Genomic DNA, 60,948 nt, shown 5'->3' on the forward strand with positions numbered 1-60,948 from the left:
AGCATTCTCTCTCCCTTTCTCTCTCTCTCTTCTCTCTCTCTCTCTCTCTCGCATTAAATTGTTTTTTTTAAGTAAAAAATAGGGGGGTCTGGCGGTAGCGCAGCAGGTTAAGCACACATGGTATGAAGCTCAAGGACCAGTGTAACAATCCTGGTTCAAGCCATGGCTCCCCACCTGCAGGGGAGTCACTTCACAGGCGGTGAAGCAGGTCTGCAGGTATCTCTTTCTCTTCCCCTATCTTCCCTTCCTCTCCATTTCTCTCAACGACATCAACAACAATAATAACTACAACAACAATAAAAAAAAAACAAGGGCAACAAAAAGGAAAGTATATAATTAAAAATAGAAAATTTTCAGTCTTTCATTGTGGTATATATTAACTCTTCTCTCTCTCTCTCTCTCTCTCTCTCTCTCTCTCTCTCATTATCTCTGGAATTCCACAGCTCTTGGCCATTTATTTTTCTTTTTAAATAAAAGAGAAGAAAGAAAGAGGGGGCGGGGAGTCAGGCGGTAGTGCAGCGGGTTAAGAGCACGTGACGCGAAGTGCAAGGACGGGGTAAGGATCCCAGTTCGAGCCCCCAGCTCCCCACCTGCAGGGAGTTGCTTCACAGGCAGTGAAGCAGGTCTGCAGGTGTCTTTCTCTCCCGCCTCTGTCTTCCCCTCCTCTCTCCATTTCTCTCTGTCCTATCCAACAACAACAACATCAATCATAAGCACAATAATAAAACAACAAGGGCAACAAAAGGGAATAAATAATAAAAAAATATTAAAAAGAAATAGGATTAGAAAGAGGGGGGCGTCCCAGCGGGTTAAGTGCACATGGTGCGAAGCACAAGGACTGGCACAAGGATCCTGGTTGGAGCCCCGGGCTCCCCACCTGCAGGGGAGTTGCTTCACAAGTAGTGAAGCAGGTCTGCAGGTGTCTTTCTCTCTCCTTCTATGTCTCCCCTCCTCTCTCCATTTCTCTGTCCTACCCAATAGCAAGGCCAACAAAAAATGGGAAGAAATGGCCTCCAGGAGCAGTGGATTTGCAGTGCAGGCACCGAGCCCCAGAGGTAACCCTGGAGGCAATAAATAAATAAATAAATAAATAAGGAGATGAAGAAGAAAGAAAGATACTGCAGTGCCCCTCCATTAGTCACCCCTGCTGGTGACCCCATGTGGTAAAAGGGTTTGAACCTGGGTCCTTGTGAGTTACCTCCTGGCCCCATAATACATTGTTAAATACATGAGATTTTAATTACAGGAGTGTAGTTTCCATATATTAGCAGTTTGTTTAGGGCAGGGGAGATAGCATAATGGTTATAAAGAGCTCTCATGCCTGATGCTCTGAGGTCCCAGATTCAACCACCCCCCCCAACACACACACACACCAAAAAGCAGTGATTTGGAGAAAAAGAAAATACTTTGGTTAGTGTTTTTATCTTATAATTTTATATTTTATCTTGTACTTTGTCAAATGCTTTTCCTCATAAACGGATAATTACCATAGGATGTTTGTTGTCTTCCATCCCTTCAATGTGTCTATTATACTGATTAAACTTGGGTGTTTAGTGGTTCAAGAATAATTGATGTTAGTTCTTTTCGTGTTTTTAGACTTCATAATGAAGCCATTGGATCCTAGGTTTTCCATTGTGGGATGGTTTTTGAAACTACTCTCCTTACTAATGAGAGAGAGAGAGAGGTTCTTCATGATTCTGGAAAAGTCTTATTAAAACAAATGTTTTTTTGTAATATTTGTTACAAGATTACAGTGTCTAGTTCCACACCACACCCACCACCAAAGTTCTGTATCTCCACCCTCCCACCTCCCAAAGAGAACCACCAGAGTACCTATAAATCTTACAATTTGCTTGCTTCTGTTGTGTTTGTTTAAAAATCAGATCTCCCCCACACCTATGGTCATCTAATCTTTGACAAAGGTGCCCAGACTATTAAATGGGGAAAGCAGAGTCTCTTCAACAAATGGTGTTAGAAACAATGGGTTGAAACATGCAGAAGAATTCTTCTTCTAGCGTTTGCCCTTCTTCCGTAGCCAGTCAACAGCGTCAGGTTGAGCCTGATGTCAAGTTTCGAGACCTCCTTTGAATCTGGAGAGGTGGCAGTCGTTGACTATGTGGGTCATAGTCTGTCTGGAGCCGCAGGGGCAGTTCGGGTCGTCTCTGGCTCCCCAGCGATGGAACATAGCGGCGCATCGGCCATGGCCTGTTCGATAGCGATTGAGGAGGGCCCAATCATAACGTGCTAGGTCAAAGCCGGGTTGACGCTTGCAGGGGTCTGTGATGAGGTGTTTGTTCTTTACCTCAGCTGACTGCCAACTCTGTTTCCAAGAGACTGGAACAGAGAAGTTCAGTGTAGGCATAGGGGACCAGATTGGGTGACGAGACGTCAAGCGTTGGACAGGGTGGGCGAAGATATCCGCGTATATTGGCAGGTCTGGTTGAACGAAGATGTGGGAAAGGAACTTAGATGATGCCGCATCCCGACGAATATCTGGCGGGGCGATGTTGCTAAGAACTGGCAGCCATGGAACCAGGGTGGAATGGATGGTTCCAGAAATTATCCTCATGGAGGAATATAATTTGGAATCGACCAAGTGGACATGGGGGCTACGGAACCATACTGGGGCACAGTATTCTGCAGTGGAATAGCATAATGCCAGAGATGATGATCGTAGTGTGGAAGCGCTCGCGCCCCATGAGGAGCTGGCCAGTCTTGCAATGATGTTATTCCTCGCGCCCACCTTTGCTGCAGTTTTTATGATATGTTTGTGAAATGACAGAGTGCGATCGAGAGTAACGCCAAGATAGACTGGCTGGGCTTCATGCCGGATTCTCGTACCGCCAAGCTGCACATTAAGCTCACGTGAGGCCAAGGCATGGTGTAGATGGAAAACAGATGATACTGTTTTTGCAGTGCTAGGGATTAGTCGCCATTTTTTACAGTAATCAGATATCAGAGACATGTCTTTCGTGAGTGTTTCCTCGAGGATGTCAAACTTGGATGCCTGAGTTGCACAGCAGATGTCATCGGCGTAGATGAACTTCCTTGAAGAAGTTTCTGGGAGGTCATTGATGTAAATATTAAATAGCGTAGAAGAATGAAATTGACCCACTGTATTTCACCAAATACAAAAGTAAATTCCAAGTGGATCAAGGACTCGGATGTTAGACCACAAACTATCAGATACTTAGAAGAAAATATTGGCAGAACTCTTTTCCACATAAATTTTAAAGACATCTTCAATGAAACAAATCCAATTACAAAGAAGACTAAGGCAAGTATAAACCTTTGGGACTACATCAAATTAAAAAGCTTCTTCACAGCAAAAGAAACCACTACCCAAACCAAGAGACCCCTCACAGAATGGGAGAAGATCTTTACATGCCATACATCAGATAAGAGTTTAATAACCAACATATATAAAGAGCTTGCCAGACTCAACAACAAGACAACAAATAACCCCATCCAAAAATGGGGGGGAGGACATGGACAGAATATTCACCACAGAAGAGATCCAAAAGGCCGAGAAACACATGAAAAAATGCTCCAAGTCTCTGATTGTCAGAGAAAGGCAAATAAAGACAACAATGAGATATCACTTCACTCCTGTGAGAATGTCATACATCAGAAAAGGTAACAGCAGCAAATGCTGGAGAGGATGTGGGGTCAAAGGAACCCTAGTACACTGCTGGAGGGAATGTCAATTGGTCCAACCTCTGTGGAGAACAGTCTGGAGAACTCTCAGAAGGCTAGAAATGGACCTACCCTATGATCCTGCAATTCCCCTCCTGGGGATATATCCTAAGGAACACAACACACCCATCCAAAAAGATCTGTGTACATATATGTTCATAGCAGCACAATTTGTAATAGCCAAAACCTGGAAGCAACCCTGGTGTCCAACAACAGATGAGTGGCTGAGCAAATTGTGGTATATATACACAATGGAATACTACTCAGCTGTAAAAAATGGTGACTTCACTGTTTTCAGCCAATCTTGGATGGACCTTGAAAAAAATCATGTTGAGTGAAATAAGTCAGAAACAGAAGGATGAATATGGGATGATCTCACTCTCAGGCAGAAGTTGAAAAACAAGACCAGAAATGAAAACGCAAGTAGAACCTGAAATGTAATTGGCATATCGCACCAAAGTAAAAGACTCTGGGGTGGGTGGGTGGGAGAATACAGGTCCATGAAGGATGATAAATGACATAGTGTGGGTTGTATTGTTAAATGGGAAACTGGGGAATGTTATCCATGTACAAACTATTGTATTTACTGTTGAATGTAAAACATTAGTTCCCCAATAAAGAAATAAATTTTTTAAAAAATAGATCTCTACATTCCACATGAGTGAAACCATCTGGTAGTTGTCTTCCATCTCTTATTTCGCTGAGCGTAATCACCTCCAGTTAAAAATAAATATTTTTTAAACTCCCTCAGATTGCACTGAGCTCTTGCTAAACTTGTACCATCTGATATGAGCACCTGTGTTCAGTACACTTAGCTTTAAGTAGTACATGGAAGATCCCCAGATACTGATGAAGCTAAGATCCTTTGAAAAGCCCCAGCGAGTGGGAGGGAGGTACGATTCTGTTACACTGTCACATAGTCTGGTGATAACTATCTATTTCTTGATTTCTTTATTTTTACCAGAGCACTGCTTATCTTTATTTGTGGTCATGTTGGGAATAGACTCTAGGACCTTTGTTCCCTCAGGCATGAAAGTCTTTTTGCATAACCATTACATTATCTTCTATCTTCCTTGCCCCAAAATCTTCTTCTTTTTTTTAAATTATCTTTATTTATTGGCTAAAGACACCAGAAATAATTTAAGTCTCCCCCCCCTCCCCAAGAGCACTAATCAGTTCTGGTTTATAGTGGTACAGGAGATTGAACCTGGGACCTCGGAGTCTCAGGCATGAGTGTCTGTTTGGGTAACCATTATGCTACCTTCCCTGTTTTTGTTTGTGTTGCCAGAGCACTGCTCAGCTCTGGCTTATGGTGGTGCAAGGCCCTGAACCTGGGATTTCAGAGCCCCAGGCAGGAGAGTCTCTTTGCAGAACCAGTATGCTGTCTATAATCTTCCACCCTCTATAATCTTCCTTAGACATCACATTCATTGATTTTTTTTATTATTATTATGGCAGAGAAAGTTAGGGAAAGTCTTATATTTTTCCACTGTTGGTTTGTTGTTGCTGCTGCTGCTGTCATTGTCAATGTCATTGTTGTAGCCCCCCCCCCATAAGGTGAAGCTTCACAGGTGGTGAAGCAGGGCTGCAGGTGTCTCTCTCTCTCTTTCTCTCTCCACTTCCTCTCTCAATTTCTCTCCATCCTATCAAGTAAGCAAAAAGAAAGGAAAGAGCATTTGAACCCCACAAGGCCCAAGAGTTAAACACAGAGCCCACCTCACACCCCCAAGACCCTTTGGACACTGTCTTGCCCCTTCATCCACCCACTCACTCACTCACTCCCCCCTGCACCTGCTAGCTAGCTTCCTGGGCTTCATGGATACCTAGCCCCTCCTCCCTGGAGGGCCTGACCTGGCCCTGATCCGGACCATGCTGCTTTATGCTGTCTTCTCAAATGGCACTCACCTGCCCCCTCACCACCTTCTGGTATCTCTCCACACACTCCCTTACCTTTGACAGCCTTCCTGATCTAGATCAGAAAGCAACCTCTACGCCTGGCTCTGTCTCATTTCTCCCAAAGCTCTTGGAACCAGCTAACTTGCTTTGTATTTCTCTGGTAACTGAGAGTATCCATCGTCCTGTTAGGATGGGAGCTGCATGTGAAGAAGAGCAGCATATCTTACTCTCTGAGGTATTTCCAACAGCTGGAACTGTACCCACCACAGAAAACACAGTTAGTTGTGTGGCCCCTGCTTGCCTTTTTCATGTGCTAATCAGCTCAGCAAACACTGAACCTTACAAGATGAAGGAGACAGCTGCTGCCCTGTCCTGGCTCTCCATGCTTTGCGGTGCATTTCACTGGGGTCCAAACAGAAGAGAGTGAGGATAAGCTTCGAAGAGGAGGGATCTACTTGGTCATGAAGGATGAAGGTGATGGGGGCCAGGTGGTGGCGCACCGGGTTAAGTGCACATGGTACAAAGTGCAAGGACCTGCGCAAGGCGCCCTTCAAAGAGGTGAAGCATGTCTGCAAGTGTCTATCTTTCTCTCTTGAACTCCTCTCTCAAATTCTCTCTGTCCTATCCAATAAAATGGGTGGGGGGGGAATCATCACCAGGAGCAGTGGATTTGTAGTGCTGGCACCAGCAATAACACTGGAGGAAAAAAAAAAAGATGACTGCAACTATTAACCTTTATTGAATGTTCACAATGTATGTGCTGTTGGTAGCTTTCTGGCTTAAGTACAGATGCTACTTTTATTGTTAGGAAAGAGAAAACACGGGCACCTGGGAATGCCCTCCCCCCACGTGGCCAGTCAACAGCCCAAGCCCCATTCCAAAAGTGGGGTTTCTGGGGCCCGTGTCCAGCACAAGGACCTCTAGGGTGCCTGGTTCTCCTCCTCCTCCCTTATGTGCCTGTGGATCCAGTCAAGGTAGCGGCTGACTTTGGTGTAGATGCCATAGTTGTGGAGGCGGCCACAGCCCTCACCCCAGCTCACCAGGCCCACCAGAAACCAGGTGTCATGGAAGGCGGCGACCATGGGGCCCCCGCTATCCCCCTCACAGGCGTCCCGCGGGTCCCCGAGAATGCCAGCACACAACATGTTCTGTGACACCCTGTTGTGCATGACCCGGATGCACTCGCCATGCGACACCAGGGGCACCTTGATGAAGCTGAGGACGAAGGTGCGGTTCCTCCTGGTCTCGCTGCGGTAGCCCCAGCCCGTTACCACTGTGTCCTGGCCCACCTGGGTGAGCTGACGCTCTGACAGGCCCATGTCCGGAAGGCAGATAGGCACGATGGTGTGTGAGAGTGTGGCGGGCCGCACCAGGTGGAGCAGTGCAATGTCATTGTCTGAGGTGCTCTTGCTGTAGTTGGGGTGGGTGAAGACGGCCTTGATGCCCAGCTCCAGCTCTGAATTCTCCCAGCGCCGCAGGTCATACTCCCCTGCAGGGCACAAGGGCTTCAGAGCCGCCAGCCAGCCAGGGAGACTTCTGTGCCCTGCAGCTGAAGAGCCACTGAGAGCCATAACCACTTTACAAACCCTCTGTCTACGCCCTGGCCCCTGTCTGGGGTAATATCTGTCTACACGTCAGGCCCCCATCTTGGGTAATATCTGTCTATGCCCTGGGCCCACAGATGTCACTTTCCTCCCATGGTAGTGCTACCAAGCTGACTTGATTACTCTTTCTTTCTTTCTTTCTTTCTTTCTTTCTTTCTTTCTTTCTTTCTTTCTTTCTTTCTTTCTTTCTTTCTTTTAGATAGAGAAGAAAGTGAGAGACACAAGGGGCCAGGCAGTGGCACACCTAGTTAAGTGCACATAGTACAAAGTGCAAGGACCCACACAAGGATCCAAGTTCAAGCCCCCTGCTCCCCATCTGTAAGGGGGACACTTCATAAGCAATAAAACACGTCTGCAGGTGTCTCTCTTTCTATCTCCCCCTCCTCTCTCAATTTCTCTGTTCTATCCTATAAAATGGAAAAATTGGCCACCAGGAGCAGTAGATTCATAGTGCCAGCACCAAGCCCCAGCAATATCCCTGGAGGCAGGTATATATATGGGGGGGGGGGGGGTGGTGGTGGTGGAAAAGGCATCACAGCACTGATCTACCACTGCAGAGTTACCATGTGGTATCAGGGTCCAACCTCGGGGCTTAAACTTGGTACTGTAGGTACCACTCTTAAAGGAGCAGCCTAGGGCCTAGCTTTAGTATTCTCCCAAGGCTCGGACAATGCCAGGGAAGTAGACACTCATGGGCAGTGAGCAGTGAGTCTCCAGAAAACAACCGCCAGGCAGAGCAGAGCAGGAAGAAACAGCTTTAGCCAGGGGGGAAAGATCTGAGTCACAGAGAGAGATGAGGTCCTCCAGGCCAAGGCTGGAGGTTCCCAGAGGAGGGACAGGGAGGAGGAGTCTTGGTTTAACACTGTTGAGACCTCAGGTCTCCGGTTGTGCTGGAGGGAACTCAGGTGTAGAGAGTGAGTGTGTTCATTCTCACCACCTTTACTCTTTTGCAGAAAGCACAGATAGTCTTCTCCAGAAGCGGGTATAGATTTGAGTCTCCAGGCCAGGAGTCCCAGACCACTCCAGGGAAGTGGCTGTTTACACACTGGGATCCCCACTGCACAGTCCCACCCCACCCCACCCCAGCTGCAATTAGGGTGAAGCCAAGCCCTGCGGCCAGGTCCTGGGGATGGCCTATGTGTTCCTGTGCCCAAGGGTGGTACCTCTCCCGCTCCCCACAAATGGAAGGGAAGAGGCAAGCCTGTGTGTCACCCCCTCAGCTGCAGCATGTCTAAGCCCAACTTGGAAAAGAATCCCCCACTTGTGGCCCTGGAGATGGTGCAATGGATAAGGCACTGGACTCTAAGCTGGAGGTCCCAAGTTCAATCCCTAGCAGCACATGTACCAGAGTGACATTTCGTTCTTTCTCTCTCTCTCTCTCCTCCTGTCTTTCTCATTAGTCAATAAATAAAATATTTAAGAGAGAGAAATGAAAGGTGTCAATATGTCTAAAATGGCAACCTGAGTGGCAGAGGTTGAGGGGTGATGGTGTGACACACACAGGCCTCCCAAAAAAAAATGTGTATATTCTGTGGAGTAAGCAAGAAACCTCTTAGTCATATTCCCTCAGACAGCACCCCCCACCTGCCTCCAGCTCTCACCAAGCCTGACGATGAGTTTCTTGTTGTCCTCCAGGCAGTGGGCAGCTGTCAACACCCAGGACGGGTGGATGAGAACGCCCCCACAGGCCAGCTTCTTCTTAGAGTCCAGCAGGATTGCCTGGAGGGGAGGAAGGCAGGACAGTGACATCACAGTCTTTGGACAGCTGGAAGGTGGGGCTTGGTGACGCAGCTACACCTAAGGCCTGCAGACATGACATTAGTCTCTCTGGGATCCCAGAAGAGGTGGGCATAAGCTGATAGCCTATGACATTTTCTTTTTCCCCTTTCATTCTTCCTTCCCCACTACTCATCTGTGAATTTTTGGTGATGCTGGGGATTGAAGCTGCAGCCTCTGAGACTTAGATATAAAAGATTATTACGGGAGTCGGGCTGTAGTGCAGCGGGCTAAGCGCAGGTGGCGCAAAGCACAAGGACCGGCATAAGGATCCCAGTTCGAACCCCGGCTCCCCACCTGCAGGGGAGTCGCTTCACAGGCGGTGAAGCAGGTCTGCAGGTGTCTATCTTTCTCTCCTCCTCTCTGTCTTCCCCTCCCTCTCTCCATTTCTCTCTGTCCTATCCAACAACGACAACAACAATAATAACTACAACAATAAAGCAAGGGCAACAAAAGGGAATAAATAAATAAAATAAATATTAAAAAAAGATTATTACATGAAGTGCTGTGCTGTACCCTGGCCTCTAAGTTCTTGGGCATTTCATGGTGCCTAATCCAGGGTACCTCCCTGCTTTTAGCCCTTCAGTCACCCCAGGTTTGTGATCATCAAACCCTTTGGGAAGCCTTTGAAATGCCCAGGCTGTTTTTGGTGTACCTCTTCAAGTGCCCTTGAGCTGTTTTTGGTTTTTTGCCTCCAAGGTTATTGCTTGGATCTTGGTGCAGACACTAGGAATCCACTTCTCCTGGAGGCCATTATTTTCTATTTTATTGGATAGGACAGAGAGAAACTGAGAAAGGAGAAGAGGATAGAGGGGAGATAAAGAGAGACACCTGCAGACCTGCTTCACCGCTTGTGAAGTGACTCCTCTGAAAGTGGGGTGCTGGGGACTCGAACCCAGTATCCTTGCATGGATCCTTGCACTTAGTACTATGTGAGCTTGCATCCTCGACTTCTGCCTGGCCAGACACCTGGCTCCAGTCCCATTGGGGTCTCATGATTAGGAGACTGATGTCCCTGGAACCTGTCAGTTCCCAGAGGCTTGGCAGTTCTGCCAGTTCCCTGACTCCAGCCTGGCACACAACACAGTGCCCGGCAGGAAGGGGAAGCCTTGCTTACGCCCTCAGTTAGGCTGGAGAGGGACTTGGCAGCTGCCCCCCCCACCCTCTTGCCCTCCCCCCATCCTAGCCTTGAAACTTCTGGGGCAATGTTTTTCCAGCTCTTACAGGAGAACTCTCCCTTCTGTACATCCTCCTCTCCCCACACCGCCAAGTGCTGCCATGGCTGCTCCTTCCCTCCAGGCCAGCTCCCTCTCCTCAAAAAACTGCCCCCAACACATAGCATCCCAGGGGCAAAGACAGCACTGCTCCCAACTGCTGCTCCTGAAGGGGAACAACCAGGCTGCTCCTCCTTCCTTACCTGCCAGGGGCTATCACCCCATCTGGTCAATGACCCCATCACAAGCCTGGGATCTATTTGACCAGTTTGGTTCTGAGCAGATGCTGTGTCATTTTTCTCAGCCAGGTCTGTGGAATTTTTCTCAGCTGGATCTGTAGCATATTTCTCTATGACATTTTTCTCTGTGGCATTTTTCTCAGCCAGGTCTGTGCCATTTTTCTCTGTGGCATTTTTCTCAGCCAGGTCTGTGCCATTTTTCTCTGTGGCATTTTTCTCAGCCAGGTCTGTGCCATTTTTCTCTGTGGCATTTTTCTCAGCCAGGTCTGTGCCATTTTTCTCTGTGGCATTTTTCTCAGCCAGGTCTGTGCCATTTTTCTCTGTGGCATTTTTCTCAGCCAGGTCTGTGCCATTTTTCTCAGCCAGGTCTGTGCCATTTTTCTCAGCTGGATCTGTAGCATTTTTCTTTATGACATTTTTCTCTGTGGCATTTTTCTCAGTCAGGTCTGTGGCACTTTTCTCAGCCGGGTCTGTGTTCAGCGTGCCAGCTTGGTCTGTGTCACGCTTCAAATTCTTGCGCCGCTTCTCTGTGTGCTTCTTTGGCCTCCCACAAGGGAACTTCACTGAAAGTGGAGAAAGGCAGTGAGGACCTGCCAGGTATTGCTCCCAAAACAGATGTCCCACCTTTGTCTGCTTCCTGCCTATGGTCTAGTCTGCTGTACTGTGGGGCTCTAGGGCTAAAGGATGCTCAGACACTCAGTACATTAAACTACAAATCCTTGGGGCCAGGTGGTGGTGCACCTGGCTGAGCACACAGGTTACACTGCATAAGGACCCGGGTTTGAGCCCCTGGTTCCCACCTGCAGGGGGGAATCTTTGCAAGTGGTGAAGCAGGGCTGCAGGTGTCTTTCTGCCTCTATTTTCCTCTTTCTCCCCCTTCCCTCTCAATTTCTGACTGTCTCCATCCCATAAATAAATAAAGATAATAATAATAAACTACAAATCCCTCATGTTAGTCTTGGTCAGTCTGCAAACAGTGCTAGCTCACAGCAAGAGTCAAGTCAAGCAACACCACTCCTGGCTAGGTGCCCTGGGACAGACACAAAACCTCCCGTCCACCCAGGGCTGTGGAGGGAACCCCAGACATCAGTATAGTCTTGTACTGGGATGTTGTGAAGCCCTTAAGAGATGGAAAAAATTATGGGGAGGGGTCTGGTGGTGGTGCAACTGGTTGAGCACATGTTACAATGCACATGGACTTGGGTTCAAGCCCCCCATCCTCACTTGCAGGGGGGAAAGCTTCATGAGTGGTGAAGGAGGGCTGCAAATGTCTCTCTGCCTCTCTCCCTCTCTATCTCTCCTTTCCCTCTGGATTTCTCTCTGACTCTGTCCAATAAATAAATAAAATATTATTTAGTTTAAGTCTTTTTATTTTTATTATTGGATAGAGACAGAGAGAAAGAGAGGGAGTGGGAGATAGAGAGACACCTGCAGCCCTGCTTCACCACTCATGAAGTTTTCCCCCTGCAGGTGAGGACTAGGGTCTTGAACCCGGGTCCTTCTGCACCATAATGTGTGTGCTCAACCAGGTGCACCACCAACTGGCCCCCAAAGTATTTTCTAAAAGAAATAAAGGAGGCAGGGGGGCATTCTGGGAGAAGCTGAGTCCTCTGCAAGAGGATAGAGCACATGATGTGACGGGGAGATGTGAGGGGACAAGCATCTATCTGTTCCTGATGGCTGTGTGGCTGGGTGGAGGGATTTACACTTATTGACCGCCAATGGGAAACTGTCCTGAAGTGAGCCTTGTGGAGACAAGGAGTGGAGAACAGACAACAGCAGCAGAACCTGAGACCCGCCCCCCACCTGACGCCCTCACCCGCCTGGCCAGCAGGTGCATGGGGCGTGGGGCTCGAGGCTCACCTGTGGGCAGGCAGTCCCTGTCGTTGTCTGCCAGCTGGTAGCCAGGTGCACAGCTGCAGCGACGCCGGCCCTGCTCCTCCAGGCAGAAGTGTGTGCACCCCCCATTGTCCACCGAGCAGTTCCAGAAGCTCACCTCTGTGCCAGAGCCCATGGGGACAGAGGGACAGAGCCCCTCAGCCCAGCACCCCCACTCCCCACCTCCAGCCCAGCACCCCCACTCCCCACCTCCAGCCCAGCATCCCCACTGCCCACCTCCAGCCCAGCACCCCCACTCTGGGGGCTCTCACCGTGCAGGCAGAAGTGCCCCTCCCAGCCCTGGCTACACTCGCAGTGGAAGTGGCCGAGACCGTCGATGCACCTGCCATGGCCGCAGCAGGGGCTGTCACAGGGGTGCTCCGTGGGCGGTGTGGAGCACTGGTCCTCGTCTGCATGGTGTGGGGGTGGCCATGTCACTAAGACCCTCCTGGCCCCTGAGCACCCCACCTTCTGCCCCAGAGCCCAGCTGCTGTGGCTAAGAACCCAGAAGGCACTCACCATGGTACTTGGACCAGAAGGTGAGCTGTGGAGAGAAGGGGCGTTGTCATCCCATATGGGGCTCCTACACTCCACCCAGGTGAGGCTGGGCAGAGTCTTGGGAGTCTCTGGAGCAGCTGCCCCCCAAGTCAGCCCACACTATGGCTTCTGCTGCATTTCCTTGAGCAGAGCCTGCTGGCTGGGCTCCCTGAGGCTTCTGCGGTGGATGGCAGCCCGCCACCAGCCTGCATCACTGGCTGGGCTTCCTGGGGGTGCTCAGGCACCGGGCACTCTCCAAGGTGAGCCCCCAGGATCCCTCAGGTGGGCCCAGAGTGCAGGTTCAGAGGAGCTAGGCCAACAGGAAGACTGCTTGTCCACCAGCATACCTGCTGCTGCTGCTGGCGGCGGTGGTGGTGGTGGCATCATAAGACAGTGTGAACAAGCGAAAGATAGCCTTGGGGCACACACATGTATCCTGAGCAGGGAGGGTGGTCTTTATGTCACCAGAGAGAAAGAACAGGAGAAAATGGCCTGCAAGATAGCTCACCTGGGTAGGGCACCTGCTCAGTCATGATGATTAGGAAAGTGAAAGTCTGGTCCCCACCCACTGGAGGAAGCTTCAGGACTGTAGACTCTCTGCCCACCACCCCCATCTCTCTCTCTCTTGCTAACTGAAGAAAGTTGACTCAGTGTAGAGAATTTGGGGTAACTGAGGACCAGAGAGAGAGAGAGAGAGGGAGAGAGAGAAATATGATTTCCAGAGCCCTGCCCCACCATGGAAAGATAGAAACAGGCTGGGGGGGTGGGGATGGATCCACCTGCCAACGTCCACGTCCAGTAGAGAAGCAATTACAGAAGCCAGACTTCCCACCTTCTGCTACCCATAAAGAATTTTGGCCCATACTCCCAGAGGGGGATAAATGCTAGGAGAAGGTGACCAGAGGGCTCTGAACCCCAATTTCACCAGGACCTGGAGAGAGAAGAGGGAAAAGGGAGGGATATTTGATAGTATGTGCATTTAACCCAGTGTGCTACCACCCATCACCCTTTAGGGAGGGACATTTGGATAAGCATATGTGTGACTTGGAAAGGAAGAGAAGATGGAACCTTAAAAAAAACAATGGATTCACACACACACACACACACACACACATACACACACACACACACACACACACACACACTTGTAGAAATAATAGTTAACCCATATCTGCAACCTTGGGAGAACTGCTGTAGTTTCCAATGAAGGGATTAGGGATACAGAACTCTGGTGGTGGAATGGTGAGGAGTTGTACCCCTGTTGTCTTGTAATTTTATAAATAACTAATAAAAATTGTTTAATAATATAAAAAGGAAAAGAAAAGAAAAGAGAGAGAAAGAGAGGAATAGAGAGAGAGAAGAGTAAGGGACCAATGGAGACCGGAGCTGCTGCAGCAAGCGGTGTAGTCCCAGTGTCAGGCCCCCAAAGCTGTCTTCTGCAGAAGCCAGTACAGAAATCCCTTCCTTGTTATCTCAAGTTCCCTGACCAAGACCAAAGAGCAAAAGCCTCTGCATTCAGCTCGCCCAGCCCCAACAAGCTGGGAGAAGAAGCCCACCACCTCCCTGGCACTCTAGAGTCTCAAGGGCCAGCCAGCAGTGCCCCCGCCCAGTCCTGGCCCCAAGCCCCAGCTGGCTGCCTTACTGTTTCATCCACGCTTTGGAAAACCTCCCGGGCTTCCTCAAAATCACAGATCTCCTCCATGCACTCCCTCTCGAGGCTGCTGGCCCGGAGCTCCTCCAGGAAGGTGTTGGCACGCTTGCGGATCCGGAGTACCTGGTGGGCACTGTCACTGTTGACGAACACCGAGTCTGGGGGAGCAGGGGGGTCACTTTGGAAGAGGAGTCTCAAGCAGGGCAGACCCAGAGAGTGGTGCTCTCTCCAGCTCTCAGTCACTGGAGGATGGCAGGTTCATCTACTCAGACTTTCCTCTGAATCCCCTCCCACCTGGGTGACCTTGAACCCGTGTCCTTTCTCCTCTGAAGCTGAGTTTCTTCATTCCAGACAGGCTGGTACACAGCACCATCCCAGCAAAGAAACACACAGGCAGTCTGCCACTATCACTGTCAAAACTGTGAAGTTAAATGTGTTCTCCAAATACATATATGCAACTCCAATTTTTTTTTTAATTCATGTCCAGACTTTTGCCACTCTGGGATGACTTTTTCAGATAGAAGAGAGGGACAGATGCCAAGAAAAAGAGGTAGAGAGGAAGCCAGGGAGAGAGAGAGAGAGTAAGGAAGGTAAAGAGAAAGACTCCATAGGCAACCCCATCTTGACACTCTCAAGCTTCCCTCCCCTCCCACTGGGCTGGCACAGCAAATGTCTTCTAGACCCTGAGAAGTGGCTGTCTTGGGTTCAGGGGGACAGCGAAAATGGAGAAATCAAGCCCTAGAAGTGGGCAAGGGAGACTAGAGTGGGGATGCCAAGGTGTGGAAAGGGAAAGTCAGGGGTGCCAGCAGGGTCTAGACACAAATCTGGCCGGTGACTGTAGCCACATCCCAGGTTGGCCAGCAGCTGACAAATGGGCATAAATGCAACAAGAGAAGGATGGGAGCAGGAAGAAACCGGCAGCTCACTGCTCCTGCAGGCGTCCCAGTCTCCACTGTCAGCTTTGGGGCCAGGGAAGGTTACTGGAGCTGGGTGGTATTTGGTGACTGGGCCAGGTCCTCACAGGACAGGGTGTGAGTAAGTAGGGAGGCTAGGACCAAGGTGGGAGAGACAGCATAATGCTTATGTAAAGAGACTTTCAGGGGCTGGCTGGTGGTGAAACACACACAGTTCTGTGCAGAAGGGCATGTGCAAAGACCAGGGTTCGAGCCCCTGCTCCCCACTTGCAGTGGAGATGCTTCACAAGTGGTGGAGCAGGTCTATAGGTGTCTCTCTTTCTCCCTCTCTATCTTCCACCTCTCTCTCAAGTTCTCTCTGTCCTGTCCAAGAAAATGGAAAAAAATGGCCTGGAGCAGTGGATTCATAGTGCTGGCACCAAGCCCCAGTGGTAACCCTGGAGGAAAAAAAAAAAAAACTTCTTTCTTGAGGTTCCAAAGTCCCAGGTTCAATCCCCCACACCACTATTAGCCAGAGCTGAGCAGGGCTATAATAAAGTGTGTGTGTATGTGTGTGTGTGTTTGTGTGTGTGTGTGTGTGTGTGTGTGTGTGCGCGCGCGCGCACGCGCGCACATGTATGTGATATCAATGCATATATATGACCGTGGGATAACTTTGGTAGTTACTACTGGGTGTGGGTGGCAGCACAGAACTTTAGTGGTGGCAGTGGTGTGGAATTACACCCCTATGATCTCATAATCTTGTCAATCACTAAAAATTAAAATTAAATTAGAAAAAAAGAGAGCAAGGGGTCTGGACCAGGGGACTCTGACCCATCCCTCACGGGTGAGGAGGAGCTGTGGGAAGTGACACTGGTCTCTCTGCCCTCAGGACAGCCCTGCCTCACCCCTTCCAGCCCTCATGTCCCAGCGGCCCCACATGCCCTGGCTGTCCATTCACTTACTCACTGCCCACCTTTCAGAGGAAAGGTGGGAAGTGTAAAGGCTCAGGCAGGTGACAGAGAGAAATTCTGGATCCCCCCACCCACCCAAAGGTCAGGGTGCCAGGGACTTGGGGGGGCTGATGACCTTACCTGGAGGAGCTGGTGTGCTGGAAGCACCCCAGGTGGTCAGGAACAGTAAGAGGCTTGCAAGCTGCCACATTGTGGAGAAACTGCCACCCATCTGAGGAGAAGGTCCGAGCCTCTGGGAGCCCTACCAGCCCCCTTTCTGCCTAGGCTGTGTGGTAGGAGATGGAAGGGGTGGACGATACAATGCAATGGACAGACGGTGTGTGGTGCCTCACGCTCTGTCTCCACATGGGGTCACCTCACATGGCCTGCTCTGGGTCTGAAAGGTGTGAGTAGAAAGGACATGGGTCACATGGAGAGCAAAGGCTTGGGTGGTGCAGTGTGGCACTATTCTTTTGTAATCTTATAATCTCGTAAGCCATTATTATATCAAAAATAACATAAAATAGAGAGAAATACCAGCTTAAGTTTTGCGACTGAGTTGGTGCCTTGAGCTTCAAGGTCAGAAGGGCACTCCACACAGATAGCAGAACTTTCACACTCGTTTTGTGTGTCTCCTCAACCACTTACGACAGACTTGCTGCTGAGCCATTGTATCACAGGCAGATTAAGGCTGTTACTGACATGGCCATCCAGTAAGTAAACTGTGGCATGAATCTGATCTATGTCTGTCTGTCACTTCCTCTCATCAGCACAGCTGGCCCAAACAGTTCACCTTTGCCATACTCCCTTCCCCGCCCCCCCCCCCCCCCACTCCCGGCCTTTTCTTTTTGCCTCCAGGGTTGTCGCTGGGGCTTGGCACTATGAATCTGCTCCTCCTGGCATACATTTTTTCCTTCCCCCTTCTTTATTTCTTTTTTTTAAAAAGAATTTATTTATTTACTCATGAGAATGATAGGAGAAGAGAGAGAATGAACCAGACATCACTTTGGTACATGTGCTGCCAGGGATTGTACTTGGGACCTCGTGGTTGAGAACCCAATGCTTTATCCACTGTGCCACCTCTGGGCCACAGAAGTCTTTTTTTTTTTCCCCAGAGAGGTGAACCACTGGCTTCTGGTGAAAACAGGCTTTGAACCTGAAGCTCTGTCTGCCTCAGAGTCCATGTGCAGAGCCACTACGCCAGCTCATCACTCTGCCCCCTTTTCTTTCTAATTATTTTTATTTGTTTATTTATTATTGGATAGAGACAGGGAGAAATTGAAAGGGGGAGAGAAAGGGAGAGAGGCAAAGAGACACCTTCATCCCTGTTTCACCACACATGAAGCTTCCCCCCTGCGGGTGGGGACCAGGGGCTTGAACCTGGGTCCTTGCACACTGTAATGTGTGTGCTCAACCAGGTGCACCACCACCTGGACCCCTTCCCTACTCCCTTCTTTCTATTTTATTTTATCTCTTAGGACAGATTGAAAAGGGAGTGGGAGAGAGACACCTGCAGACCTGCTCCACCATTCCTGAAGTATCCCCCCAACACCCCCTGCAGGTGGGGACCGGGTGCTTGAATCAGAGTCCTTGCAGATAATAAAGTGTACACTCAACCAAGTGCAGTGCTGCCTGACCCTAGAGTTCTGCTTTTTAAGCTTTATTTATTTATTTTTGCCTCCAGGGTTATTGCTGGGGCTCAGTGCTGGCACTATGAATACACGGCTCCTGGCAACTACTTCTTCCATTTTATTGGATAGGACAAAGAGAAATTGAGAGGGGAGAGAGAGATAGGGAGAGAGACAAAGAGACACCTGCAGACTTGCTTCACCCCTTGTGAAGTGTCCTCCCTGCAGGTGGGCATCAGGGGCTCAAACCTGGATGCTTGTGTGGGTCCTTGCACTTTGTACTATGTGCTCTTAACCAGGTGCGCCACCCAGCCCTAGAGGTTGCTTATCTAAGGCCAGGCTAACTGTAAGAGCTAATGAGTGTTATTTTGTTTTGATCTGAACTCTGGCTGATGGTGGTGCTGGAGAATTGAACCTGGGTCCTTCAGTGCTTCAGGCATAAAACTCTTTTTGCATATGCATTATACTATTTCCCTAAGCCTAAGAGCTAATGTCTTTCACTTTGTCGAGTACTTTGTACCTGGTTCAGAGGGCAGACCTGCAGGCCTAGCTAAAACCTCAGTTACAGGAAAGGAATACGGGGACCAGCAGCTTAATGTCCCCAAGCACCACCAGCATCCTACTTTATCAGATGGATCAAACAGCTGCATTCCTGCCTGACAGTGTGACTTCAAGAAATACATGGCTCAGTAAAGGGCCCTCTAACAAGCTCAGCCCATTGCTAATATTCAGTACATGTTAACTACTATTAGTTCAAGGCCCCCACGTACCCAAGAGGAACATATTAAACTTGTTGCCTCATTTACAAGAGGGAAATTGAAGTTTTGAAAATATTTATTTTATTTTTGCCTCCAGGGTTATTGCTGGGGCTCAGTGCTGGCATTATGAATCTACTGCTCCTGGCAGCCATTGTTTTCCATTTTATTGGATAGAACAGAGAGAAATTAAGAGAGGAGGGGGAGACAGAGAGGGAGAAAAGATAGACACCTGTAGACCTAGTTCACTGCTTGTGAAGTGTGTCCCCCCACCGCCAACACACACACAGGTGGGGAGCCACATACCCAAGCCTGAATCCTTGCATGGGTCCTTGCGTTTAGTTCTGTGTGTACTTAACTGGTGCACCACAGCCCGGCCCACACTCTAAAGAATTTTAAAAACCACAACTAGCAGGCAGCAGAGCTGGGGTTTAGATCCAGACCCATGCGGCTCCAGGCCTGAAAGCAAGCCAGCCAGCAGAGATTGCACAAGGTCAGAGAAGCTTCCCTGCCTCCAGGGCCACACTCCCTACACAGACCTCCCAGGCCCCACCCTTCACCCCCCTCCGCCATGATGCCTACCCATGGCCCTGTAGCCCCTGGCCCCAATCCTCTCCCTCTCTGCCTTTGCCCACTCCCACTCAGGTGCCTTCTGGCATCTGTTAGAAGATGTCCCAGATATAAAGGTGGGTATATGTGTGAGTGGGAAGAGTGAAAGACCCCATGCCTCAGGTCACTTCTAGTGACAGCCTGCAGCTCAGAATGATTTGCACTGGCCTGGGAATCGGAGAAGGGAGCAGGTGAGCCAGCCTTCAGGAATGTGGCAGCCAGGCCAGAGGCATGCCAACCCAGCCTCATCCTGGATGGTGACAGAGCCCTGGTTTCCCTTCACCCTGAGCCCCAGCCAATCACTGGAACCCTGGCGAGAGCATCCAGCCTGCACTCTGCTCAGCACCCCTCCCAGACCCACCTCTCCAGGGACTTACTAGCATAGGCCATGGAGAAACCGCAATGTCGCCCTCCTGCCGCCATGACAGCCTGAAACCCAAGTTAATCCATAACCGCAAATATTTGCTTGGCCCTTGGCGCAGGGACCTCCCTCTCCTCAGATGAGCCAACGAGTTCCCAGCACAGGACAGCCCTGTTTGCCCACAGCCCACCTCCACACGCAGCAATGGCTTCTAGGAGGGTGTCAAGGAGTGATGGTGCTCTCCAAAGTGTCCACAGATCAGGTTTCAATGTGGTCCTGCTGGTGGCTGGCTGGAAGAGGACACTGTCCGGTTTTCTGCTTGTTACCTGAATCAGCACAATGAATAATGCTTCCATGTTTCAGCAGATCCAGGATGCCATGAAAGATAAGATGCACCTATTTTAGTTACCCAATAAATAAATTTAAAAAAAAGATGCACCTATTCTGTGTGCTAGTGATAAGGAAGAAAAAACAATGTCATTGGTGGATTGCACCAAAGTAAAAGACTCTAGGAAGGAGGGGTGGGTGTTCAGGTCCTGGAACATGATGGCAGTGGAGGATCTAGGTAAAGTGTCATGTGGAAAACTGAGAAATGTTACACACGGACCAACTACTATGTTTTACTGTGAACTGTAAACCATTAATCCCCCAATAAAGAAAAAAAAGTTAAGGACAGGGGTAGATAGCATAATGGTTATGCAAAGAAACTCTCATGCCTGAGGCTCCAAAGTCCCAGGTTTAGTCCCCCGCACCACCATAAGTCAGAGCTGAGCAGTGCTCTGGTAAAAACAAAACAAACAAAAAAATTAAGAAGAAAGAAAGAAAGAAAGAAAGAAAGAAAGAGAAAGAGAGAAAGAAAGAAAGGTCAAGGGAGATAGCTGAACGGTAAGGCAAAAAGACTTTCATGCCTGAGGCTCCAAGGTCCCAGGGTCAAACCTTCACATAAGCCAGAGCTGAGCAGTGCTCTAGAAAAAGAAAAAAAGAGAGAGAAAGAGAAGAGAAAGAAACAATGTCAACGGCATAACTTGCCATTCCAATTTCTGATTTTCATGACATGAGCCATGGAAAGCCCTCTCTTTCAGCTCCCTGCCACTGGAACCTCAGCTGTGACGGCCCCTGCAGGCCCCACCCAACCACTCCTGGACATTCCTATGACCTCAGTTTAGAGATGAGGACACACACAGTTTAGAGATGAGGACGAAACAAATTGGCAGTCGGAACCTTGCACAGGTGCAGTTTCATCCCCCAGGGTCATTTTATGTCTCATTCAGATAGAGAGACAGAGAAAGGAAGAGACTCTCCAGCACTGGGGTTCCCTCCAGTGTTGACGTAGCTCCCACGTGATGCAAGGGTCCATCCTAGGCTATGTGCATATGCCTACCTGGGGAACCACATCTCTGCCCTTCAGAAATCTGTGTTATCCCCTCCCCCAGCTCACCTGGTTGCTGAGTGGCAGCCCTGGGGCAGAATTGAGTGTTCCTGACCCTTCCCAGGAACCTCTGTAAACAAGGAGAAGGGAAGGCTGTAGCCAGTGGGCAGGAGACACCAGAAAGGAGGATGGCAGGGGGGACCTGCTTGAAGTCGCTGCTCAGCACCGTCTGACCTCTTCCTTCCTGCGCCCACGGTACCAGAGACACCCCACCCCCATCCTGTCTGCTCCCTACCCACTTTGGAGACCGTGACCACACTCCTCAGAGACATGACCCTGCCCTGTGGCCTCTCTTGACCAGAGGAAGAACCTTGCCCAGATATCAGAATCTCTACACCAAACCCCAGGAGTTGAGCCTTACAGGCTGTATTCCACAGTGACCACTAGACTTAATAGAGATGTGTTTGGTTTAGTTCGGTTTAAGATTTACTGATTTGATGAGAAAGAATGGAGGCCAAAGCCCATTCTAGCATATGCAGTGCCGGGGACTGAACCCAGAGTCTCCTGAGTGCAAGGGATGCACGCTACCTGCTGAGCACATTCAACACCAGCCTCAGGAGATGTTGAAGCTGGCTCTCCATAGCCTTGCCTGTGTCTAAAAGTGATGGGTGTGGGTGAGAAGAAAGATCAGGGCAGAGAGAGGCTAAAAGAAGAGACCCCTGATGCCTGCAAGTCTAAGGGAGCCACTGAGGGGACCTTTGTCCTAAAACCACTGACCTTGGGTTCATGAGGGGCCCCCTGCCAGCCTAGGAATCTCTTCTCTATCCTTAAGCTTATTTTTTGTAAACATCTTATTTAAGGGGCCAGGTGTTAGTGGTGCACCTGGTTGAGTGAACATTTTACACTGCACAGGACCCGGGTTCAAGGCCCCTGTCCCCACCTGCAGGGGGAAAGCTTTGTGAGTAGCGCAGCAGGGCTGCAGGTATCTTTCTGTCACTCTCCTCTATCTCCCTCTTCTCTCTCAATTTCTGACTGTCCTGTCCAATAAATAAATAAATAAAGATATTTTTTAAAACTTCTAAAAATATTTCATTTATTATTTCAATGAAATGGAGATACAGATGATAGACAGATAGACATACAGACAGATATTACCAGAGCACTGCACAGCTCTGGTTTTTGGTGGTGCTGGGGACTGAACACGGGACCTCAGAGCCTCAAGTTTGAAAGTGTTTTTTACATCTATCATTATGCTGTCTCCTCAGCCCTCTTTCCTTAAACTGATTTTTAAAGATACTTTATTCATTTATTTACTGGATAGATACAGACAGAAACTGAGGTGGAAAGGAGAGATAGGGAAGGAGACAGAGCCCTGTTTCACCACTCAGGAAGCTTTCCCCCTGCAGGTGGGGGCCAGGGGCTTGAGCCTGGGTCCTTGTTTACTGTGATATATGTGTTTAACCAGATATGCCACCGCCTGGCCTCCACAGGCAATCATTTTTTTTTCTTTTTGAGGGGACTTAATGGTTTACAGTCAATAGTAAAATATAGTAGTTGGTCCATGTGTAATATTTCTCAGTTTTCCACACAATGCTCTAACCCCCCACCTAGGTCCTCCTCCACCATCCTGTTTCAGGACCTGAACCCTGCCCCCTCACCCCAGATTCTTTTACTTTGGTGCAATATACCAACTTCAGTCCAAGTTCTGCTTTGTGCTTTCCCTTCTCTTCTTATTTCTCAGCCTCTGTCCATGAGTGCGATCATCCCATAGTCATCCTTCTCTTTTTGGCTGATTTCACTTTACATGATTCCTTCAAGCTCCATCCAAGATGAGGTGAAGAAGGTGAATTCACCATTTTTAACAACTGATTAGTATTCCATCAGGTAGTCAATTATATGGTGCCACACTGTTCTTGAGCCAAGTGACTACTCCAAATCACTGCAGATACCTACTGGATGTCACAGTGCAGGAGCCTGCACTTCCTTGTCAGCCAGCAAGGAGGGGAGTCCTGGGCCACCTCCCTGAACCAGGGACACCCTGCCACTGGTCCTTTCAAATGTCTTTGAAATGCCTGGATAAGGCATTCAGGAATCCAGGTGTCTCTGCTTACTTGCTACAGGATTCCAGCAGGGGGCGCTGCTCTCTGATCCTGGAAAAATTCCAGGTTGCTGCTGTTCAAGGTGCAGCCTGTAGTGTCTTGATGGGCCACTGACTGGTACGTCTGATTATGGGGTTTCCCTTCCCAGATGTGAGTCATCCCCACGTGGGCGACTGAATGCAGAGAGGCCAAGTGCAAATGGCAGAGCAGGACTTTGAGCTGTGATGTGGAGAGTTTGTGTAAGTGACTTTGCCGGATTTGAGAGCAGGACAATAAAGGAATAAGGACAAGGGGGTGTGGGGAGGGCAGAAGCTCAAAGTCTTTATCTGCCAGCAAGCAGGGGGTGTTAGAGATCTTACCTGTTGGACCAGGCTCACAAAGGTTGAAACCTTGACCGGTCAGTCTTCCTGGCTGGATTGTTTCACTTCTCTCTGTCCCACTCTCCACTTGTGTAAAATCTGTAATCTGTAGTGGCTGCAAGGATTAAATGAGGTATTTTCCACAAAGTGGACTGGGTGAGGCCAGGCCATGGTGCACCTGCTTGAGCGCACACATTACAGTGTGCAAGGACCAGGGTTCAAGCCCCTGGTCCCCACCTGCAGGGGGAAAGCTTCACAAGTGGTGAAGCAGGGCTGCAGGTGTCTCTCTGTCGCTCTTCCTCTCCTCTCAATTTCTCTCTGTCTCCATCCAGTAATAAGTAAATTTTCTTTTTAAGTAGACAGGTCTTGGGGTTTAACAGGTGTTCACTGGCAGCCTCCTTTCTGGGTTCCCTAAATATTCTGGCAAGAGGGTAAAGTAATACAAAGATTGGCTTGCAGGGCCAGGTGGTGGTGCACCTGGTTGAGCACACCTGTTGCAATGTGCAACAATCTAAGTTCAAGGCCCCCAGTCTCCACCTGTAGGGGGAAAGCTTTGAGAGTGGTGAAGCAGGGCTGCAAGTGTCTCTCTGTCTCCCTCTCTATCACCCCTTTCCTCTCCGTTTCTGGCTGTCTCTATCAAATAAAGATAATACTAAAAATTAAAAGATTGGCTTGACTCATAGCTCTGGGAGAATGATCGCCACCTGTCATAAATGCCTGTACAAGCCAGGCAAAGGTCACTGGGGCGGGGAGGAGAGGAAGGGCAGTGGACCAATGGCTCTTGGCGTTCGTAATCTCCCAGGTCTGGGGTGTGTCCTCACCTGATGTTTACTCAACTCTGGTAATGAGGTGCCGGAAACCAGCTGGAGCTTCCTTCACTGACAAGGCTGGTTAGACATGGTTGGTATTGGGTGCTAACTGACTGCCATGTCTGTCCCTTACTGGCTATCCTGGGCTATGGACCATTCTCTCTGGCATGAGAGCCAGGCTGCTCACCTAAGTGGGACAGGAAGGAGAGACTGCAGGAAGATAATTCCCTGTTAAGAATTAGAGGTGGACTCCCGAGAGCCCTGCCCCACTAGGGAAAGATAGAAATAGACTGGGAGTATGAATCCAGCTGCCAATGCCCATACCCAGTGGAGAAGCAATTACAGAAGCCAGACCTTCCACCTTCTGCACCCCAAAAAGAATTTAGGTTCATATTTTCAGATGGATAAAAAATAGGGAAGTTTCCAATGGAAGGAATGGTACACAGAACTCTGGTGGTGGCAACTGAGTGGAATTGTACCCCTGCTATCTTACAATGTTGTTAATCATTATTAGATCATTAATAATAATAATAGTAATAATAATAGAACTAGAGGTGGGGGGGGACTGGTGACAACTCACCTTTAGAACACTTGCCTTTTGGGCCGGGTGGTGGTGCACCTGGTTGAGTGCCCATGTTACAGTGTGCAAGGGCCCAGGTTTGAGCTTCCATTCCCCACCTGCAGGAGGAAAGCTTTGTGAGTGGTGAAGCAAGGCTGCAGGTGTCTCTCTGTCTCTCTCCCTATCACCCCCTTCCCTCTCAATTTCTGGCTGTCTCTATCCAGTAAGTAAATAAAGATAATTTAGAACACTTGCCTTTCCCAAGTCAGGAGCTGGCTCAGTCCTGGCATCATATAGGAGCACCGTGGACTGCTTCACGGGAGTTACGTGGGTACTGCAGTGCTGCAGTGCTGCTGTGGCATCTCGCCTCTGCCTCTCTCCTTACATTCTCTCTTTTCCTTTCTCCTTTCTCAAAATTCGAGAGTAAAAAGTTGGTCTGGGTAAAACTCGGGTTCAGCATGAAGGCTCTGGGTCCATTGCCTGTTGCAGCATTTAAAAAAGAAAATCCTGTCAATGCCCATGTTGAGCATAGAAGCAATTATGGAGGCCAGACCTTTAATTTCTGCACCCCATAATCTTCTTCTTCTAGCGTTTGCCCTTCTTCTGTAGCCAGTCAACAGCGTCAGGTTGAGCCTGATGTAAAGTTTCGAGACCTCCTTTGAATCTGGAGAGGTGGCAGTCGTTGACTATGTGGGTCATAGTCTGTCTGGAGCAGCAGGGGCAGTTCGGGTCGTCTCTGGCTCCCCAGCGATGGAACATAGCGGCACATCGGCCATGGCCTGTTCGATAGCGATTGAGGAGGGCCCAATCATAACGTGCTAGGTCAAAGCCGGGTTGACGCTTGCAGGGGTCTGTGATGAGGTGTTTGTTCTTTACCTCAACTGACTGCCAACTCTGTTTCCAAGAGACTGGAACAGAGAAGTTCAGTGTAGGCGTAGGAGACCAGATTGGATGACGAGATGTCAAGCGTTGGACAGGGTGGGCGAAGATATCCACATATATTGGCAGGTCCGGTCGAGCGTAGACATGGGAAATGAACTTAAATGATGCCGCATCCCGACGAATATCTGGCGGGGTGATGTTGCTAAGAACTGGCAGCCATGGAACCAGGGTGGAATGGATGGTTCCAGAAATTATCCTCATGGAGGAATATAATTTGGAATCGACCAAGTGGACATGGGGGCTACGGAACCATACTGGGGCACAGTATTCTGCAGTGGAATAGCATAATGCCAGAGATGATGATCGTAGTGTGGAAGCGCTCGCACCCCATGAAGAGCTGGCCATTCTTGCAATGATGTTATTCCTCGCGCCCACCTTTGCTGCAGTTTTTATGAGATGTTTGTGAAATAACAGAGTGCGATCGAGAGTAACGCCAAGTTAGACTGGCTGGGCTTCATGCCTGATTCTTGTATCGTCAAGCTGCACATTAAGCTCACGTGAGGCCAAGGCATGGTGTAGATGGAAAACAGATGATACCGTTTTTTGCAGTGCTAGGGATTAGTCACCATTTTTTACAGTAATCAGATATCAGAGACATGTCTTTCATGAGTGTTTCCTCGAGGATGTCGAACTTGGTTGCCTGAGTTGCACAGCAGATGTCATCGGCGTAGATGAACTTCCTTGAAGAAGTTTCTGGGAGGTCATTGAGGTAAATATTAAATAGTGTAGGAGGTAGAACAGAGCCCTGGGGGAGGCCACTTGAGACAAGTCTCCATCTGCTAGACTTGTCACCCAGATGCACCCAGAATTTTCTGTTTTGGAGAAGAAACGATATAGTGTTGGCCACCCATGGAGGCAGGCATCTTGAGATCTTGACTAGGAAGACCACAATGCCAGACCGTGTCATAGGCTGCTGTGAGATCAACAAAGACAGCACCCATCTTTAAATTCTTCTGGAATCCATTTTCAATGTAAGTTGAGAGGGCCAGGGCTTGTTCGCAGGTAGATCTTCCTGGGTAGAAACCAGCTTGGGCGGGTGATAGGAATTTCTCTGTAAGAGGAGAAATTCGTGACAGAAGCAGCCTCTCAAGGAGTTTGTAATACACGGAGAGGAGAGAAATTGGTCTATAACTGGCGGCCAGTGTTGGGTCTTTCTTTGGCTTCAAAACTGCTATTATCTTCGCACGACGCCAAATTTTGGGCATAGATTCGGATTCCAAGATGTGGGACAGGAATGTAGTGAGCCACTTCTTTGCCACGGGGCCCAAGTTAAGAATGAGTTCTGGGGTGATGTTATCATAGCCAGCAGCTGTTCCCAGTTTAACCCTCTTCAAAGTGTCTTCCAGTTCAGACAGTGTAAAGGGAGAGAGTTTTGGAGATGGACAAGATAAACGGAAGTGGGATGACCACTCATGGGAAATTTCTCTTTTCCAGACTGGGTCGATCTTAGCACGTCCAACTTGAGTTAGGTGACTGGCCACTGAGTTTGGAGATACGGGAGGATGGGAGACAGGAGAGGGTTGGCTATCGGCACCCAGACTATGAAGAAGTTTCCAGGCCTTCCTACTTGAGTGGGTGAAGTTCAGACTTTCCGTGAGTTGTTGGCAGCGGGCTTGCCACCCCATAATGACCCTGGGTCATACTCCCAGAGAGATAAAGAATAGGAATGCTATCAGGGGAAGGGAGGAGGTACAGAGTTCTGGTGGTGGGAATTGTACCCCTCTTATCCTATAGTCTTGTCAATATTTCCATTTTATAAATAAAAATTTTAAAAAAAGGAATTTTGCAGGCCAAGAGGTGGTACAGTGACTAAAGTGTTGAACTCTCAAGCAGGAGGTCTTGAGTTCTATCCTCAGCATTGCAAGCGCCTGAATGAAGCTCTGAGTCACTCTCTATCTATCTATCTCCTCTCTTATCAGAAAATAAATAAATAAATAGCCATTCACAATTGTCAGAAATGCATTTACTAGAGGCTGAAAGCAGCTCCTCTGGTCAGGTGCAGGCGTCCTCATGCAGGAAGCCTGCGTCCAGCCCTGGCACCATGTGGGAGTGCCGACCACAGAGGGCTCTACTGCTGTGGCTTCTCTCTCCCTGGAGTAGAAATGCAAAAGAAGCCTAGAAGTGGTGAAATCACACATGTGAGGCCTCAACAGTGACTCCCTAAAAAAGCATTTAAAAAATTAAAACTCAGGGGCTGAGTGGTGATGCACCTGGCTGAACGACATGTTACAGTGTGAAAGGACCCAGGTTCGAGCCCCTGGCCCCCACCTGCAGGGGGAAAGCTTTGTGAGTGGTGAAGCAGGGCTGCAGGTGTCTCTCTGTCTCCTCCTTCCCTCTCAATTTCTGGCTGTTTCTATCCAATAAATAAAGATAATAACAAATAAATAATTTTTAAAAATTAAAACTCATTTTATTGAAGTATAATTGGCATATAGCACTGCATTAACTTATGCAAAATGAGTTGATATATATCAAAATGATTTTCACAGTGAAGCAGGGCTGTAGGTGTCTCTGTCTCTCTCCCTCCCCATCTCCTCCCTTCTTTCTTTTTTTTAGAATCTATTTACTTATTTTATTGGATAGAAATAGAAAGAAATTGAGAAGAGAATGGAAGATAGAGAGGGAGAGAGACAGAGAGACACCTGCAGCTTTGCTCCACCACTTGTGAAGTTTCCCCCCTGCAGGTAGGGACCAGAGGCTTGAACCTGGGTCCTTCAGCACTGGAATGTGTGTGCTTAACCAGGGGCACCACTGCTTGGCCCCTCCTCCTACCCTTTCAATTTCTGGCTGTCTATATCCAATAATTAAATAAAGATAATTTTAAAATAATTAAAAGGAAAATTGGAGTTTTCATTGATCTTTCTGATTTCTATAAGTATTTTCAGTGAGACTTTAGAAAAAAAAATTTAAGAAGAATGCTGACAATTGATAGTATCTGCCCAAGAACACCTTTGCTCACCTGTCTGCATATTTTGTAGACAGTGCACATGTCCATGCCTGCCAATTCCATTCACTCTGCGAACACTTCATGTTTCATTGTTACCAAGGTTCTTGCTGGGTCTCCGTGCCTGCATGCCAAGTCCATCACTCCCAGTGGCTATTTCTTCTTTCCTTTCATTTGATATGACTGAGAGAAATTGAGGAGTTGGAGGTAGATAGGTAGATAGACAGATAGACCTACAGATCTGCTTTTCTACTCATGAAGCCTCATCCTGCAAATGGGGAGTCAGGACTTGAACATGAATCCTTATGCCTGGTGACATGTGTGCTCAATCTGCTGCACTGATGCCTGGCCCCCTACTCTATGAACTCTTTTTTTATTTATTACTAATGATTTAATATTTATTCACAAAATTATAAGATAAAAGGGGTTTAATTCCACCTTTCCACACACTAGAATTCCATGTCCCCATTCCCTCTGTTGGAAACTGCAGTGGCTCATCTAAGGTCACAGTAAGGGTTGACTATTATTTCTCTAACTATAACTATCTACATATGCTTATATATACATATATATATTTGTCCTTTTTAAAATATATTTATTTATAAAATGGAAACACTGACAAGACCATAGGATAAGAGGAGTACAATTACAATTCCCACCACCAGAGCTCTGTATCCTGTCCCCTCCCCTGATAGCTTTCCTATTCTTTAACCCTATGGGAGTATGGATCCAGGGTCATTATGGGGTGTAGAAGGTGGGAGGTCTGGCTTCTGTAATTGCATATTTGTTCTTTTTTTTTTTTTTTTTTACCTATGGTCCTGCCTTCTCTTCCTTTCTAAGTCACATCTATACCTCTTACTACTCCCAAACACCCTTGCTTTTTTCTTCTTCTCTCTCTGGGTCCTGATGAAATTGGAGTTTAGAGCCTTCTGGTCATCTCCCCCTAATATATCTCCCCTTCTGGGAGTATGGTCCAAAATTATTTTTGTCTTTTTTTTTTTTTAAATACCAGAGAACTGTTCAACTCTGGCTGATAATGATGCAGGGGACTGAACCTGGGACTTTGGAACCTCAGGCATAAGAGTCTCTTTACATGATTAATATGCTTTCCTGGACCAAAATTCTTTTAGGGGTGCAGAAAGTGGGAGTTCTGGCTACTGTAATTACTTCTCCACTGGACATGGATGTTGGCAGGTGGCTTCATATCCCCAGCCTGTTTCTATCTTTCCCTAATGGGGTAGGGTTCTGGAGAGAGGAGGTTTGGGACACATTGGTGAGGTCATCTGCACAGGGAGTCTATGCACTCTTACCAAAGAAAATGAAACAAGCATCCCTGCTTAGTGTCCTGCACATCCTGTATACAAGCAAACTAGTGGAGTGAAGTTTGTGTCCCATACTGTTGACATTTTGTCCTGAAAGACTGGGTCCCCTTACAGCTTCCTCAAAACATGCAAAGCACAGAATGAGATACTTTACATTCTAAAAATAGAAGCAGTGACTTCCTCTAGACACAGGTCTACAAGATGTCAGACTTAGGTGTTACAAAGTTAGCCTGTCACAAAACCGCTTTTCAAAGAGTGAGGCAAGACTCTCCCTCACTAATTTAAAAATACATGAAGAAGGAGAATGACTAGTTAAACTATTTGATGGTCTTTGAAGTGATCATAGAAACAAGAATCTAGGGCTGGCAAAGATAGTTCTCACAAAATGGCATGCTTGCTTTTCCTTTCATATGATCCAGATTCAAACCCAGCCCAGCCACACTTAGGAAGCTTTGATACTGTGGTGTCTCTGTCTTCCTATCTGAAAAAAAAAATCAGCTTGGAGTGATGGCAGAAAGGTAATAAGAATCCAGAGGATTGTCTATCTATAGCCAAGCTTTAAAATGTTACGTGTAGTGGGAAAAAAATCATATAGTGAAAAATGACTCAGCTTTGTTTTAAAATAACATAAAATGTGCCCCCAAAAAGATAGTCAATGTAAGCAGGACTTTGTGTGGCCAGGAAGTGAGGTAACTCAGTTCTAAGTGTAGGGTTTGCAAGTCTGAGGTCCGGAGTTCAGTTGTTAGCACTGCATATACCAAAGTGGTGGCGCTCTGGTTCGTTTCATACTATGTATGTATGTATGTATGTATGTATGTATCTGTCTATGTACCTATGTATCTATGTATATATGTGTCTGTCTACCTACCCATGTATCTGTCTATCTATGTATCTATGTATCTGTTTATCTTGTAAAATACATAAATAAGTCTTTTTTATGGCAAAGTACATCTTTGCCATTGTTTCTCACCCAGGTTTGAGACTGATCACTACCACACAGGAGGAACCTTCAATTCTGTGGTGTCTTTCTTTCTCTCTGTTCTCTCTCTCGCTCGCTCTCTCTCTCTCTGGAATATAAAGTTGTCCTGGAGCAGTGAAACCCTGGTGACAACAAAAATGAAGAAAAAGTTGCCTTTTGTTTGTTTATTTTGAAAAAAGAGTACTTCCTGAATTCTTTCCTAAAAACTGGACTTATTTGTAACCCAACTTTCATTTCACATGTTCAGGTGTCTGTGCTGTAAAACCATCTTCAGAGATAAAGATGTGGAGTGTTTAACTGATGACAGCCAGTGTGCTTCCAGATGTTTGCACAGGTTGGGCCTTTTAGACATAGGCATACGCCATAAGGAATTTAAACATGCAAAGAATCTGACAAATAGCTGGTCAGCCTGGAAACAAATTAGATGGATGTTTCCAGGCAACTAAAAGTCTGCTGCTGTTGACAAGACCCTGTCATGTCTCCAGTAATTCTGCTGGTAGGATGACTAGTTTGATGTCATCACATAGGACAGACAGCAAGAACTGGTGTAATGTGAGCTTAATGATGGTTGCGAGTCAAATAATTCTGCTTGTCTATATTTAATTTGATCACTGCAGAAGAGAAGGATTTTCTAAAGGATACAAGCAAAGGAACAGGAAGAATGAAAATGTCCTACTAAGCCCCAAATACAAAGTAGCTCGGCTGGGTAAGAGCACTGCTTTGCTGTGTGCTGGACCCAGAGGCAAGTTCAGCCCCAGTCATGTTTGAGGAAGATTTGAAGCTCTACTTTCTTCACTGTCTTCCTCTCTACCTCTGAAGAAACCAACATGGAGTGTTAAAGCTTCAGAAATAATAAAAATAAATAAGTAATAAAATAAAATTTTAAATCCTACTGTATCATTGTAAGACAGAAATGTTATTGTTAGTCTCTTTCCTTTTTTAATAGATATTTTTAATATATACATTTTAAATTGCTATTATTGGGTAGACAGAGATAATTTGAGAGGGGAAGAGGGATGGAGAGGGAGAGAGACCTTGAAACACCTGCAGCCCTGTTTCACCACTCATAAAGCTTTTCCCCTGCAGGTGGGGACCAAGGGCTTGAACCCAGGTCCTTGCACACTATAATGTGTGCATTTAACCAGATATTCCACTGCCTGGCCTCATTAGTCTCTTTCCTAGTCATTGGGGTACTGACATCATGAACACAAGTCATAATATCTCATCAAGCTGGCCAGCATCACCAATGCTGGTCTGGACAAGCTTGCGGGGACAGCGCATAAGAGGTTCATGTGGCTCTAACAGATCCCTTTCTCCACCATCACTGGTCATCTCCATCAGGAACAACATCACAAGCCCTCTTGTGGGCCTCTCCAGGACCTTGCCCTTGATGTAGAACAGCAATGGTAGAAACTGCCCCACTCTCTGAAGGGAGGCTGAGTCAGCCTACTCTGCCACTTGAGGAAGATAGGTCCTGAAATGAGTGCAGCCTAGAATTTTCCCAGCTGTGACCATGGAATTCAAGCTCAGACAGACAGGGATGCAGAGGTTACACAGGCTCCTGTGCTAAATATGAACAGATATGGGCCCCTAGGTCAGACTGATGGGGTTTACAGTTAACAGTTTGAAAGTAGCAGCAGCTACATTTTTCTCTTCTCAGTCAGCTAGGAATATCAAAGGAGACCACCTGGGACTGCAACAAGACAGGACTAGAACGACTTTGGGAACCCACCAAAAAACCAGAGCATCCAGAGACCACAATGCTGCCCAGACCTCCAGCTCTACCCAGTTGAGAAACTTCTCTAAAGAACAAGGAATATCAAAGATCACCTGAGACTGCAATAAGATGAGACTGGGACTACTTTGGGAACCCACCAAGTCACTGGTCAGTGAAAACACACGTGGCTCCTGGACAGAGAGGAGCCTAAGGAGAGATTCCTGGGCTGAAGCCCATATCTACTCCCAAGCGGCTGGTAACAATCTGGCAGTTAGGCAGTGGAGGACCCACCTCCCATCTGTTTTACCAATAAAAAGACTGCTGAAGGGAGGAGAGGACTCCTCTAAGACTCACCAAATGCAACTGTGAGTCTCCATTTGCTATGCCCCTCAGAGGCGGGAGCAGCATCTGGGAGGGCCTGTGCTGACTTGTGGGGCAGAGAACTGACCAGAAAATTCAGGAGAAGATCTACGTCCCAGTGGTCAAGCAGTGGGGCTGTATAGTGGGAGCCTTTCCACATTGTTCTTCTGATGAGAACATGGTGAATAATTGCCTCAGAACCTACAAACTATAAATGGGACTTGTTTAGAAACTCACAGGGACCAGCAATGCAGCCCAGCTTGGCAGAGCAGTTGAATTGAGCCTGGAACTTTGGATCTTTGGGGTGTAGTAGTTTCTTTGAGAGAGAGAGCTCCATATGAAATTCACAGCAGACAACAGCCGTTCCCTGCATCATGAAACCTTGTTCAGGAGAGCAACACACTCATCTTATTGGTATCAAAGCAAGAGGCCAAGGCTAAATGGTCCTGGGTTCAGAAGATCTGGTTTACCACTTAGCCTCCCAAGGATGACCCACTACTGTGAACCATGCAAGCGGGAGTTGAATGGTAGCACAGCAGATTAAGTGCACTTGGCACAGAGCTCAAGGACTGGCATAAGGATCCTGGTTCAAGCCCCTGAATCCCTACCTACAGGGGAGTCACCTTCACAGGCAGTGAAGCAAGTCTGCAGGTGTCTATCTTTCTCCCCCCTCTCTGTCTTCCCCTCCTCTCTCCATTTCTCTCTGTCCTATTCAACAGCGACAACATCAAGAACAAAAACAATAATAACAACAACAAGGGCAACAAAAGGGAATAAATAAATAAAATAAATATTAAAAAACAAAATGGGACTTCTGGAGGCAGGGCTACAGAGCAGCAGCAGCTGTGTTTCTCTCCTCTCCTCTCCCAGGTCAACTAGGAATACCAAAGGAGACCACTTGGGACCAAAACAAGACAGGACTAGAATGACTTCAGGAACCCATCAAATCACCAGTGACTACAAACACATGTGGCTAGTGGACAGAGAGGAGCCTAGGCAGAGATTAAGTGGCTGGTAACAGTCCACAGTTTACCAGTTGAGACACCACTTCCAGTCTGTTTCACCAACAAAGGATTGGCTAAAAGGAGGAGAAGACTCCCCTAAGAGTCACCGAATGCAACTGTGAGTCACCATTGCTACTGCCCTCAGAATCTGTAGCAGCAGCAGGGAGGCCCTGTGGGACAGAGAACTAATGAGGAAACTCAGGAGAAGATCTATAACTAGGTGGCCTAGTGGTGAGGCTGTGAAAGGCTTTTTGCATAATCACTGGATTATCTCTGCCCCACCCTGCTTTATCTCTTGGTCAGGAGTCAGTGATTAAGCTAAGAAGCCTACTTATAGTTTAAAAGCGCTCAGGCTCCCATAGCCTACAGGGAAGAGAAAGAACAAAACAGGCTTTTAAGCCATTGAGCTCCAAATCAGGGATTAAAAGACTATTGAAACGACTGTCAATTTTCACAACCATGAACCCTTTAATTAACTTACTTAGACACAAGTCAGTCAAGGCAAGAGTATCAGTAATTTGAAATGAGCTGAGAGAGGGACCTCATAACATACTATATAGAATGGTTAAACCAAAAAGAAGAAATATTGGAGAAATGAACCAAGACAAGAGTCCAGCTAAAAGCCCCCTAAAGGTTGAAGCACAAAATAATGAGGTCAACATCCAAACATTAGTTATGGAAATAATCACAGGAGTGAGTAAAGAGTTTGAAAGAATTGCCATCAGAAATGCATAAACAACAAATGAGACTCTGGAAGAAAATACTAATTATCTCAAGGCTATTAGAGAGCTGAAAGCTGAGCTAAGAACACAACTAGCTGAACAAGCTAAAACAGTATCAGAATAGGCTAACAAAACAGATGGACTCCAGAAAACAGTAGAGGGCAGAGAGAATAGAATCAATGAGGCTGAAGACAGAACTAGCAAGATCAAGGATGAATTAGAGACAACTAAAAAAGAAGTAAGAGATCTCAAAAAGAGATTAAGAGATACTGAAAACAACAACAGAGACCTATGGGATGACTTCAAAAGAAATAATATACAAACTATAGGCTTACCAGCGGAAGAAAAAGAGGGAGGGGAAAGAAAGTATTCTTAGGACATAATAGCTGAGAACTTCTCTTGTCTAGACAACATAAAACACATAAAAGTTCAAGAAGCCCAGAGGGTCCCAAACAGAATTAACCCAGACATAAAGACACCAAGACACATCATAATTAAAATGGAAAGGAATAAGGATAAAGAAAGGATCCTGAAGGCTGCAAGAGAAAAACAAAGAGTCACCTACAGAGGAAAACCCATAAGATTAACAGCAGACTTCTCCACAAAAACACTACAGGACAGAAGAGAATGGCAAGATATCTATCAAGTGCTCAATGAGAAAAGTTTTCAACCAAGAATACTGTATCCTGCTAGAATGTCATTCAGACTAGATGGAGGCATAAAAACCTTCTCAGGCAAGCAACAGTTGAAAGAATCAAATATCACCAAGCCTGCCCTGAAAGAAATTCTGAAAGGTCTATAAACAGTGAGACCACCATAAATAGGCCATATATCAGAACACTCTAAAACTCTACAAGAATGGTGTTAAAATATCTTCAATCTTTGATATCAATAAATGTCAGTGGCCTGAATTCACCTATTAAAAGGCACAGAGTAGGAAGATGCATCAGAAAACACAACCCAACAATATGCTGTCTACAGGAAACCAACGTAGCTCAATAAGACAAACACATCCTCAAAGTAAAAGGATGGAAAACTATCATACAAGCCAATGGCCCACAGAAAAGGGCAGGAACAGCTATTCTCATGTCTGACATGATAGACTTTAAAATAAATAAAATTTAAAAAGATAGGGATGGATACTACTTAATGCTCAGACGATCAGTCAGTCAAGAGGACCAAACAATTTTTAACATCTATGCACCCAATGAGAAGCCATCTAAATACATCAAACTTTTACTGAAAGAGCTACAGCAATATATTAACAGCAACACAGTCATAGTAGGGGACTTCAACACCCCACTCTCTCAACTTGACAGATCATACAGGAAGAAGTCAATAAAGATTAAAATAAAGCTAAATGAGAAGATAGATAAACTAGAACTATTGGACATTTTCAGTCATTCATCCCAGGAAACTGGAATATACATTTTACTCAAGTCCACATGTGTCATTCTCAAGGATAGACCATATGTTAGGCCACAAAGAGAGAATCAGAAAATTCAAGAGCATTGAAATCATCCCAAGCATCTTCTCAGATCACAGTGGAATTAAACTAACACTTAACAATCAACAAAAGATTAGTAATAGTCCTAAAAAGTGGACGCTCAACAGTACACTTCTTAATGGTCAAAGAGGAAATCAAGGAAGAAATCAAAATGTTTTGAGAGTTCAATGAAAATGAAGACACAAGCTATCAAAATATTTGGGACATAGCTAAGGCAGTACTGAGAGGGAAGTTCATAGCCATACAAGTACACATTAGGAAATAAGAAAAAGCACAAATAAACAACCTGATTGCATGTCTTAAAGAAGAACAAGAACAAAGAAACCCTAAACAACCAGAAGGACAGAAATAACTAAAGTTAGGGCAGAAATAAATAACACTGAAAATAAGAAAAACATACAAAAGAGCAATAAAAGTAAATGTTGGTTCTTTGAAAGAGTGAACAAACTCAGCAAACCTTTAGCCAGACTCATAAAACAAAAAAGGGAGAACACCCAAATAAATCAGATCATAAATGAAAGAGGGGATTATCACAACAGACACCACAAAATTCAACATATCATGCGAGGCTTCTGTGAACAACTACATGCCACCAAGCTAGAGAACCTGGAAGAAATGGACAATTTCCTAGATACCTATGAACTTCCAAAATTAAGTAAAGAGGAAGTAGATAACATGAACAGGCCCATCACAGCTAATGAAATTTAAAGTTATCAAAAATCTTCCCAAAAATAAAAGTCCTGCACCAGATGGTTTTACAAATGAATTCTACAAAACCTTCAAGGAAGAACCAATTCTTCTACTTTTAAAAGTCTTCCAGAAGATTGAAGACACTGGAATACTCCCTGCCAGCTTCTATGAAGCCAACATCACTCTGATACCAAAAGGAGACAGGGAAACAACCAAAAAAGAAAACTACAGACCAATATCTCTGATGAACATAGATGCGAAAATACTGAACCAACCAAAATTCTAGCCAACCGGATACAGCAGTATATTAAAAAGTCTGTTCATCATGACCAAGTGGGGTTTATCCAGGCATGCAAGGTTGGTTTAATATACGTAAATCAATCAATGTGATCCACCACATCAATAAAAACAAGACCAAAATCCACATGGTCATATCAATAGATGCAGAGAAAGCCTTTGACAAAATCTAGCAACCCTTTATGATCAAAACACTACAAAAAATGGGAACAAATGGAAAATTCCTGAAGATAGTGGAGTCTATATATAGCAAACCTACAGCCAACATCATACTCAATGGTGAAAAACTGGAAGCATTTCCACTCAGATCAGGGCTGCCCACTATCGCCATTACTATTCAACATAGTGTTGGAAGTTCTTGCCATAGCAATCAGGCAGGAGCAAGGAATTAAAGGGATACAGATTGAAAGAGAAGAAGTAAAACTCTCCTTATTTGCAGATGACATGATAGTATACATGGAAAAACCTAAGGAATCCAGCAAGAAGCTTTTGGAAACCATCAGGCATTACAGTAAGGTGTGAGACTATAAAATTAACATTCAAAAGTAAGTGGCATTCCTCTATGCAAACACTAAGTTAGGAGAGTAAATCCATAAGTCAATTCCTTTTACTATAGCAACAAAAAACAATAAAATATATAGGAGTAAACCTAACCAAAGAAGTGAAAGGCTTGTATACTGAAAATTATGAGTCACTACTCAAGGAAATTAAAAAAGATACAAAGAAGTGGAAAGATATTCCATGTTTATGGGTTGGAAGAATTAACATCATCAAAATAAATATACTACCCAGAGCCATCTACAAATTTAATGCTATCCCCATCAAGATCCTAACCACATTTTTTAGAATAGAACAAATGTTACAAATGTTTCTCTGGAACCAGTAAAGACCTAGAATTGCCAAAACAATTTTGAGAAGAAAGAACAGAACTGGAGGCATCACACTCCCAGATCTCAAATTGTATTATAGGGCCATTGTCATCAAAACTGCTTGGTACTGGAACATGAATAGACATATTGACCAGTGGAATAAAATTGAGAGCCCAGAAGTGAGCCCCCCACCTATGGACATCTAATCTTTGACAAAGGTGCCCAGACTATTAAATGGGGAGTCAGAGTCTCTTCAACAAATGGTGTTGGATACAATGGGTTGAAACATGCAGAAGAATGAAACTGAACCACTGTATTTCACCAAATACAAAAGTAAATTCCAACTGGACCAAGGACTTGGATGTTAGACCACAAACTATCAGATACTTAGAGGAAAATATTGGCAGAACTCTTTTCCACATAAATTTTAAAGACATCTTCAATGAAACAAATCCAATTACAAAGAAGACTAAGGCAAGTATAAACCTTTTGGACTACATCAAATTAAAAAGCTTCTGCACAGCTAAAGAAACCACTACCCAAACCAAGAGACCCCTCACAGAATGGGAGAAGATCTTTACATGCCATACATCAGACAAGAGTCTCATAACCAACATATATAAAGAGCTTGCCAAACTCAACAACAAGACAACAAATAACCCCATCCAAAAATGGGGGCAGGACATGGACAGAATATTCACCACAGAAGAGATCCAAAAGGCTGAGAAACACATGAAAAAAAATGCTCTAAGTCTTTGATTGTCAGAGAAAGGCAAATAAAGACAACAATGAGATATCACTTCACTCCTGTGAGAATGTCATACATCAGAAAAGGTAACAGCAGCAAATGCTGGAGAGGGTGTGGGGTCAAAGGAACCCTCCTGCACTGCTGGTGGGAATGTCAATTGGTCCAGCCTCTGTGGAGAACAGTCTGGAGAACTCTCAGAAGGCTAGAAATGGACCTACCCTATGATCTTGCAATTCCTCTCCTGGGGACATATCCTAAGGAACCCAACACACCCATCCAAAAAGATCTGTGTACACATATGTTCATGGCAGCACAATTTGTAAGAGCCAAAACCTGGAAGCAACCCAGGTGTCCAACAACAGATGAGTGGCTAAGCAAGTTGTGGTATATATACATAATACTACTCAGCTATAAAAAATGGCGACTTCACTGTTTCAGCTGATCTTGGATGGACCTTGAAAAATTCATATTAAGTGAAATAAGTCAGAAACAGTAGAATGAATATGGGATGATCTCACTCTCAGGCAGAAGTTGAAAAACAAGATCAGAAGAGAAAACACAAGTAGAACCTGAAATGGAATTGGCGTATTGCACCAAAGTAAAAGACTCTGGGGTGGGTGTGGTGAGGGGGAAGAATACAGATCCAAGAAGGATAACAGAGGACCTAGTTAGGGTTGTATTGTTATATGGAAACCTGAGAAATGTTATGCATGTACAAACTATTGTATTTACTGTCAAATGTAAAACATTAATTCCCCAATAAAGAAATTAAAAAAAAAGAAATTCAACTGTTATTTTTTTTATTCCATATTGGTACTTGTTTGATCAGTTTTGTATCTAAAGTTTCCTTTTAAAGGTAACAAAGTCTAGAGACACACACACAGATTTGATTTCTAGGTCTTCTGGAACCATACCCTTTTGGCAGTATCATTTTACGGAACAATAAAATGTCATTTTATGTCAGTGGGGGGAAAAGGTCTTTTCAAGAAGACTTAATTTGGGGGCCAGATGGTGGCCCACCTGGTTAAGTGCACAAGGATCCACTCAAGGATTAGGTCTCAGTCCCCACCTTCAGGGGGAATGCTTCTCAAGTGTGAAGCAGGTCTGCAGGTGTCTCTCTCTCTCCCTCTCTATCTCCCCTCACCTCTCAATTTCTCTCCATCCTATCCAATAAAATGGAGATGGATGTCAGGGGTAGTGGATTAGTAGTGCAAGTACCAAACCCCATTGATAACCCTGGAGGTAAAAACAAAAAACAAAACAAAACAAAAGGACTTAGAGCAATTTTAGGCTCAAAGCAAAGGTAAGCGAGAAGTATACTAGTTACCTATGTCCCCTGTGCCCACACATCCACAGTCTCCCCAGCTGTTAAAACCACCCCCCGGAACAGTAAGTCACATTTCCTTCAGCTGATGAGCCCACACGAACACACTGTAATTCCTCTAAGTCCACTGTCTATGTGAGCATTCCCTCTGTTGGACATGCCTTAAGTCGAGACAAGTGTCAGCTGACATGTATCCATAATGATGGTATCATAATAAAATATTCACACTGTCCCAAAATCCTCTGTGCTGCCCCTATTCAACTCTTCTGGCAAGTACAGATCTGTTTTATCTTTTGTAGTTCTTTTCCCAGAATCATTAATCCATTATTCCATGTATTTGAAATAATACAATATGGAGTTTTTAAAAATATATATAAACATATCTCAAGCGTGGTCCGGGAGGTGGCGCAGTGGTAAAGCTTTGGACTCTCAAGCATGAGGTCCCAAGTTTGATCCCTGGCAGCACATGTGCCAGAGTGATGTCTGGTTCTTTCTCTCTCCTCCTATCTTTCTCATAAATAAATAAAATCTTTAAAAAATATATATCTCAAGCATGCATATAAATGTATATGTATAAGCAAGATCAGAAGAGAAAATCTAAGCAGAACCTGGACTGGAGTTGGTGTATTGCACCAAAGTAAAAGACTCTGGGGTGCATGGGGGAGAGTACAGCTCCTGGAAAAGGATGGCAGAGGACCTAATGGGGGTTGTATTATTATGTAGAAAACTGAGAAATGTTATGCATGTACAAACTATTGTATTTACTGGTGACTGTAAAACATTCATCCCCCAATAATGGAAAAAATGTTTTTAAAATGCATATGCATAAGAATAAACCATATGCATGAATATTCATAAGTAAAAGTGTATGTGTATGAATATATATTCATAAGAAGGTATTATCTTATAGCACAGGGGATAAAGCTTTGGACTCTCAAGCATAAGGTCCCAAATTCAATCCCCTGCAGCACATGTACCAGAGTGATGTCTGGTTCTTACTCTCTCTCTCTTTTTCTCCTCCTACCCCTCTCATAAATAAATAAATAAAATATCAAAAATCAGTATTATCTTAGTAAAAAGTTAAGTATCCAACAAGTTAAACTAAATTTCAATATCAGAAGACAGAGACATACATTTATTTTAATATTTTCTATCACCTATTGTTTAGTTAGTTTTATTAGCGAAATTATTGTCATTTCACTCACCTTTTGTTGTTGTTTAAGTTGTCTTTATGTAACAGAAAAATAAATAATACAGAATGTAAATTGCTGAGTAGCACCTACTCATATTTGCATGTTAAAGCAATAACCTGTGAAGAATAGGTTTTGCTTTTGTTGGGTCTTGTTATACATATTATATTATGGACTAGGGCAAGGTGTGGTGGGGGCTCTGCTTTGCTGCTTTGGCCCTAGACAGGGTGGGTCCCTTTAAGTCCCCACCTCCTACTCCAAGACAAGGCACTCCAGGGGCTTACAGTGTAGGGTGTAGATTGGCTCACTTGCAGTGGAGAGCACACAGGAAGGTTGGAGTTCCCCCAGGTGAGCCTTAGGTCGGCCTAGCCCAATCACTGAGGCTTTCTGGGAAGGCCTGGGACAGGTGAGTCTAGGCTGGCCCTGGAAAATCCAAAAGGACAAGGGGAGCAGGACAGTGGATGGACCAAATATAGAGACAGGCTGGGGGTATGGATCCACCTGCCAACACCATGTCCAGCAGAGAGCCAATTACAGAAGGAGACCTCCCTGCTACCCATAAAGAATTCTGGTCCGTACTCCCAGAGGGATAAAGAATAGGGAAGCTTCCAATGGAGGGGATGGGACAAGGAACTCTGGTGGTGGGAACTGTGTGAAATTGTACCCCTGGTATTTTACAGTCTTGTTAATCATTATTAAACCACTATTACAATTTTTTAAAAAATAAACTATGTTTCTGTCTTCTTACGCTGCAATCATTTTACCTTGCTGGATACTTCAATTCTGTATTAAGATACAGATTCACTTATGCATACACACAGAAACCACATACTGAGTCACAGCACAGGACACTCTGGACCAGCATGGCCAGGATGAACCAGGGGACAGTGATGTGTGTGGAGTGGGGAGGGCCCTGCTAAGGGAGGGTGGAGCTGGCTATGGGGCTTCCAAGGTCTGGCTGGCCGCCAGCGTCTGCTGGCAGCACCGGCGGGTGAGTCAGCCTGTGAGTCAGCGCCCCCTGACCAAGCCCAGGCTGGGGGCCAGAATCTGGGACCTGGTGCTGCAGCAAGAAGGGCAGGACTGAAGACTGTGCAGAGGGACAAAGAGGGTCAGAGAGCCAAAGGCTGGGGGCTGCATGTCAACATCGCAGCAAGACTCTGCAACCAGGGCCTGCTCATCCAATCTGGCCTGCCTTATGTTTACTTACTCATTGGTTTCTTTAAATACCTTGTGTATTTTTTAAATTTTATTAGTGATTTAATAATGATTTACAAGACTGTAAGATGACAGGGGTACAATTCCATACAATTCCCACCACCAGAGTTCCATGTCCCATCCCCTCCATTGGAAGCTTCACTATTCTTTATCCCTCCAGGAGTATGGACCCCAGATCATTATGGGGTGTAGAAGGTGGGAATTCTGACTTCTGTAATTGCTTCTCCACTGGACATGGGTGTTGGCAGGTGGATCCACACCTCTAGCCTTTTTCTCTCTTTCCCTAGTGGGGCAGGGCTCTGGGGAAGAGAGGTTCTAAGACACATTGGTGAGGTCCTCTGTCCAGGGAAGTCATGATGATGTCATGGTAGTGTCTGCAATTTGGTGGCTGAAAAGCAGTAAGATATAAAGAAAATTGTTCAGTAAACAGGAACCCAAGGTAGGAACAGAGCAAATGAAATTAGGAATCTTCGTGTGGAAAGAAGCTAGGAAATCTATTTTAGTCTATTTTTAAAAAATACATATTTTTATTTATTTATTTTTGGATAAAGACAGAGAGAAATTGAGAGGGGAGGGAGAGACAGAAAGGGAAAGAGTCAGAGAGACAGCTTCAGCCCTGCTTCACTACTCATGAAGCTTACTCCCTTGCAGGTAGGGACTGGGGGCTTGAAACCAAGTCCTGGCACACTGTAATGTGTGCACTTAATCAGATGCACCACCACTTGGCCCCAAATGTATTTATTTTTAATGACACAGAAAAAAATATGCACACTGAGTGACCAGAGCCCTGATCCACTCTGGCTGATGGTGGTGATTGAACCTGGGACTTTAGAACTTCAGGCAGAAAAGTCTGTTGCAAAACCATTATGCTGTCTCTCCAGCCCTTTTTGTTTTTAAACATTTATTTATTTACTTATTTTGAAAGGACAGAGAAGTTGAGAGGAAGAAGGGAGATAGGGAGAGAAACATCTGCAGCCCATGAGTGTTTCACCACTCATGGAAGCTTCTCACCTACAGGCTTGGATCTATAATTTTTTTTTTTTTTAGTTTATTTAGAGAGGAGAGAAAGAAGCAGAGCATCACTCTGGCACACGTGATGCTAGGGACTGAATTCAGGACCTCAGGCTTCCAAGTCCATTGCTATAGACATTTCTTTAGTTTGTATTCTTTTCATCAGAGTCCTAGCTGCTCAATTCTGGCTGGTGGTGGTGCTGGGGATTGAGCATGAGACTCAGACATGAAAGGACATAGTGTAGGGGAGATAGCATAATGACTGAAAAATGGCTTTTGTACCTGAGGCTCTAAAGTCTCAGGTCACAACCATAAGCCAGAGGTGAACAATGCTCTGGTCTCCCTCTCCCTCTCCCTCTCCCTCTCCCTCTCCTTCTCCCTCTCCCCCGCAATAAAACAAATAAAATATTAAGAAAGAAAGAAAGAAAGAAAGAAAGAAAGAAAGAAAGAAAGAAAGAAAGAAAGAGAGAAAGAAAGTCTGGCTGTGCAGTGTCCCACTAGTATCTCTGCTGGCCACCTGATGTCTCCACCACCTGAGGAGGTGGATCCCTGTAGCCTCCTCCAGGTTCATGGGGGGACCCTGTAGGGAGGAAGCTGGGAACCTGTGAGTGGACCCAAATGCCTGCACGGATGCTTCCCTGAGACCAGGAGCTGACGCCAACCCTGAGTCCCACCGTTTTCATTTTTCAAATCCATCCATAGTGGTTCAGTTTTTTGCATTATAAAGAGAAAGAAAGAAAGAAAGAAAGAAAGAAAGAAAGAGTTGCAGAAAGCACTGCATACTCTCTCCTTTGACACTATCTTTAAATTAAAATGAAAAAATTAAATTAATTAATTAAACATTTTTGAATAGTTGAATGAGGAATGTTTTGTGACATCCAAAAGTGATCACACGTCAGATGGCAGCATCTGTGAGCAGTGCACTGGTGCAGGGATGCTCTTTATTTGTGTGTCGTCCTCAACTGCAAGGCTACATTAGCTCTACAACAACAGGGTCCAGAAGTTACTGGACAGGCCTTCAAACCTTTTACTGCCTGTCCTTTGACAGCTGTTCTGCTTCAGTTCCACAGGGTGCTCAGGCCTTAGCTCTTACGCAGGTAGCTGGGATAGTGCAGAACACTCTCTAGGGTGTGGGAGACCCCAAGTTTGAGGAGACACCCAGCTGCCCCCCAGGTAGGCTTCCCCAGGGTCTGTGAGCTCCCAGTAGAGCCCTCAGCACTGGGGCTGAGCTTGCTGGGATGCAGGCTGTGGGGCTCCCACTGTAGCCAAGGGACTTGTCTTTGTCCCTGCGCTTTGCCAGAGCAGGGGTCCCGCACAGGACCACATGCTCCCGGTCTCTGGGTACTCAGTAACCAGCTAATCCTTCACAAACTTGTCCAGGAAATCCATCAAGCCAGCACGTTACCAGGAATTTGATTGGCTCCATCACCAGCAGCCTGGGGTAAATCTCTCTTTGCAATCTAGATTTTGGCTTAAGGCACTGTTTTTCTGACTTTTTTGAAAGACTTCACTACCCAGTAAAAATATTTTGCTGTCGCAACAGTTTCATAGAACAATCTATCTGGACTCAGTGGTTATGCAGGTTTCCTGGTTTTATTCATTGAAGATCCTGAAAGATGAAATAGGTTTTTTTTTAAAAAAATATTTATTTATTTATTCCCTTTTGTTGCCCTTGCTGTTTTATTGTTGTAGTTATTATTGATGTCATTGTTGTTGAATAGGGCAGAGAGAAATGGAGAGAGGAGGGGAAGACAGAGAAGGGGAGAGAAAGATAGACACCTGCAGACCTGCTTCTCTGCTTTTGAAGCGACTCCCCTGCAGGTGGGAAGCTGGGGCATCGAACTGGGATCCTTACACCAGTCCTTGCGCTTTGTGCCACCTGCTCTTAACCCACTGTACTACCACCCGACTCCCTGAAATAGATTTTATGATCTACTAAAAGGTTGGCACCTGCTATGTGAAAAAGTATATTCAGAGAGCTCTGTCTTTTCTTTCTCAATACAAAATGCTGAAGTGGGATGGGCCCCGGCCATGCTAGCCCCAGGTCTGAGTCTCCATGTCATCCAGCCTTTCACTACTTTTGACCCATGACAGCCCCAACCTCTATGGGCAATAAGCTTACACCCATGTTTGCGTACACCTGAGTCCTGGCTACTGCGACCACCAACGATGTGAAGTCATTAGTTTTCACTTACTTCTATGCTGTGTGAACTTGGTTACACAGCTACTGTTTTTAAAAGAAGTTAGTTCTGTGTATTCTTTATTGATGTATTGCTTTAAGCCATTTTCAGGCATCTCTAGTTACAAAAAATGTATCAAGAAACAAACATAACCATTCTGTGCTCACCAGCAGGCTCATGCACTCTGTCTTTCTGCCCCTGTCTCCCCTATCCCCCTCCACCCCCACTGATGGCTCCAATCAGCCTCGAGCTCTTTTAGGCAAGTGGAGGAAGCCACTGGGTTCCTGACATTCCGGGCACTCTGACATGTCTAAACTTGAGTTGAAAATGATGTGCCATCCTGTACACTGTTTGTCCCCGCCTGGCAGAGGCTGTCAGTTGGACAACTGTCTGGCAGGGCCAAACATCCTCTCAAACTGTGCAAGGTCATCTCGAGAAGGGCAGCCTTCCTTAGCCAGGAGGTGTCTGTCCTGAATCCTGAGGTGTGCAGGTGTCTCAGCACCACATCCCCCAGCTCCCAGGTAGCTGAAGGTCTACGTGGTGGAGACGCACAAAGCAGAAACCAAAATAATAAAGACAGGATCTGGACTCTGTCCTGGAAAAGATTCTAAGGTAGTTTAAGAGTAATGTAAAGCAGTGAAAACGAGATTGTTAGGGGCTGGGCAATGGTGCACCCAGTTGATCGCAGATGTTAAAATGCACACAGACCCTGGGTCCAACCCCCTGACCCTCACCTGTAGTGGTAGTGGGGGGATGGGACTGGAAGAGTCACAAATGGTGAAGCAGGGTTGCAGAGGCTTCTCTTTTCCTTTTTATTTCTCTGTCTCTATTCAATAAATAAACAAAAAAAATTTAAAAAGACATTGTTGATTAGTTTGATATAAATGCTTCATCATTTACATGTTAGAGCACTATTTAAAAGTACCAGATCAGGAGTTGGACAGTAGGGCAGCGGGTTAAGCGCACCTGGCACGAAGCGCAAGGACCGGCATAAGGATCCCGGTTCAAGCCCCTGACTCCCCACCTGCGGGGGGGGGGGTCGCTTCACAGGTGGTGAATCAGGTCTGCAAGTGTCTATCTTTCTCTCCCCCTCTCTATCTTCGCCTCCTCTCTCCATTTCTCTCTGTCCTATCTAACAACCATGACATCAGTTACAACAACAATAACTACAACAACAACAACAAAAAAACAAAGGCATCAAAAGGGAAAATAAATAAATAAATGAAATGTTTAAAAAAAATAAAAGTTCCAGATCCAGGGGCCTGGTAGTAGCTCACTTAGGAGGGTATACACATTGTCATGAAAAAGGAGCCAGATGCAAGCCTCCAGTCCCCATCTGCAGGGGGAAACTTCACAACAGGTGGAGCAGTGCTGCAGAAGTCCTTCCCCATTCCTACTTCTCTGTCTCTTGATTCTCTGTAAAAAAAAAAGGGGGGGGTTTAAAATTTTATTTATTTATTTATTTGGATAAGAGGGATATAATTTCACACAGTTTCCACCACCGGAGTTCCATGTCCTATCCCCTCCATGGGAAGCTTCTTTATTCCTCTGTGAGTATATACCAAAGATTTTTTTTTGGGGGGGGGGAGCAGAAGGTGGGAAGTCTGGCTTCTGTACTTGCTTCTCCACTGGACCTGGGTGTTGGAAGGTCAATAAAAGGAAAAAAAATTAAATGAACATTGGGAACAGTGGAGTCTGTAGACACTGTAGTCCCTGAGTAGACACTGAGTCTGTAGACACTGAGTCCCTATGACAACCCTGGTGGAAATAATAAGAAGAAAAAGAAGGAAAAAAAATAACAATAATAAATGTCTCAGATCCTGAGGTTAGCAAGGCCCTGGAAGAGTCTTACAGGCAAAACAGTTGACCACCTGGCAAACACCCCCGACGTCTTGAAGGGCATAGCTTCTTCTGTAAATCCCACTTCCCACTGGGGAGTAACTGGGTATTATATCATCAGGGCTCCTAGATTTGATCTGGTTTGTTCTACATATGCTGAAAAGAGCCTGGCTTATAACTAGAACACCCCCTTTGGTGCACAGACAGCAAGAACGGCCACTATCCAGGAGAACAGGAGTTCATGTCTCCATCACAGGAAACTCCACCAGCATCACAACTCCCACAAAAGAGAGCACTGCTCTGAGGTGTGGACCCCGCTGTTTGCGCAGCATCCACTCTCTTCCTCCTGGCACACTGGTTCAGTTCAGGCTTCCATCCTCCATGTGGACTTCAGCGGAAATTCTGTTTTTCCTGCCCATTGCACTGAGGAGAGGGTGCTGGAGAATACTCTGTGTACGGAACTACCTGGCCCAGTGATTACTGTGAAAATGGACTGATAATCAGATTGGGTTAGTGAAATAGGAGGGTGAGGTGTGTGTGTGTGTGTGTGTGTGTGTGTGTGTGTGTGTGTAAGAGAGAGAGGGAATGCTGATGCAGGAAGGCATCTTGACTGCTCAGTTCTTGGCTGGAGCATGTGTGGGAAGCCAGGCCTCCTTGCACATAGAAGGGTGGGGTTCCAAGGGGAGCAGAGGGGCCGGGTGCTGGTCAAGCTCCTATTACAGGGGCGGGGGGAGCAGAGCCCATCAGCCTGTCTAGTCCCTGCCTCTGGGATGTACACCAGGGGTCTGCAATTGGGAGATAAAGATAACTACTTTTTTCTTTGTGTGGATTTTAAATGATGTATTTATTTGCTAGCACAAGAGAGAGAAAGAACCAGAACATCAGTGTGGTATGTTGAATATTGAGAAACAAATGCAGGGCCTTGTGGTCCACTCATTGCACACCTCTTGGCCTAAATCTTGTGTGATTTAAAGAAAAGAAAAACAATTAACGAGAGAGATCACTATTTTATCTTGTGCATTGCTGGGGATCAAACCTAGGGCCTCGCACACACAAGGTATTCCTTGTATTCACAGAGACACCTCCCCACCTACTGAGTTTGTTGTTAAAACCATATGTACCTATCACTTAAAACTGAGTACAGAAATTTTCTGCTTTTCTGTTTCTCTCTCTCTCTTCTTTTTTCTTTTTTACCAGAACATTGCTCAGTTCTGGCTTTTGGTGGTACAGGGGATTGAAACTAGGACTTTGAAGCTCCAAGCAAGAGAGTCTCTTTGTATAACCGCTATGCTATCTACTCCAACCCTGCTTTTCTATTTTTTTCTGCATCATTATGTGTATCCTTTTCTTAAACCAAAGAATGAAAGGGTGTGGCAGAGCCCTTGCAGTGAGTCTCACACCCACATGGGGCACTGGCTGTCTTAAATAACTAAATATTGCAGCTCAGAGGAAGAGGGACTTTCTCATGATTGTCAGCACAGTAAAAATGTGTATTTTACAACACAGCCTACCATTAAGACACATCAGCTTAAACAAAAATTCACAATACATTCTCTACTCTTATTAGGAGTGACACAATCTGTCTTCTCCTCTATAGAAGTCATTTCCTGTTAGTTTGGTCTCACAACATGCTCGTGGGTGGATCAGGACCTGCAATTTTGATCCAATTCTTACTTTGTTAACAGGGGCACTGCCTACCCAAGGAGAGAAATAAAATGTTGTGGCCTATGTGACCATGCTTCTGTGTGGCTACTGATTTCGTTTCATCAGCTATTGAGGAAGAAACATGTCTAAAAAATAGCAGTTGATTTTCTCTAAAGTGTTGAATTAGGTGAAATTAGGTTAAGGGTCTGCAATTGGAGATTTCCTGCCTTTTTATCCCAAAATCTCATGTTGGAAGCCACTACCTCCTCCTCCTCCATCACCTCCTCCTTCCTTCTTTTTAATTAATTAATTAATTATTAATTATTAGTGGGGGAGACCTGTAATCACTCTGGCTCATGGAATGATGGGGATGACCTCAGGATGCCGTGCTTGTAAGTCCAGAGCTCTAGCCACTGTACTACTTCCCATATTTTGCCCATATCCATCCATCATTCTTTTCTTTCACTTTTTCTGCCCTTCCTCCCTTCTTCTTATGGTGGTGCCAGAGATAGAAGCTGGAACATCTGGGACTAGAGACATGAAAGACTGGTGCTCTACCATTGTGCTATCTCCCTGGCTTAAGGTCATAGGTTTTTAAAGAGAACTGTTCTTTTTTCACCAAAGTAAAAAACCCTGAGTGGGGGAAGAGGCGGATTTTTAGCTTCACTATAGGGAGATGGGGGTGAGGACACAGACCTTTGGTGGAGGGGGGGGAGGAAGGAAGAAAGAAAGAATGAATGAAAGATGGAGTCGGGTGGTAGCATAGTGGGTTAAGCTCAGGTGGAGCAAAGCACAAGGACCAGTGTAAGGTTCTGGGTTCAAGTCCCCGGCTCCCCACCTGCAGGGGAGTCACTTCACAGGCCGTGAAGCAGGTCTGCAGGTGTCTATCTTTCTCTCCCTCTCTCTGTCTTCCCCTCCTCTCTCCATTTCTCTCTGTCCTATCCAACAGCAATGACATCAATAATAACTACAACAATAAAACAACAAGGACAACAAAAGGGAATAAATAATAAATAAAGATTAAAAAATAAATCTTTTAAAAAAGAAAGAAGGAAGAAAGGAAGAAAGGAAGGAAGGAAGGAAAGAAGGAAGAACTGTCTGGGACTAGGCAGTAGCACACATGTCACAGTGTGCAAGGACCTGGGTTCAAGCCCCTGGGCCTAGCCTATGGGGGGAAACTTGAGAGGTGAAGCAGTTGCAGTTCTCACTCTGGTTCTCTCCCTATCTTCCTCTCCCCTCTTGATTTCTCTCTGTCTCTTCCCAACAAATAAATATTATAAAAATGTATTTAAAATATATAGCTGTTCTATCTGGAGTAGTGGTGGTTTTTTGTTATCTATTAAAGTGAAGAGAAGTTGTGAAAAAAAAAAACTCTTCTGTCATTCCTGTGTCTGTCCATCTGCTTACTCAGCATCCACTTAATTTTGCATGATAGCAATCAGAAGCAGGCAAGAAAGATGAAGGTCTGGGGCCTCACACATGGGGCCTAGACCCTTGCACAGTGACAGAGACCTGCAGGTGTGAAAACAGGGGCTGAGGAAGCCCCACGAGGGCAAAGACAAGGACAAGGGCAGGCTGGGAGGGTGGGTGTGGCCTCAAGAAAGACTTTTTTCCTGACTCTCAGTTTCCTTCTCTGTAAAGTGGAGATGGTAAAACCTGCTCCTGGTCACCATGAGGTTGGTGAGGGTGTCAGGAAATAAGACCTGCAGAGTGACAACGAGGCCGGACCAACCGCCAGGACCTCTGCAGAGCCTGTGGTGGGGTGGGTGGAAGACTTGTCAGGTACCTGCATCCTGAGAAGCCAGCTCAGTCCTTGCTCCCACTGGCAAAAATGAATTTATGCACATAAACTCCACCAGCGGAATGAACAGAGGTTTCTTGGGCAAAAAACGGGAAGGGAAGGGAAGGGAAGGGAAGGGAAGGGAAGGGAAGGGAAGGGAAGGGAAGGGGGAGGGGGAGGGGAGGGGGAGGGGGAGGGGGGAGGGGGGAGGGGGAAGGAAAGGGGGAGGGGAAGGGGAAGGTAGGAGAGGGGAGGGGAGGGGAAGTGAAGGAGGGGAAGGGGAGGAGAGGGGAGGAGAGGGGAGGGGAGGGGAGGGGTGGGGGATAGGGATTAAGAGCAAAAGCAAGTAAGTTCACTCCAGAAGGGCTGGAAGACCTTCTGCAAAAAAGAGCAGAGACTCTCCAATATTTAGATTTTTTTTTTCTCTCTCTGGTTCCTCCCTTCCTCCTGTTTGTGAGTGGTTCATGCAAATTCACTCAGGTAGGGTTGCTAGTGGGTCTTTTGTTTGGCTCAGGTGATGCTGAGTAGTTGCCTTCAGCTGCCTCCCACGGACCACAGCCTCTCCAGGGCCTTTTACATCAGCTGGAAGCCCTCCACCTTAACCTGCCCCTCCACTGACTGACCACATGGTTAGTCCATCACTACCTACTCTAACAGAGTCATGACCTCCGTACAGGGGCCCATGATGGAGGTCTTGTCAGTGTGCCACACAGAGGGGCTTAACATTACCTTATAGGCCTTGGGAGATAGCACAATGGTTCTGGAAAAGACTTTTCATGCCTGAGATACCAAGGTCCAATCCACCACACCACCTGAGCAGAGCTCTGGTCTCTCTCTCTATCTCTCTTGCTCTCTCTCTCTCTCTCTCATAAAAATAAAATAAAATATTTTAAGTATTTTTAAGTTTTTTATTATCTTTATTTATTGGATAGAGACAGCCAGAAATTGAGAGGAAGGGAGAGATAGAGAGGGAGAGAGACAGAGAGACAGAGAGAGATCTGTGTAGCCCTGCTTCACCACTCGCAAAGCTTCCCCCCTGCAGTTGGGGAGCAGGGGGCTGGAAACTGGATCCTTACACGGGTCCTTGTGCTTCAAACTATGTGTGTTTAACCCAGTGCACCACCACCCAGCCCCCAGGAACATGATATTTCCCTCCCCCTCTTTTTTTTTTGCCTCCAGGGCTATCGCTGGGGCTCAGTGCCTGCACTACAAATCCACTGCTCCTGTGGCCAATTTTTCAATTTTAGGACAGAGAGAAATTGAGGGAGGAAGAGAGACAGAGGGACAACTGCAGACCTGCTTAACTGCTTGTGAAGTGACCCCCCCATGCAGGTGGAGAGCTGGGAACTCGAACCAGGATCTTTGCGTGGGTCCTTGCGTTTTGTACTACGTGCACTTAACTTGGTGCACCACCACCCAGCCACCCTCTCCCTTCCTTCTTTCCTTTCTCTTTCTCCCTTGCTCCCTTCCTCCCTCCCTCCCTTTCTTTTTTGTTAGTAATTTAAGAATTTTGCTTTACACTACAGTTACCATGTAGTCAGCTGTGGAGTGCTGGGTACCTCAGTATTTCATGCTTCTTCTAAAAGCCCAAGGGGGAATCACTCTTAATACAACCTTTGTTCTTTCTGTAAGTGAGGATACCAAACTCAGAGAAGTGAAGCAGCTTACCCAGGTCTACACAGCTGGCAGAGCCGGAAGCTGGATGATGGTCTGAGGCTGTGTACCTCATGTTCCTTTGAGGTCTGGCACTGTTCCACTTGTGATTCCACAGCAACTAGGGCTTAGCTGCCTGCACCCAGCCTGAAATGACGAAGACTATTAGCCTAGACCCAGGGCCAGAATTTGCAGCTGTGAGTCACCCAACCCACTCCAGCAAGGACCACCCCCTCCCCAGCCTGCAGGGCTGAGACCTGGTTTCCAAGCAGTGAGACACAACAGATATAAATACAATGGGATCTATTGCTGGTTTTCCCCGGCTTCTCTCCCTCCACCCTCAACCTTTCCTCCTGCCTCCCCGGGGCAGTAACTGGAGTCTCAGACTGAAAGCTTCCAGACGAGAGTAAATGTGGTCTGTGGAGCGGAAATTTAGAGACTGAGGTGGAGCTCTACTTGGGCAGTAAATGGGACAAGGATGTGGAGGAGGGCAGGGCAAAGGGAGATGTAGGCAGTGGCACGTGGATTTTTACCATTCCTTTTTTTTTTTATTTTTAGAATGTAAGGGTTTTTTTTTTTAATTATGATCTTTATTTATTGATAGAGACAGCCAGAAACCAAGAGGTTAAGGGGAGCTAGAGACAGGGAGACAATTGCAACCCTGCTTTACTACTCATAAAGCTTCACCCCTGCAGTTGGGGAGCGGGAATTCAAACCCGCATCCTTGTGCACTATAGCAGGTGCACCTCTACTGAGCCCCCAATTTTTACCATTCTGGTTGGATTTGTCCCATTCTTTGCTAACTCACTGGTGACTTGTTTTTTTGTTTTGTTTTGTTTTTTTATCTTTATTTATTGAATAGAGACAGTCAGAAATCAAGAGGGAAGGGGGCGATAGAGAGGGAGAAACACACAAAGAGATACCTGCAGCCCTGTTTCACCACTCGTGAAGCTTTTCCTCTACAGGTGGGAACCGCGGGCTCGAACCTGGGTCCTTGCGCAATGTAATACGTGCACTCAACCAGGTGTGCCACCACCCGGCCCCTGGTGACTTGTTTTTGTCTGCTTCCAGTTTGGAACTATTGTGTATGAGACAACTATGAACATACATTTACAAGTCTCAGTGTGGACATGTGTTTTCATTTCATGATTAAATAGGAAACAGTAGAATTGCTGGTTCATTAACTAGATATTATTATTAAGATTTAATTATTATTACAAATTACGTATTTATGTGCAATTTCATCATGCCCCAGGCAGCCTTTTTCTTTTCTTTTCTCTACTTTACTTTTCTTTTTTTCTTTTTTTTTTTTTTTTTTTTCTTTCTGATTTTTTTTTATTGGGGAATTAATGTTTTACATTCAACAGTAAGTACAATAGTTTGTACATGCATAACATTCCCCAGTTTCCCATATAACAATACAACCCCCACTAGGTCCTCTGAATCCTTCTTGGACCTATATTCTCCAAACCCACCCACCCCAGAGTCTTTTACTTTGGTGTGATACTCCAATTCAGGTTCTACTTGTGTTTTCTCTTCTGATCTTGTTTTTCAGCTTCGGCCTGAGAGTGAGATCATCCCATATTCATCCTTCTGTTTCTGACTTATTTCACTTAACATGATTTTTTCAAGGTCCATCTAAGATCGGCTGAAAACAGTGAAGTCACCATTTTTAGTAGCTGAGTAGTATTCCATTGTGTATACATACCACAACTTGCTCAACCACTCATCTGTTGTTGGACACCTGGGTTGCTTCCAGGTTTAGGCTATTACAGATTGTGCTGCTATGAACATATGTGTACACAGATCTTTTTGGATGGGTGTGTTGGGTTCCTTAGGATATGTCCCCAGGAGAGGAATTGCAGGATCATAGGGTAGGTCCATTTCTAGCCTTCTGAGAGTTCTCCAGACTGTTCTCCACAGAGGTTGGACCAATTGACATTCCCTCCAGCAGTGTAGGAGGGTTCCTTTGACCCCACATCCTCTCCAGCATTTGCTGCTGTTACCTTTTCTGATGTATGACATTCTCACAGGAGTGAAGTGGTATCTCATTGTTGTCTTTATTTGCCTTTCTCTGACAATCAAAGACTTGGAGCATTTTTTCATGTGTTTCTCAGCCTTTTGGATCTCTTCTGTGGTGAATATTCTGTCCATGTCCTGCCCCCATTTTTGGATGGGGTTATTTGTTGTCTTGTTGTTGAGTTTGGCAAGCTCTTTATATATGTTGGTTATGAAACTCTTGTCTGATATATGACATGTGAAGATCTTCTCCCATTCTGTGAGGGATCTCTTGGTTTGGGTAGTGGTTTCTTTAGCTGTGCAGAAGCTTTTTAATTTGATGTAGTCCAAAAGGTTTATACTTGCCTTAGTCTTCTTTGTAATTGGATTTGTTTCATTGAAGATGTCTTTAAAATTTATGTGGAAAAGAGTTCTGCCAATATTTTCTTCTAAGTATCTGATAGTTTGTGGTCTGACATCCAAGTCCTTGATCCACTTGGAATTTACTTTTGTATTTGGTGAAATACAGTGGTTCAGTTTCATTCTTCTGCATGTTTCAACCCATTGTATCCAACATTTGTTGAAGAGACTCTGCTTTCCCCATTTAACAGTCTGAGCCCCTTTGTCAAAGATTAGATGTCCATAGGTGGGGGGCTCACTTCTGGGCTCTCAATTCTATTCCACTGGTCAGTGTGTCTATTCATGTTCCAGTACCAAGCAGTTTTGATGACAATGGCCCTATAATACAATTTGAGATCTGGGAGTGTGATGCCTCCAGTTCTGTTCTTTTTTCTCAAGATTGTTTTGGCAATTCTAGGACTTTTCTGGTTCCAGATAAACATTTGTAGCATTTGTTCTATTCTCCTAAAAAATGTGCTTGGGATCTTGATGGGGATAGCATTAAATCTGTAGATGGCTCTGGGTAGTATATTCATTTTGATTGTGTTAATTCTACCAACCCATGAATATGGAATGTCTTTCCACTTCTTTGTGTCTTTTTTAATTTCCTTGAGTAGTGACTCATAATTTTCAGTATACAAGCCTTTCACTTCTTTGGTTAGGTTTACTCCTATATATTTTATTGTTTTTTGTTGCTATAGTAAAAGGAATTGACTTATGGATTTCAATTTCTTCTAGCTTAGTGTTTGCATAGAGGAATGCCACTGACTTTTGAATGTTAATTTTGTAGCCTGACACCTTACTGTATTTCCTGATGATTTCCAAAAGCTTCTTGCTGGATTCCTTAGGTTTTTCTGTATATACTATCATGTCATCTGCAAATAAGGAGAGTTTTACTTCTTCTCTTTCAATCTGTATCCCTTTAATTCCTTGCTCCTGCCTGATTGCTATGGCAAGAACTTCCAACACTATGTTGAATAGTAATGGCGATAGTGGGCAGCCCTGTCTAGTACCTGATCTGAGTAGAAATGCTTCCAGTTTTTCACCATTGAGTATGATGTTGGCTGTAAGTTTGCTATATATAGACTCCACTATCTTTAGGAATTTTCCATCTGTTCCCATTTTTTGTAGTGTTTTGATCATAAAGGGTTGCTAGATTTTGTCAAAGGCTTTCTCTGCATCTATTGATATGACCATGTGGATTTTGGGCTTGCTTTTATTGATGTGGTGGATCACATTGATTGATTTACGTATATTAAACCAACCTTGCATGCCTGGATAAACCTCACTTGGTCATGATGAACAATCTTTTTAATAGACTGCTGTATCTGGTTAGCTAGAATTTTGTTCATTATTTTAGCATCTATGTTCATCAGAGATATTGGTCTGTAGTTTTCTTTTTTGGTTGTGTCCCTGTCTGCTTTTGGTATCAGAGTGATGTTAGCTTCATAGAAGCTGGCAAGGAGTATTCCAGTGTCTTCAATCTTCTGGAAGACTTTTAAAAGTAGAGGTATTAGTTCTTCCTTGAAGGTTTTGTAGAATTCATTTGTAAAACCATCTGGTGCAGGACTTTTATTTTTGGGAAGATTTTTGATAACTGTTTCAATTTCATTGGCTGTGATGGGCCTGTTCATGTTATCCACTTCTTCTTTACTTAGTTTTGGAAGTTGGTAGGTATCTAGGAAATTGTCCATTTCTTCCAGGTTCTCTAGCTTGGTGGCATATAGTTGTTCATAGAAGCCTCGCATGATATGTTGAATTTTGTGGTGTCTGTTGTGATATCTCCTCTTTCATTTATGATCCAATTTATTTGGGTGTTCTCCCTTTTTTGTTTTGTGAGTCTGGCTAAAGGTTTGTCGATTTTGTTCACTCTTTTGAAGAACCGACATTTACTTTCATTCATCTTTTGTATGGTTTTCTTATTCTCAATGTTATTTATTTCTGCCCCTAACTTTAGTTATTTCTGTCCTTCTGGTTGCTTTAGAGTTCCTTTGTTGTTCTTCTCCTAGGTCTTTAAGATGTGCAATCAGGCTGTTTATTTGTGCTTTTTCTTGTTTCCTAATGTGTGCTTGTATGGCTACGAACTTCCCTCTCAGTACTGCCTTAGCTGTGTCCCAAATATTTTGATAGCTTGTGTCTTCATTTTCATTGAACTCTCAAAACATTTTGATTTCTTCCTTGATTTCCTCTTTGACCCAGTAGTTGTTAAGTAGTGTACTGTTGAGCTTCCACATTTTGGGACTATTAATAATCTTTTGTTGATTGTTAAGTGTTAGTTTAATTCCACTGTGGTCTGAGAAGATGCTTGGGATGATTTCGGTGCTCTTGAATTTGCTGATGCTGTCTTTGTGGCCTAACATATGGTTTATCCTTGAGAATTACCCATGTGGATTTGAGTAAAATGTGTATTCCAGTTTCTTGGGATGAATGACTCTGAAAATGTCCAATAGTTCTAGTTTATCTATCTCTTCATTTAGTTCCCTTATGTTTTTATTGATTTTCTGCCTGGATGATCTGTCAAGTTGAGAGAGTGGGGTGTTGAAGTCCCCTACTATGACTTTGTTGCTGTAAATATATTGCTGTAGCTCTTTCAGTAAAAGTTTGATTATTTAGATGGCTTCTCATTGGGTGCATAGATGTTAATAATTGTTAAGTCCTCTTGATTGACTGATCCTCTGAGCATTAAGTAGTGTCCATTCCTATCTTTTTTAATCTTATCTATTTTAAAGTCTATCATGTCAGATATGGAATAGCTGTTCCTGCCCTTTTTTTGGGGGGGGGCACTGGCCTGTATGATAGTTTTCCATCCTTTCACTTTAAGTCTGTGTTTGTCTTGTTGAGTTAGGTGGGTTTCCTGTAGACAGCATATTGTTGGGTTGTGTTTTCTGATGCATCTTCCTACTCTGTGCCTTTTAATAGGTGAATTCAGGCCATTGACATTTGTTGATATCAAAGATCGAAGATATTTTAACACCATTCTTGTAGAGTTTTAGAGTGTTCTGATATATGGCCTGTTTATGATGGTCTGACTGTTTATAGAAGATCTTTCAGAACTTCTTTCAGTGCAGGCTTGGTGATAGTTGATTCCTTCAACTGTTGCTAGTCTGAGAAGGTTTTGATGCCTCCATCTAGTCTGAATGACATTCTAGCAGGATATAGTATTCTTGGTTGAAAGCCTTTCTCATTGAGCACTCGATAGATATCTTGCCATTCTCTTCTGGCCTGTAGTGTTTGTATGGAGAAGTCTGCTACTAATCTTATGGGTTTTCCTCTGTAGGTGACTCTTTGTTTTTCTCTTGCAGCCTTCAGGATTCTTTCTTTATCCTTATTCCTTTCCGTTTTAATTATGATGTGTCTTGGTGTCTTTATGTCTGGGTTAATTCTGTTTGGGACCCTCTGGGCTTCTTGAATCTTTATGTCTTTGATGTTGTCTAGACTAGAGAAGTTTTCAGCTATTATGGCCTGAAGAATGCTTTCTTCCTTTCCCTCTCTTTCTTCCTCTGGTAAGCCAATAATGCGTATATTGTTTCTTTTGAAGTCATCCCATAGGTCTCTGTTGTTGTTTTCAGTATCTCTTAATCTCTTTCTGAGATCTCTTACTTCTTTTTTAGTTGTCTCTAATTCATCCTCGATCTTGTTAGTTCTGTCTTCAGCCTCATTGATTCTATTCTCTCTGCCCTCTACTGTTTTCTGGAGTTCATCTATTTTGTTTCCCTGTTCTGATACTGTTTTAGCTTGTTCAGCTAGTTGTGTTCTTATCTCAGCTATTTCAGCTTTCAGCTCTCTAATAACCTTGAGATAGTTACTGTTTTCTTCCAGAGTCTCATTTGTTGTTCCTGTATTTCTGATTACAATTCTTTCAAACTCTTTACTAACTCCTGTGATTATTTCCTTAGCTAATGTTTGGATGTTGAACTCGTTATTTTGTGCTTCACCCTTTGGGGGGCTTTTAGTTGGACTGTTGTCCTGGTTAGTTTCTCCAATATTTCTTCTTGTTGGTTTACCCATTTTATATATTATGTTATGAGTTCCCTCTCTTAGTACTTTTCAAATTACTGATATCTATTTCCTGGATTGACTTGTGTCTAAGTAAGGTAATTAAAGGGTTCACAGTGGTGGAAGTTAACAGTTGTTTCAATAGTATTTTAATCCCTGAGTTGGAGCTCAGTGATTTAAAAGCCTCTTTTTTTTTTTTTTTTTTTGTTTCTCTGTAGGCTATGGGAGCCTGAGGGCTTCTAACTTAATCACTGACTCCTAACCAAGAGATAAGGCAGGGTGTGGCAGAGATATTCCGGTGGTTATGCAAAGAGACTTTCACCGCCCCACAGCTATGCCACCAAGGTATAGGTCTTCTCCTGAATTTCCTGGTTAGGTCTCTGTCCCCCGGTGTCCCTCCCTGCCGCTGCTCCAGATTTTGAGGGCAATAGCAGTGGAGACTCAGAGTTGCACTTGGTGAGTCTCCAGGTAGTCCTCTCCTCCCTTCAGCTGTCCCCTTGTTGGTGGGACAGACTGAAGGTGGTGTCTCAACTGACAGAGTGTCAGACTGTTACCAGCCACTTAGTCTCTCCCTAGGCTCCTCTCTGTCACCAGCCACGTGTGTTTGCACTCACCAGTGATTTGGTGGGTTCCTGTAGTCGTTCTAGTCCTGTCTTGTTTCAGTTCCAGGTGGTCTCCTTTGGTATTCCTAGTTAATCTGGGAGAGGAGAGGAAAGGAGAGGAGAGGAGAGGAGAGGAGAGGAGAGGAGAGAAACAGATCTGCTGCTGCTCATAGCCCCACCTCCGGAAGTCCTCCTCTTCTTTACTTTTCTTTCTTTCTCCTTCTCCTCCTCCTTCTTCTATTAGAGACAGAGAAAAATGGAGAGGGGAGGGGGGTAGATAGCAGAGAGACAGAGTGCCTGTAGCACTGTTTCATTATTTATGAAGCTTCCCTCCTTAAACGCAGGGCTTGAACTCAGGTCCTCACTCATGGTAACTTGTGCTCAACTAGATGCTCAGTCACCTGGCCCCTTCTTTGCCCTTCAGATAGAAAGACAGAGTCAGCGGGTCAGAGGGAGAGGGAGACACCTGAGCACCAGATCCCCCCATGGTGCCCTGACCCCCATTGAGACTGGGACTCAAGCCTGGGCCTAGTGAGTACAGGGCCAAGCAGGCACCCCACCTCATGAGCTATTTCTCTGGCCCCTTTTCTTCCTCTTACAGATGAATGACTAAAGGCCAGGAGGTTATGCTGCTTGCCTGAGCTCACTTATCTTGGCAGAATTTCAAAGCCAAGTCTGACTTTCAGGGACTCATAGGAAGCAGGCTTTTATTGTTTTAGTGGAAAGTAATACTTGGGTAGGTAATTAGTATAATCATGTGTACACAGCGAAATCTTGCTGTCCTCAGGACTGTGGACTACACACCAGACTGATGCTGAGCTCAGCACAGCAGGTGTGCAGGCAAGCAGGAGGAGACTGACTGCCTGAACCATAGGGGCCAAGGCTGCAGGGTTTTTGCTTCACTCTGTGAAAGAAAGTATGGTCCACCAGGCTCCTCCGTAGAATGTTCTCAATGAATGTCCCTTTGCAGTCAATAACGTGAGAGGTAGGACTCTGACGGCAAATAACCTTCTCCTAACCAGCTCTCCCTGGGTGACATGAACTCTTCGTGGTAAATCTCCTCAACACACTGTTCTTGCAGATGTATGAACATGGAGGTCTCCCTTCTTTATGTCTATCCTGGTCAGCCTT

General features: G+C 45.5%; 1 protein-coding gene and 1 long non-coding RNA gene across 7 annotated transcripts; both read right to left on the reverse strand.

Moving 5' to 3' along the window:
• Window positions 1-6,308: 6,308 nt before the first annotated feature.
• On the reverse strand, window positions 6,309-19,792 carry PROC (protein C, inactivator of coagulation factors Va and VIIIa). 6 transcript variants are annotated; one of them, XM_060177937.1, is made up of 10 exons: window positions 19,707-19,792; window positions 16,479-16,734; window positions 14,483-14,649; window positions 12,823-12,847; window positions 12,576-12,713; window positions 12,289-12,423; window positions 10,870-10,988; window positions 10,390-10,791; window positions 8,798-8,915; window positions 6,309-7,081 (listed from the first exon to the last, which is right to left on the reverse strand). In XM_060177937.1, the coding sequence occupies exons 2-10, from the start codon at window positions 16,567-16,569 to the stop codon at window positions 6,513-6,515; spliced, it is 1,764 nt and encodes a 587-aa protein (XP_060033920.1). In that variant the 5' UTR covers window positions 16,570-16,734; window positions 19,707-19,792; the 3' UTR covers window positions 6,309-6,512. The 6 variants fall into 6 exon arrangements, with proteins under 6 accessions (XP_060033920.1, XP_060033919.1, XP_060033921.1 ...); XM_060177936.1 differs by having other exon boundaries at window positions 10,390-10,728; window positions 10,792-10,988; XM_060177938.1 differs by having other exon boundaries at window positions 10,390-10,572; window positions 10,768-10,988.
• Window positions 19,793-46,911: 27,119 nt separating this feature from the next.
• Window positions 46,912-59,930, reverse strand: LOC132534318 (uncharacterized). Its single transcript, XR_009546041.1, has 3 exons — window positions 59,830-59,930; window positions 52,838-52,969; window positions 46,912-47,322 (listed from the first exon to the last, which is right to left on the reverse strand). It is a non-coding gene; the product is annotated as an uncharacterized LOC132534318 (long non-coding RNA).
• Window positions 59,931-60,948: the final 1,018 nt, after the last annotated feature.

Source organism: Erinaceus europaeus, chromosome 18, assembly GCF_950295315.1.
Source record: "Erinaceus europaeus chromosome 18, mEriEur2.1, whole genome shotgun sequence".
Taxonomy (NCBI): domain Eukaryota; kingdom Metazoa; phylum Chordata; class Mammalia; order Eulipotyphla; family Erinaceidae; genus Erinaceus; species Erinaceus europaeus.

Bases quoted from the DNA above. Each gene is read 5' to 3' on its own strand.
- PROC (XM_016193254.2), bottom strand. From the start codon at position 16,569: ATGGGTGGCAGTTTCTCCACAATGTGGCAGCTTGCAAGCCTCTTACTG. The intron at 12,714-12,822 runs GTGAGTGCCTTC...CACACCATGCAG, and splicing joins CTTCTGGTCCAAGTACCATG to ACGAGGACCAGTGCTCCACA. The intron at 12,424-12,575 runs GTGAGAGCCCCC...GCTCTGGCACAG, and splicing joins GGGGCACTTCTGCCTGCACG to AGGTGAGCTTCTGGAACTGC.